We start from the raw sequence: 72,089 nt of genomic DNA on the forward strand, positions 1-72,089 counted from the left end.
TCAGCAATGGCTAACAAGGGGTTTGGTGTAATGTATTTTTGTTAGCTGAGGCTAATTGGAGCCAAATGACTAGGACAGTGCTGTAAGGGCAAGCAGTGAAATCCTGGGTCTTTAGGAACTAAAATAAATGAGAGTAATCAGTGGCGTATGCAGAATGCTGCGTGTTCAATTAATATAAATAGGATAGCAGTCAGCTGCAAAGCTCCACTGAGCACAGATGAGTTCTGGTGAGCAGCAGATGTCTTATTATATTGTAGAAACACAAACAACGTGCCAGATGAAACCAGTTCAGATAGCAGAGAAAAACCAACAGGGCCTGATAACGGAAAAATGCAGTGTCATGAGGGCATCGGTGGATGCAAGTTGAAAACAGTGGTTCTCCTATAGATTTCTGCTGCTTCCCAAGGTACCTCACCTTCTGTGGAAATTGTGCTTCCCACCTGCATGTATTTCACCCACTCTTCTGTATCTATTCCATGTGTGGATTATCTGTGGCAGTTTCAAAAATCCTCCCATCCACTCTACCCATAATACACAGTTCATCCCTTTCCCTCTTCCCACCTTCTTCTTCCTTCCACCTTCCCATCATTTACCTGAATCCTTGGGCTGCTTGCCTCCACTACTTAGGTGGGCTCTGACTGCCTTCCTGACTTTAAATGATAGGAGCCATTTCTCACCTCCGTTAGTGTGTTCGTTCAATGGTATTTATTGAGCGCTTACTGTGCTCAGAGCACTGTACTAAGTGCTTAGTCCTCCGTTAGTGTAAATAATGGAGAGTTGACTGAGCAGGAAGGGTCCTGCATTTTAGGGTCCTAGTTAATTAACTTTAGCCAGAAAAGCATCAGATTTTATTACTTTATTAAAATCCAGTAAAAAAAACTGGTGATAGATATTTCTTGGAAAAATTTAAATTTGTAAGTACGCAAGAACAATAGCTGGCACCCTTCTCAGTCAGACAGCTCCCGAGATGGTCTGAACCGATCCTAGCCAAATACCAAATTTAGGGCTGTTTGGGGGATCATGAGCAGGGAGGTGCTGCTTCTGATCCAGGCTTATATTCAGGAGACTCTTTAAACCACAAAGGGGACCTTGGTATAATCTGTTCCTTACTAATTCAAAATATTCAGGTCTCAAATAGATCTGTGGCTGATCATTTTGGATATCAGAGAGTTTACGTTTGCTCAACCAAAAAACTTCAGTGGACAATCAGAAAAAGAAATACATTAGTAACCACTTGGCTTCTGTAAATCACAGGGATTTACAGTCAAAACTGATTTTAAATTGAACGCAAATGACACTATAGAATTTAGAAAGGAATGGGCGAGCCCAATATTTCACTTCTCAACTTTTAAATGAAGTATTTCAATTGTTCTAGAAAAATCACTCCATAACATGAATGCTTTTAAAATGGTCACGAAGCCTATCTTTTGTACCCATCTTCTCATTAAAGAGAGGTACCCAGCTGTGTGCTGGCCCTTTATAGAAGTTCATTCCCTCTCAAAAAGACACTAGCCGCAGAGTTTCTCTAGCTTAAGTGGCTGCTGACAGAGGGCCAGTAAGTTAAAACTGTGTTTCCTCGGGGTGCAGAATGGTGAAAGTGAAAGTTTTGTGCCTTCCTGTGGTTGGAGTGGTGAGCATGTCCCCTGGGAGGGCTGGTTTTCTTTCCTTTAGGGCCTAGGGTACAGAGAAGGGGGAAATCCACTACAGATTTGACAGAAGACAAGAAGAATGTATAATCATCAGTCATTTTTGAGGGTTTGCTTTTCCCTCCTTTAAATGCTTCGTTCTTGGTTTTAACAAGTGAAAAAAGCCCCAACTTTTAGTACAGCCGAACTGTACTTTCCAAGCGCTTTCCAAGCTCTGCACACAGTAAGAGCTCAATAAATACTATTGAATAAATGAACATCCACAATGAGAAGCTCATGCTTATGAAATAGGTGAGGAAAGAGCAATGTTAACCCCTGATGAGAAGCCCCTCAAAGATATCGTATTTTACAACCAGAGGATGCCCCTTTCAGCCATCCTGTGCTATGTGGGTCACAATGATGATGATGATAAAGGTGTTTGTTAAGCACTTACTATGTGGCAAGCAGTGCTCTAAGTACTGGGGGAGATACAAGGTCATCAGGTTGTCTCACGTGGGGCTCAGTCTTAATCCCCATTTTACAGTTGAGGTAACAGAGCACAGAGAAGTTAAGTGACCTGCCCAAAGTTGCACAGCTGACAAGGGGCAGAGCAGGATTCAAACCCATGACCTCTGACTCCCAAGCCCTTCCTCTTTCCACTAAGCCACACTGCTTCTCATGTGATCAGGTAATAGAATGTGGATGGTTCCATGCAACCCAATCCCCTTCCCACATCAGCAATGCATTTGAATGATCTGCTGGTGGTTGGAAAACTCTTTCCCCTTTCCTCCCTCCACCCAAAAAATGGTATTTGTTGTGGGCTTACTTTGTACAGTGATTGTGCTCTAAGCACTTGGGAGAGTACAATACAATTGGAGAATGTGATCTCTACCCTTAAGGAGCTTACAGTCTTCATGAGTGGACAACTCAAAATCCATGTCTTTGTGGGGGAAAAAAAAAAAGAAAAAAGGCAGCAGTGTCAATTGGCAGCCTCTTGCCTGAGCAATTTCACAGAGATGAACTGTTCACCTGAAAGCCCACTCCAGTGAGTATGGTGGGAACATATTGTCTTTCAGTGACACACAATTATCCTGTCAAACTCAGATTCAAAGGATTTTTACATATGCTAGAGGTATTTTTTTACATACATATAATAATAATGGCATTTATTAAGCACTTACTATGTGCAAAGCACTGTTCTAAGCGCTGGGGAGGTTACAAGGTGATTAGGTTGTTCTACAGGGGGCTCACAGTATTAATCCCCATTTTACAGTTGAGGTAACTGAGGCACAGAGAAGTTAAGTGATTTGCCCAAAGTCACACAGCTGACAGTTGGCAGACCCGAGATTTGAACCCAAGACCTCTGACTCCAAAGCCTGGGCTCTTTCCACTGAGCCACGCTGCTTCTCATACATACATACATACATATACACACACACATATATATTTATATATCTATATATCTATGCTCTCTCTCTCTCTCTCTCTATATATATATATATCCCCTCTCAGGATCACACCTGGAGCATTTCCAGCACTCTACCAGTCTCAGCTACAGGAGGGAAAGTCAAACAGAGGCATATCCATTTCATTCCTAACTTGGGCAGTGGGTAGCGAGTAGAAGACAAAGTGCTTCAAGTCAAAACTCACTGTACTGGGCAACAGCAGCATGGGAGAGAGACGAGGGTGAAGACTAAAGTTCAGTGTCCAGAAGTAGGCAGTGGTAAAACACTTCCATATTTACCGAAAAAACTCTATGGATACACTACCAGAATGATTGCAGATGGAGGCAGGGCATTCTGGGAGAGCTGTGTCTGTGAAGTTGATATGGCTCGGAGACAACTCAACCGTATAAGACAAGACTACACATATGTATTACGTATAATCACATAAAAATTTAAATTTTCTAAGTGCCATCTCAAAGTCAGAAAGATAATATACTTTTCCAAGTGTCTTTACGAAACGTATGTAGCCGTAAGATTTCATGTACAAGTTGTATAGATGTAAACAAAGCTGAGAGTCACATGCTCTGACTAAATCTCATCTAATTAAAGACAAGCAGATAGGGATTATCATTCTCTGGTTAACAGATCCCATTTGTGAATTCTTCTAGTTGTCACCTGAAGCAGGGTAATGATACACCATTGCTATAATATGCGACTGAACAGAGTGTACCTTTGATTCAATGCTTCCATCAGTTGGTGATTGAGACCACAGCTTCAGGAGTCAGCCATGGGGTACAGGCTAAAAATTTGAAAGCACCAAGATTTAATAAGTCAATTGTATTTATTGAGAGCTTACTGTAATAATACTGATTAAGTATGTGCCAAGCACTGTTCTAAGCTCTGGGGTAGATACAGGTTAATCGGGTTGGTCACAGTCCCTCTGTCCCAAATGGGGCTCACATTCTTAATCTCCATTGGGCATATGAGGTAACTGAGGCCCAGAGAAGTGATGTGACTTGCCAAGGTCATTCAGCAGACGTACGGTAGAGCCAGAATTAGAACATATGACCTTCTGATTCCGGGGCCCACGTGGATAGAGGATGCATCTCCACTAAGTTACTGTTCTTCTAAGCCCTTGGAAGAGTACAATATAATAACAGATAGAGACAGTCCCTGCCCACGGCAAGTTTACCGTCTCAGAAGCAGCACCTGCATTGCCAAGGATCTGGGAAGGGACGGCAATGATTGGGGGATCAGGGACTTCCAGGGAGAAACACGTTTATAAGATATATATTTTCTTTGTGCACATTCATTCTAGGCAATGGCATCATTGGGAGGATTGGGTAAGCATGCAGCCTAACATTAAGACATCAGACAAAACAGGAGGGAGAAATGAATTTTTCCCCTGCCTCATGGCTGCCAAGTGTCTGAAGCCATCCCTGCTTGCATTCTTGTTTTCTTCTGCATAAAAAGCCTCAGGGATACACGGCAGTAAAGTTGCAATTAAAAAGTTAGTAAACCTTTCTGCAGCCAGGAATGGTACCTCTGCGGTGATTGTTTATTTTCAGCCTGGCACGCGCCTTGATTTAATCGCAACATAAATTACTTTCTAAGCTAAAGATTTTCTGAAGAAATTGTTATCCTTGAAAAGCATCTTATAGACACATGAGTCTAAGTAATGAAATAACTTTAATTTCCTGGTGGATTCTTTATTTTTAAAAAGAAATTCAAGCAAATCTCGCAGGATGTTTTCTCGCCAAAAGGGCCACAGTTAATTTTAGCGTAAAGTATTGCAAACAAAGGGAAGTGATGACAAACTAGTGTAGCAAGGGAATGTAGTCATCTCTTAAAATCTGCATCCATTATGGTAGCGTTTCTTCATTAAAAGACTTGTAATAGAAAATAAAGGGCCTTATTAAAACTCCCAGGTGAAATTGGAAAGTGGTTTAAGCAAAGCCAGATCTATTATTTTACCCAGGGAATAAGACAAGTTAGATGCAGGAGAAAGAATAAAATGGAATGGAATTCACCTTAGAACAAAGCAACTGAAACTGCTAGGGGAAAAAAAAAGCTGATGGGTTTTAATCGAAGAACAGATATTGGGATAAAATACCCCATTAAGAAAGCACTGAGTGAAGTTCGGACGTTAATGATGGGCTAGAGGATCAATGATATTCCACGTGGTGATATCCTGAGTCAGTTTTGGGGGATCCAACCCCACTTGAGACCACCACACAAGGGAGGCAAAGACAGCAGTGGTGGACATCAAACCCCTGGATGCACGGGACGCCAGGGTCACTGCAAAAGGAACAGTTGTGAGAAAACTATCCAAACTACATTTCTCCAAGGACTCCCTCTCCTCCATCTATCTGCTCCAGGGTCTTTGCACTTCCCTCCCAGCTCCTTCTCATCCCAGCCTCTTCTTCAGAGTTGCAGGATTTGGATTTGAGCCAAAATGGATAGGGAGGCTGGTGGCTTAAAAATAAAAATACCAGACATAAAGATGGCTGGTTCCATAACAGATGAACATAACATTACGGCATAGAGGACAGAGCACGGACCTGGAATCAGAAGGTCATGGGTTCTAATCCCGGTTCTGCCACTTGTCAGCTGTGTGACTCTGGGCAAGTCACTTAACTTCTCTGTGTCTCAGTTTCCTCAACTGTAAAATGGGGATTAAGACTGTGAGCCCCACGTAGTACAACCTGATTTCCTCGTATCCCCCCCAGCGCTTAGAACAGTGCTTAGTAAGTGCTTAGTAAATACAATTGAATGAATGAATGCTTGGCACATAGTAAGTGCTTAACAAATACCATAAATATTTTCTGTGCCTCAGTTACCTCACCTGTAAAATAGGGTGAAGACTGAGCCCTGTGTAGGATAGGAACTTTGTCCAACCCAATTTGCTTGAATCCACCCCAATGCTGGTCACATAGTAAGCACTTAAATACCATTATTATTAGTAGTAACAATACCAAACAGAGGACAGACTGTGGTCATCTAAGCCTTATAAGAAATCAGAGTAAGAAACAAGAATGTCTGTGACAACCAGAAAGCTTGGTCTGATATTTGATATAGGAAAAAGGTGTGGGATTCTCATTAGGAAAGTCAGTTAATAAGACTCCCTTCAAGTGAGGAAGTGATGAACAAGTTCATAACTCGGGACCCTCATCTAAGAATTGTTCTATCTGTGGTTCCTTGAAGTTTATCCTCAAACTAAATAGAATAAATAATAATAATAATAATAATGGCATTTGTTAAGCGCATACTATGTGCCAAGCACTGTTCTAAACTCTGGGGTAGATACGAGGTAATCAGGTTGTCCCAAATGGGGTTCACAGCCTTAATGCCTATTTTACAGATGATGTACCTGAGGCCCAGAGAAGTCAAGTGACTTGCCCAAAGTCACACAGCTGACAAGTGGCAGAGGCAGGATTAGAACTCACGACCTCTGACTCCCAAGCCCATGCTCTTTCCACTAATCCACGCTGCTTCTCTAAAGTGTTGCATGCTTAGAGGGGGCAGAGGGGAATAAATCATGAATTATATAAACATCCTTAAAGAAGTAGTGCTGTTATTCATTTCCTAAATTTAAAATTGAACACTTTCTAGAATGATTTAAAATATTCAATTGAAATATATATATATATATGGATCAGATAATATATTTTGCTCGGTCAATGGAAACCATCACATAACAATAAGTGCAGTATCTGCTAAGTGCTTACAATCTGCCACACACATTACTATACCCTGGGGTGGATACATAATAAATTATTCTTTAGAACACTGTTGAGCAGTTGCTCTTCTAGACACTGAAGAAAATATAATGCCAATTATTAGGTCAGGTTTCGGCTTTCCTGAGCCCACAGTCTAACAAGTGGGTGAGAATACAAAAATTCCAACTCTGATAAAAAAAAAAGACAAACAGCTAGTAAAAAACTTCACAACAGTTCCGCTAATTGCCTAAGACATGCCTTCCCAGGATGTTACAGTATTCAGAAACTGCCTGCTGTGTGACATTGGGCAACTGACAACTTCTCTGTGCATTCTTCCGCAACTGTAAAGTGGGGATTCAATATGTATTCTCCCTCCTAGACTGTGAGCACCACACTGGACAGGGAATATGCCCGATCTGATTATCTTGTCTATACCACCCCCGATTGGCACATAGTAAGCACTTAACTACCATTATAAAAAAGTTCCCACCACTCAAAGTGTATTTAAAAAGGCTGAGAGTATGGACAACAAAAGGAGGGCAACAACGATTTCTTTTCCTAGGGTGCCGCTGGAGGCTTTTGATCCCAGATCTCACCCTCTAACGCTTCAGAGTTTTGAGGGGCTCCCGGGTCTGTATTTTATTACTGCTCCAAAGGGAAATTTGCTCTTAATATTCACAAATGAATTTTTGACCAGGACCTGGGGAAAGCAAAATCTAAATTAAAAATAAAAAAATGAATTAATAAAATGAGAACAGTCTTTAATCATTCAGCATAAAAAATTCAATAGAAAAATGAACTAGCATTTTGCATCATAAAAATGGTTTGGTTCATTGAAACTGGAATTAAAATGCTGTTTTTTCATCAAATGACTTAGCTCATGCATAGTTTGTAATTCTGACAATTAGGAAGAGACAAGTTACAGTCTGAACTTGGGAAGAAGACAGAGCTTTGGAAAATTCCAAGTGGCCTTTTCCGAAGTGCCATCATTTTTTCCATTACCCAGAATCAGTACAAACCAGATTCCGTACAATCATTCTAAGTCCAGTTAATGTTATGAAATCAATAGTGAATTTATGTTTCATGGGGAAAAACAAGGTGATTTCTAATTATGAAATGACTGGGAATCAGAAATAGCATGCTTTCAGCTATTTAGTTTCTTATTTCCCCTTACCAAAAGACACACTTTAGATTCCTGAATGATGCAGAATATTCTGGCAGCTTATGTGCAGCAGCGTGGCCTCATAGATAGAGAATCAGAAGGACCTGGGTTCTACTCCCAGCTCTGCCACTTGTCTTCTGTGACCTTGGACAAATCACTTGACTATTCTGGGCTTCAGTAACCACATTTGTAAAATGGGAAATAAGAATGTGAGCCCCATGTGAGACAGGGACTGTGTCCAACCTGATAAGCTTGTATCTACCCTGTCACTTAGTGCCTGGCACATAGTAAGCACTTAAATACTGTAAAATATCAAAAAGAAAACCTAAAACCACACTCTAAGTCTACTCCAGGCTCAAACAGGTGTCCCTTGCCTTTAAAGTCCAAAATAATCAAGCCGACCAGAAATTTCTGAACTATCGATATAAAGAAGGCCTTTAAGGGCTCCAAAGCTATCTACAAATCAACCAATACCTATAAATAGTTTCATTCTTTTCTTGCCCTAAGCCCTGGACAAAATATACTTCTTTGAGCCTGCACAAGTAAACCCCCAGACCCCTAAAAAGATCTACATTAGGCCAACAAATGGTTTCCAACAAAGATTCTTCTTCAGGATCAACTTTATTATAGCTCTCAACATGCAGTTACACATTGTCCAGTCCCTCTCCGTGAATGCTGAAGCTGTTCAATATTTACAACCTTTTTCAGATGCTCTTCTAATCCCTTTTACTTTTATGGCTTTTGGCAACATTCACTGAACAACAGAAAGTTTATAAGTCTTAGGTTATGACAAACTAACAGAGTTTCTGCATTAGCGCTTATCTCCTAGACTACATCTGCAGGCCAAGATGTTGAATGATTTCGTAGTGATAGAAGGAGAGAGGAGAAAGCAACAATCGCCATCTACCACACTGCTGTCGTCGTTGCTATACAGCTGAGAACGATAGACACCATATCAAACAACTCGATTAGTTCCATCTGTGCTGAGGCGGATATCCAGCAGACACTGGCAACAACCCACGCTGACAGTTCAGCAACAGCGAGGGATCCCGGGGCCCCAAGTGGTGACGATGGGCGGCGATAGCACGGTCACTCGGTAGGACTGAATGATGCTTTGGGGATGAAAGGTGAAATTAGTTCTTACCGCAACTGCCAGGCATTTGAAATCCCTGCCACTGCTATAAGGAGCCAGCAGACATTGCATAGAAGTTGGTCGGGGCGAGAGCTGCTTTGGCTTCCCAGAGGCCTGGTGAGGACAATGAAAATCCCCCACTAGTCTGGGCAATGACAGGGATCCCGCTGGCTGAGAGAGCTGGAGCAGCAGGGTCTCGGGCCAACTTTCTCACCCTCCTCATCTCCCCTCCATCCCCTCCGCCGCCCAGGGCTGTGCAAGATTCCCTGCAGAGCAGGAGACATTACTGGCAGCTGCCTGGCCCTCTCCTCAACTTCAGATGGTGACAGGCACCATCTATCTTCCTTTCTCTCTCATCCGTACCCCCACACACCCAACTCCTCCCCCGCCCTTCCCACCACACTCCCCCAGTGAGAGGTAGCCCAATCCTGGGCCACTGTAGTCAGTCAATTAATCCTACTTATCAATCAATCAATAGTATTTATTGAGTGCTTACTGTGTGCAGAGCACTGTACTAAGTGCTTGGGAAGTACAAGTTGGCAACATATAGAGACAGTCCCTACCCAACAGTGGGCTCACAGTCTAGAATGGGGAGATAGAGAACAAAACCAAACATACTAACAAAATAAAATAAATAGAATAGATATGTACAAGTAAAATAAATAGAGTAATATGTACAAACATATACATATATACAGGTGCTGTGGGGAAGGGAAGGAGGTAATCAATCATATTTATTGAGTGCTTGGGTAGAGCACTGTACTAAGTGCTTGAGAGAGGTACAATATAATAAACAGATTCATTCCCTGCCCACAACAAACTTACAGTCTAGAGGGACGTCTGTAGAGTCTACAGTGAAGCAGCGTGGCTCAGTGGAAAGAGCCCGGGCTTTGGAGTAAGTGGTCATGGGTTCAAATTCCGGCTCCGCCAATTGTCAGCTGTGTGACTTTGGGCAGGTCACAACTTCTCTGTGCCTCAGTTCCCTCATCTGTAAACTGGGGATTGACGGTGAGCCCCCGTGGGACAACCTGACCACCTTGTAACCTCCCCAGTGCTTAGAACAGTGCTTTGCACATAGTAAGCGCTTAATAAATGCCATCATTATTAAAGACTGTGAGCCCACTGTTGGGTAGGGACCATCTCTATATGTTTCCCTCTTTCCCAGTATGCATTTAATAAGTGAAAATAAATTTCTCAGACCATCATTTGAGACTATTGAGGAGCTATGAAAGGAGAAACACCGTGAGAAGCAATATGGCCTTTCGGAAAGACCATGGGCCTGGGAATTGGAAGGACATGAGTTCTAATCCCAACTTTGCCACTTGTCTTCTGTGTGACTTTGGGCAAAACATTTCACTTCTCTGTGCTTTAGTTTCCTCATTTGTAAAATGGGAATTTGGTGAGCCCCATGTGGGACAGGGACTATGCCCAACCTGATTAGCTTGTATCTATCCTAGTGTTTAGTATAGTTCTTGGTGCAGAGTAACCACTTAATAAATACCACAGCTCTTAAGGGCACGAATTGTGTCTAATATCTATTGTACTCTCCCAAGTGCTCAGTACAGTGATCTGCACAGAGTAAGTGCTCAATAAATGCTATTGATTGATATAGGTCTAGAGGAGGTAGCATAGCCTAGTGGAAAGAGCACAAGAATGGGAGTTGGGAGACCCAGGTTTGAGTCCCAGCTTTGCTGCTGGCCTATTTTGTGACCTTGGGCAACACTATGTATCTAGGCCTCAATTTCCTCAGCTGTACAATGGGCATAATATAGATTGTAAACCCCAAGGAAAAGGGACCTTGTCTGATACCATAAACCATACTTAACCCAGTACTAAGCACATAGTAAGCATTGATAAGTGCCTTAAATAGTTTTATTTTAAGTCCAAATAGACACTATTTTTGTTTGCAGAGTTTCGCTCTTTGCTAATCTATACAGCTGTCAAAAGGGTGTGAACTTATCTCAAGTGCATCATTAATCTATTAATCAGTGGTATTTGCTGACCATCTACTGGGTGTGAAGACCCACAGTAGTTGCTTGAAAAAAGTACAACAAAAGCAGGACAAGTTTCCTCTCCTCAAGTAACTTAAAATCTAATTGGGGAGGCAGACAAAAATGACTTATAAATAGTATGAGAAGAAGGATAACAAATAGTTCAACAATATCAGGGTGAAGTAGTGGCTACTTTGCTCTGAAAATGTGGGGGGAAGGCAGCATGCCCTGTTAGAAAGAACATGAGCCTGGGAGCCAGGAGACCCAAGTTCTAGTCCCAGGTTGGCCGTTGGTCTGCTGTGTGACGTTAGGCCCTTCACAACCTCTCTGAGCCTCAGTTTCTTTACATATGAAAAGGTGATACAAAATTTGTTTCACTGCCTTAGATTGTGAGTGACATGGGGACAGGGGCTGGGTATGAACAATCATGAATGGTATTTATTTAGTACTTTGTGCAGAGCACTGTACTAAGCACTTGGGAGAGTACAATACAACAGAATTAGATATGTTCCCTGCCCAAAATGAGCTCTAATCCAGTTCTTAGCAGAGTGATATGGCACACAGTAAGTACGTACCACCATAATTGATAATACATATACAAATAAAACCTCTAATGAAAACAGACATCTCTAAGTGGTCAGGGTAGTAATAAAATATGTGAATCCTAGTTAGGAATGAGTGATGGATCGATTGGGCTGTCGTGAACTAACAAAGACTTCCTGAGAGAGGTGGAATTTTTGGAGGACTCTGAAGACGGGGAGAACTGTGGTCCAGCAGATGTGGGGAGGAAAGAAAGCAAGAGAAATGGCATGAGAAAGGGAATGAAGGTGGAAAAGTTGAAGTGAGGAAGAGTTAGGAGGTGATTCTGGGAGGAAAGAAAAAAAGCAAGCAGGATAACTGCGGGTAAATAGTGAATTTACTAGTGAACTGCAGGTGAATTTATTTTTGCTTGTTGCATAGGGAGGTGGGAAACCAGAGTTTTGAGGAGCAGAAAGAGGTGTGCTGATCGATTCTTTTAAAGGTGATATACGCAGCATCCTGAAGTACACATAGGAGAGAGGAGAAGCTGAAGGCAGACCCTTAATAATATAATATATATATATATTAATAATAATGATAGTATTTGTCAAGCACTGTTCTAAGCACTGGGGTAGATACCAGGTAACCAGTTTGTCCCACAAGGGGCTCACAGTCTTAATCCCAATTTTGCAGATAAGGTAACTGAGGTACAGAGAAGTTAAGTGACTTGCCCAAAGTCACCCAACCTCTGGCTTCCATATATATTGCTTCTATTTTGAAATCAAGATGAATAGTTTTGTTGGACCTGACAACATACTGAGCAAGAATTGAGGAATGTACCCTGGCTCATTTATGTGGTGGCCTCAGATAGTTTCACTAAGTATGAGTCATTAGAATAAAACTGTTCTTGATACTCAGGTTATTTCCCTGCAAATTTAATACATATACAATTTATAAATGTTGTTAAATGTCTTCAGAATTCCTGCCTTTTCATGATACAGATTTACTCAAAACATCCCAACTCTCCTACCACTTCCAGAGATTTAAGCAAAAAATTTAACAATTTATGTGTCAGAAGTATTCTTGCATAACTGTATGCTGAGCACTGCCCCAAGCACTTTGGAGAGTACAATAGAGACAAAAGACAAATAAACTTCAAATGAACATTTTATAGAAATGTGCACAGCATATGGTCTGCATGACAACTACGCCCCAAAAAGCAAATTTTGAAGAATACTCGATATGTCACTCTTCAAAGGAGGATTCTTTTAACTAATACAGGTTTTGAAATATCACATTTCACAACTCCTTTTCAAACACACACCAACGGTTCAGAGGACTTAACGTATTATTCATAACCTCAAGCTGGCTTCCTCCTGTTCTGTAATGAAACTAAAATGATTATTCATGGTTCTTTTCACGTTTGTCTAATTTCCTCCTCAATGTGATGCATACTGATGAGGGTTTCACTACACCAACCCAAAGATCATACTGTAAACTGTGTTTTCATCAGGGTACAAAGAACATTTGAAATAAATATGCCCACTTTGGTAGCTGCTTTGTGATTAGGGGAAGCAAGGAAATTTCACAACCACAAACTCAGCTACTTTCCTCTGTAAACTATTGTTCTAACACACTTTGACTGAAATTTTCCAGCTGTGCTCAAGAGTTCTAAAAACCACATGGAAGCCATTCCTTATGGCTTATTTTTAATGATATCCCTTACTTCCCCAGAGTTCTTTATGCCTTATTGCTCCCAAGGTTACAGGATGCACCACAGACATGTGAGAAAACACCAGTATACAATTACGATGCATCCCACAGTGACAAAGTTGCATCACTGCTTTAGGGGTCATTTTTATGCTCTAATTAGTAGTTGAATTTATTAATCACCTACTCTGGGCAAAACACTATACTCGGGGCTGGGGGAAAATACACGGGTGAGAATTAGACGTGGTCCCAGGCCCATACGGAGCTCAAAATCTAAGAATTAAAAAAGGGGAGAGAAGAAATTGCCAGTAGACACATAATCAGTCATATTTGATCACTTACTGTGTGCAGAACACTGTACTAAGCCCTTGGGAGAGTACAGTATAACACGCTCCCTGCCCACAAGGAGCTTACAGTGTAGGAAAGATGAAATGATTTAAAAAATCCCAAAACAAAGTTAATGACAAGGACAATAGTAAATGTACAAAAGTACTGAGCCTAAAGGAACAAGAATTTAATGTTTGTCTCGGTTCAAATTACAGTAGTTACAAAAATCTTCTAGACTGTGAGCCCACTGTTGGGTAGGGACTGTCTCTATATGTTGACAACTTGTACCTCCCAAGTGCTTAATACAGTGCTCTGCACACAGTAAGCGCTCAATAAATACAATTGATTGATTGATTGAATCACTGCTGCTGCCACCCAACCTCCTAAAGTTGAGAAGCCTTCATGTTGTCAATGATTTCTCCTTCTTTTAGAACCGGAGACGAGGCTGATGGGAAGCCCTAAAGGCACTGGAGGTGGGAGGCTTCTTCTCCCCTTGGCCTTGGTAGAGAAAAAAAAAAGTCAAGTGAAGGGGCAGGAGCCTCATATTGCTGATTCTTATCCCTTCATAGGAAAGGAAAGTCTATGAAAATGTGCTACCTGATTCAGTTTTTTCCTTTGTGCTTTGAACTCAAAACATCTCTCCAGAAACCATGAAAATCCCAGGAGTGGGAGGCGAAAGAGAAGAGAAAGAAGAAGGGAGAAGATTTTACAGGAACAGTTGAGCCAGAGATCAGATCCAAAGAAAGTGAACAGTTGGGATGACTAAGACAGAGATGCTTCTTTAAAAAGAAACAAACAAAAAACCAGAAAACCCAAAACTTATGTTCACTCGCCTTCTATAATGTGGAGTGTTCCTTGTTTTCTTGTTGCTGACCCATGTGAAAGTGTTATATGAAACATAACCAGCAAGGATTGAAAATTCATTCAATCATATTTATTGAGCACTTACTGTGTGCAGAGCACTGTACTAAGTGCTTGGAAAGTACAATTCAGCAACAGATACAGTGAATACACAACAACGGGCTCACAGTCCTTGCTGGTTAAGCTATAATTAAAAGGCAATACTATTTCAAGTGAAACTAGTATTTGCATTCTGGAAAATATTGCCTTCAAACTGAAACTTTCCCTGAAAGTTTGTGGTTAGGAATAAATATACTTTTAGACAACTTGATAAATCACTGATTTTAGAATGCTTATTGTGTGCAAAGCACTGTATTAAACATTTGGGGAAATATGCCCCATCCCTATGCAGCAGAAACCTTGTGACTACATTTTAGACTGTGAGCCCACTGTTGGGTAGGGACTGTCTCTATATGTTGCCAACTTGTACTTCCCAAGTGCTTAGTACAGTGCTCTGCACACAGTAAGCGCTCACTAAATACGATCAATGATGATGACTACCAGGCCTGTGCCCCAAACCTATGCTGCAGACAAATGGCAGCAAACCTTGTGACTCCCAGGCCCATGCCCTGTCCCTATGCAGTAGAAACCTTGTGATTACCTTTTAGACTGTGAGCCCACTGTTGGGTAGGGACTGTCTCTATATGTTGCCAACTTGTACTTCCCAAGCGCTTAGTACAGTGCTCTGTAACATGAAGTGCTCACTAAATACGATTGATGATGATGACTCCAAGGCCCGTGCCCTAATCCCATGCAGTAGACAAATGGCAGCAAACCTTGTGACTACCAGGCCCATGCCCCGTCCCTGTGCAGCAGAAGCCTTGTGACACATTTTAGACTGTGAGCCCACTGTTGGGTAGGGACTGTCTCTATATGTTTCCAACTTGTACTTCCCAAGCGCTTAGTACAGTGCTCTATACACAGTTAGCGCTTAATAAATACGATGGATGATGATGACTACCAGGCCCGTGCCCCAAACCTATGCAGCAGACAAATGGCAGCAAACCTTGTGACTACCAGGCCCATGCCCCATCCCTATGCAGCAGAAAACTGGTGACTACCTTTTAGACTGTGAGCCCACTGTTGGATAGGGACTGTCTCTATATGTTTCCAACTTGTACTTCGCAGGCGCTTAGTACAGTGCTCTGCACACAGTAAGCGCTCAATAAATACAATTGATGATGATGACTACCAGGCCTGTGCCCTAACCCTATGCAGCACACAAGTGGCAGCAAAGCTTGTGACTACCAGGTCCATGCCCCATCCCTATGCAGCAGAAACCTTGTGACTACCTTTTAGACTGTGAGCCCACTGTTGGGTAGGGACTGTCTCTATATGTTGCCAACTTGTACTTCCCAAACGCTTAGTACAGTGCTCTGCACACAGTAAGTGCTTAATAAATACGACTGATGATGATGACTACCAGGTCCGTGCCCTAACCCCATGCAGCAAATGGCAGCAAACCTTGTGACTACCAGGCCCATGCCCCATCCCTATGCAGCAGGAAACTGGTGACTACCTTTTAGACTGTGAGCCCACTGTTGGATAGGGACTGTCTCTATATGTTTCCAACTTGTACTTCCCAAGCGCTTAGTACAGTGCTCTGCACACAGAAAGCGCTCAATAAATACAATTGATGATGATGACTACCAGGCCCGTGCCCTAACCCTATGCAGCAGACAAGTGGCAGCAAAGCTTGTGACTACCAGGTCCATGCCCCATCCCTATGCAGTAGAAACCTTGTGACTACCTTTTAGACTGTGAGCCCACTGTTGGGTAGGGACTGTCTCTATATGTTGCCAACTTGTACTTCCCAAACGCTTAGTAAAGTGCTCTGCACACAGTAAGTGCTCAATAAATATGACTTATGATGATGACTACCAGGTCCGTGCCCTAACCCCATGCAGCAGACAGATGGAAGCAAACCTTGTGACTACCAGGCCCATGCCGCGTCCCCATGCAGCAGAAAACTTGTGACTACCTTTTAGACTGTGAGCCCACTGTTGGATAGGGACTGTCTCTATATGTTTCCAAATTGTACTTCCCAAGCACTTAGTACAGTGCTCTGCACACAGTAAGCGCTCAATAAATACGATTGATGATGATGACTACCAGGCCCGTGCCCTAACCCTATGCAGCAGACAAGTGGCAGCAAAGCTTGTGACTACCAGGTCCATGCCCCATCCCTATGTCCCAGAAACCTTGTGACTGCCTTTTAGACTGTGAGCCCACTGTTGGGTAGGGACGGTCTCTATATGTTGCCAACTTGCACTTCCCAAGCGCTTAGTACAGTGCTCTGCACACAGTAAGCGCTCAATAAATATGATTGATGATAATGACTACCAGGCCCGTGCCCTAACCCTATGCAGCAGACAAGTGGCAGCAAAGCTTGCGACTACCAGGCCAATGCCCCATCCCTATACAGCAGAAACCTTGTGATTGCCTTTTAGACTGTGAGCCTACTGTTGGGTAGGGACTGTCTCTATCTGTTGCCAACTTGTACTTCCCAAGCGCTTAGTACACTGCTCTGCACACAGTAAGCGCTCACTAAATACGATTGATGATGATGACTACCAGGCCTGTGCCCCAAACCTATGCAGCAGACAAATGGCAGCAAACCTTGTGACTACCAGGCCCATGCCCCGTCCCAATGCAGCAGAAAACTGGTGACTACCTTTTAGACTGTGAGCCCACGGTTGGGTAGGGACTGTCTCTATATGTTTCCAACTTGTACTTCCCAAGCACTTAGTACAGTGCTCTGCACACAGTAAGCGCTCAATAAATACGATTGATGATGATGACTACCAGGCCTGTGCCCTAACTCTATGCAGCAGACAAGTGGCAGCAAAGCTTGTGACTACCAGGTCCATGCCCCATCCCTATGCAGCAGAAACCTTTTGACTACCTTTTAGACTGTGAGCCTACTGTTGGGTAGGGACTGTGTCTATATGTTGCCAACTTGTACTTCCCAAGCAGTTAGTACAGTGCTCTGCACACAGTAAGCGCTCAATAAATATGATTGATGATGATGACTACCAGGCCCGTGCAACAAACCTATGCAGCAGACAAATGGCAGCAAAGCTTGTGACTACCAGGCCCATGCCCCGTCCCTATGCAGCAGAAAACTTGTGACTACCTTTTCGACTGTGAGCCCACTGTTGGGTAGGGACTGTCTCTATATGTTGCCAACTTGTACTTCCCAAGCGCTTAGTACAGTGGTCTGCACACAGTAAGCGCTCACTAAATACGATTGATGATGATGACTACCAGGCTTGTGCCCCAAACCTATGCAGCAGACAAATGGCAGCAAACCTTGTGACTACCAGGCCCATGCCCCGTCCCCATGCAGCAGAAAACTTGTGACTACCTTTTAGACTGTGAGCCCACTGTTGGATAGGGACTGTCTCTATATGTTTCCAAATTGTACTTCCCAAGCACTTAGTACAGTGCTCTGCACACAGTAAGCGCTCAATAAATACGATTGATGATGATGACTACGAGGCCCGTGCCCTAACCCTATGCAGCAGACAAGTGGCAGCAAAGCTTGCGACTACCAGGTCCATGCCCCATCCCTATACAGCAGAAACCTTGTGATTGCCTTTTAGACTGTGAGCCTACTGTTGGGTAGGGACTGTCTCTATATGTTGCCAACTTGTACTTCCCAAGCACTTAGTACACTGCTCTGCACACAGTAAGCGCTCACTAAATACGATTGATGATGATGACTACCAGGCCTGTGCCCCAAACCTATGCAGCAGACAAATGGCAGCAAACCTTATGACTACCAGGCCCATGCCTCGTCCCAATGCAGCAGAAAACTGGTGACTATCTTTTAGACTGTGAGCCCACTGTTGGGTAGGGACTGTCTCTATATGTTTCCAACTTGTACTTGCCAAGCACTTAGTACAGTGCTCTGCACACAGTAAGCGCTCAATAAATACAATTGGTGATGATGACTACCAGGCCTGTGCCCTAACTCTATGCAGCAGACAAGTGGCAGCAAAGCTTGTGACTACCAGGTCCATGCCCCGTCCCTATGCAGCAGGAAACTTGTGACTACCTTTTAGACTGTGAGCCCACGGTTGGGTAGGGACTGTCTCTATATGTTGCCAACTTGTACTTGCCAAGCACTTAGTACAGTGCTCTGCACACAGTAAGCTTTCAATAAATACGATTGATGATGATGACTACCAGGCCTGTGCCCTAACTCTATGCAGCAGACAAGTAGCAGCAAAGCTTGTGACTACCAGGTCCATGCCCCATCCCAATGCAGCAGAAACCTTTTGACTACCTTTTAGACTGTGAGCCCACTGTTGGGTAGGGACTGTCTCTATATGTTGCCAACTTGCACTTCCCAAGCAGTTAGTACAGTGCTCTGCACACAGTAAGCGCTCAATAAATATGATTGATGATGATGACTACCGGGCCCGTGCAACAAACCTATGCAGCAGACAAATGGCAGCAAAGCTTGTGACTACCAGGCCCATGCCCCGTCCCTATGCAGCAGAAAACTGGTGACTACCTTTTAGACTGTGAGCCCACTGTTGGGTAGGGACTGTCTCTATATGTTGCCAACTTGTACTTCCCAAGTGCTTAGTACAGTGGTCTGCACACAGTAAGCTCTCACCAAATACAATTGATGATGATGACTACCAGGCTTGTGCCCCAAAAATATGCAGCAGACAAATGGCAGCAAAGCTTGTGACTACCAGGTCCATGCCTCATCAATATGCAGCAGAAACCTTGTGACTACCTTTTAGACTGTGAGCCCACTGTTGGGTAGGGACTGTCTCTATATGTTGCCAACTTGTACTTCCCGAGCGCTTACTACAGTGCTCTGCACACAGTAAGTGCTCTGCACACAGTAAGTGCTCACTAAATACGATTAATGATGATGACTACCAGGCCTGTGCCCCAAACCTATGCAGCAGACAAATGGCAGCAAACCTTGTGACTACCAGGTCCATGCCCCGTTCCAATGCAGCAGAAAACTGGTGACTACCTTTTAAACTGTGAGCCCACTGTTGGGTAGGGACTGTCTCTATATGTTTCCAACTTGTACTTCCCAAGCACTTAGTACAGTGCTCTGCACACAGTAAGCGCTCAATAAATACGATTGATGATGATGACTACCAGGCCTGTGCCCTAACCCTCTGCAGCAGACAAGTGGCAGCAAAGCTTGTGACTACCAGGTCCATGCCCCATCCCTATGCAGCAGAAACCTTTTGACTACCTTTTAGACTGTGAGCCCACTGTTGGGTAGGGACTGTCTCTATATGTTGCCAACTTGTACTTCCCAAGTGCTTAGTACAGTGCTCTGCACATAGTAAGCGCTCACTAAATACGATTGATGATGATGACTACCAGGCCTGTGCCCCAAACCTATGCAGCAGACAAATGGCCGCAAACCTTGTGACTACCACGCCCACGCCCCGTCCCTACGCAGCAGAAGCCTTGTGACTACCTTTTAGACTGTGAGCCTACTGTTGGGTAGGGACTGTCTCTATATGTTGCCAACTTGTCCTTCCCAAGCGCTTAGTACAGTGCTCTGCACACAGTAAGCGCTCAATAAATACGATTGATGATGATGACTACCAGGCCTGTGCCCCAAACCTATGCAGCAGACAAATGGCAGCAAACCTTGTGACTACCAGGCCCATGCCCCGTCCCAATGCAGCAGAAAACTGGTGACTACCTTTTAGACTGTGAGCCCACTGTTGGGTAGGGACTGTCTCTATATGTTTCCAACTTGTACTTCCCAAGCACTTAGTACAGTGCTCTGCACACAGTAAGCACTCAATAAATACGATTGATGATGATGACTACCAGGCCTGTGCCCTAACCCTATGCAGCAGACAAGTGGCAGCAAAGCTTGTGACTACCAGGTCCATGCCCCATCCTTATGCAGCAAAAACCTTTTGACTACCTTTTAGACTGTGAGCCCACTGTTGGGTAGGGACTGTCTCTATATGTTGCCAACTTGTACTTCCCAAGCGCTTAGTACAGTGCTCTGCACACAGTAAGTGCTTAATAAATACGATTGATGATGATGACTACCAGGTCCGTGCCCTAACCCCATGCAGCAAATGGCAGCAAACCTTGTGACTACCAGGCCCATGCCCCATCCCTATGCAGCAGGAAACTGGTGACTACCTTTTAGACTGTGAGCCCACTGTTGGATAGGGACTGTCTCTATATGTTTCCAACTTGTACTTCCAAAGCGCTTAGTACAGTGCTCTGCACACAGAAAGCGCTCAATAAATACAATTGATGATGATGACTACCAGGCCCGTGCCCTAACCCTATGCAGCAGACAAGTGGCAGCAAAGCTTGTGACTACCAGGTCCATGCCCCATCCCTATGCAGTAGAAACCTTGTGACTACCTTTTAGACTGTGAGCCCACTGTTGGGTAGGGACTGTCTCTATATGTTGCCAACTTGTACGTCCCAAACGCTTAGTAAAGTGCTCTGCACACAGTAAGTGCTCAATAAATATGACTGATGATGATGACTACCAGGCCTGTGCCCCAACTCTATGCAGCAGACAAGTGGCAGCAAAGCTTGTGACTACCAGGTCCATGCCCCATCCCAATGCAGCAGAAACCTTTTGACTACCTTTTAGACTGTGAGCCCACTGTTGGGTAGGGACTGTCTCTATATGTTGCCAACTTGCACTTCCCAAGCAGTTAGTACAGTGCTCTGCACACAGTAAGCGCTCAATAAATATGATTGATGATGATGACTACCAGGCCCATGCAACAAACCTATGCAGCAGACAAATGGCAGCAAAGCTTGTGACTACCAGGCCCATGGCCCGTCCCTATGCAGCAGAAAACTTGTGACTAACTTTTAGACTGTGAGCCCACTGTTGGGTAGGGACTGTCTCTATATGTTGCCAACTTGTACTTCCCAAGTGCTTAGTACAGTTGTCTGCACACAGTAAGCGCTCACTAAATACGATTGATGATGATGACTACCAGGCTTGTGCCCCAAACCTATGCAGCAGACAAATGGCAGCAAAGCTTGTGACTACCAGGTCCATGCCTCATCAATATGCAGCAGAAACCTTGTGACTACCTTTTAGACTGTGAGCCCACTGTTGGGCAGGGACTGTCTCTGTATGTTGCCAACTTGTACTTCCCGAGCGCTTACTACAGTGCTCTGCACACAGTAAGCGCTCAATAAATACGATTAATGATGATGACTACCAAGCCTGTGCCCCAAACCTATGCAGCAGACAAATGGCAGCAAACCTTGTGACTACCAGGTCCATGCCCCGTTCCAATGCAGCACAAAACTGGTGACTACCTTTTAGACTGTGAGCCCACTGTTGGGTAGGGACTGTCTCTATATGTTTCCAACTTGTACTTCCCAAGCACTTAGTACAGTGCTCTGCACACAGTAAGCGCTCAATAAATACGATTGATGATGATGACTACCAGGCCTGTGCCCTAACCCTATGCAGCAGACAAGTGGCAGCAAAGCTTGTGACTACCAGGTCCATGCCCCATCCCTATGCAGCAGAAACCTTTTGACTACCTTTTAGACTGTGAGCCCACTGTTGGGTAGGGACTGTCTCTATCTGTTGCCAACTTGTACTTCCCAAGTGCTTAGTACACTGCTCTGCACACAGTAAGCGCTCACTAAATACGATTGATGATGATGACTACCAGGCCAGTGCCCCAAACCTATGCAGCAGACAAATGGCAGCAAACCTTGTGACTACCAGGCCCATGCCCCGTCCCAGTGCAGCAGAAAACTGGTGACTACCTTTTAGACTGTGAGCCCACTGTTGGGTAGGGACTGTCTCTATATGTTGCCAACTTGTACTTGCCAAGCACTTAGTACAGTGCTCTGCACACAGTAAGCGCTCAATAAATACGATTGATGATGATGACTACCAGGCCTGTGCCTTAACTTTATGCAGCAGACAAGTGGCAGCAAAGCTTGTAACTACCAGGTCCATGCCCCATCCCAATGCAGCAGAAACCTTTTTACTACCTTTTAGACTGTGAGCCCACTGTTGGGTAGGGACTGTCTCTATATGTTGCCAACTTGCACTTCCCAAGCAGTTAGTACAGTGCTCTGCACACAGTAAGCGCTCAATAAATATGATTGATGATGATGACTACCAGGCCCGTGCAACAAACCTATGCAGCAGACAAATGGCAGCAAAGCTTGTGACTACCAGGCCCATGCCCCGTCCCTATGCAGCAGAAAACTGGTGACTACCTTTTAGACTGTGAGCCCACTGTTGGGTAGGAACTGTCTCTATATGTTGCCAACTTGTACTTCCCAAGTGCTTAGTACAGTGGTCTGCACACAGTAAGCGCTCACTAAATACGATTGATGATGATGACTACCAGGCTTGTGCCCCAAACCTATGCAGCAGACAAATGGCAGCAACCTTGTGACTACTAGGCCCATGCCCCGTCCCCATGCAGCAGAAAACTTGTGACTACCTTTTAGACTGTGAGCCCACTGTTGGATAGGGACTGTCTCTATATGTTTCCAAATTGTACTTCCCAAGCACTTAGTACAGTGCTCTGCACACAGTAAGCGCTCAATAAATACGATTGATGATGATGACTACCAGGCCCGTGTCCTAACCTTATGCAGCAGACAAGTGGCAGCAAAGCTTGCGACTACCAGGTCCATGCCCCATCCCTATACAGCAGAAACCTTGTGATTGCCTTTTAGACTGTGAGGCTACTGTTGGGTAGGGACTGTCTCTATCTGTTGCCAACTTGTACTTGCCAAGCACTTAGTACACTGCTCTGTACACAGTAAGCGCTCAAAAAATACGATTGATGATGATGACTACCAGGCCTGTGCCCTAACTCTATGCAGCAGACAAGTGGCAGCAAAGCTTGTGACTACCAGGTCCATGCCCCATCCCAATGCAGCAGAAACCTTTTGACTACCTTTTAGACTGTGAGCCCACTGTTGGGTAGGGACTGTCTCTATATGTTGCCAACTTGCACTTCCCAAGCAGTTAGTACAGTGCTCTGCACACAGTAAGCGCTCAATAAATATGATTGATGATGATGACTACCAGGCCCGTGCAACAAACCTATGCAGCAGACAAATGGCAGCAAAGCTTGTGACTACCAGGCCCATGCCCCGTCCCTATGCAGCAGAAAACTTGTGACTACCTTTTAGACTGTGAGCCCACTGTTGGGTAGGGACTGTCTCTATATGTTGCCAACTTGTACTTCCCAAGCGCTTAGTACAGTGCTCTGCACACAGTAAGCACTCAATAAATATGATTGATGATGATGACTACCAGGCCCGTGCCCTAACCCTATGCAGCAGACAAGTGGCAGCAAAGCTTGCGACTACCAGGTCCATGCCCCATCCCTATAAAGCAGAAACCTTGTGATTGCCTTTTAGACTGTGAGCCTACTGTTGGGTAGGGACTGTCTCTATCTGTTGCCAACTTGTACTTCCCAAGCGCTTAGTACACTGCTCTGCACACAGTAAGCGCTCACTAAATACGATTGATGATGATGACTACCAGGCCTGTGCCCCAAACCTATGCAGCAGACAAATGGCAGCAAACCTTGTGACTACCAGGCCCATGCCCCGTCCCAATGCAGCAGAAAACTGGTGACTACCTTTTAGACTGTGAGCCCACTGTTGGGTAGGGACTGTCTCTATACGTTGCCAACTTGTACTTGCCAAGCACTTAGTACAGTGCTCTGCACACAGTAAGCGCTCAATAAATACGATTGATGATGATGACTACCAGGCCTGTGCCCTAACTCTATGCAGCAGACAAGTGGCAGCAAAGCTTGTGACTACCAGGTCCATGCCCCATCCCAATGCAGCAGAAACCTTCTGACTACCTTTTAGACTGTGAGCCCACTGTTGGGTAGGGACTGTCTCTATATGTTGCCAACTTGCACTTCCCAAGCAGTTAGTACAGTGCTCTGCACACAGTAAGCGCTCAATAAATATGATTGATGATGATGACTACCAGGCCCGTGCAACAAACCTATGCAGCAGACAAATGGCAGCAAAGCTTGTGACTACCAGGCCCATGCCCCGTCCCTATGCAGCAGAAAACTTGTGACTACCTTTTAGACTGTGAGCCCACTGTTGGGTAGGGACTGTCTCTATATGTTGCCAACTTGTACTTCCCAAGCGCTTAGTACAGTGCTCTGCACACAGTAAGCGCTCAATAAATATGATTGATGATGATGACTACCAGGCCCGTGCCCTAACCCTATGCAGCAGACAAGTGGCAGCAAAGCTTGCGACTACCAGGTCCATGCCCCATCCCTATAAAGCAGAAACCTTGTGATTGCCTTTTAGACTGTGAGCCTACTGTTGGGTAGGGACTGTCTCTATCTGTTGCCAACTTGTACTTCCCAAGTGCTTAGTACAGTGCTCTGCACACAGTAAGCGCTCACTAAATACGATTGATGATGATGACTACCAGGCCCGTGCCCTAACCCCATGCAGCAGACAAATGGCAGCAAACCTTGTGACTACCAGGCCCAGGCCCCGTCCCAGTGCAGCAGAAAACTGGTGACTGCCTTTTAGACTGTGAGCCCACTGTTGGGTAGGGACTGTCTCTATATGTTTCCAACTTGTACTTCCCAAGCACTTAGTACAGTGCTCTGCACACAGTAAGCGCTCAATAAATACGATTGATGATGATGACTACCAGGCCTGTGCCCTAACCCTATGCAGCAGACAAGTGGCAGCAAAGCTTGTGACTACCAGGCCCATGCCCCATCCCAATACAGCCGAAACCTTGTGACTACATTTTAGACTGTGAGCCCACTGTTGGGTAGGGGCTGTCTCTATATGTTGCCAACTTGTACTTCCCAAGCGCTTAGCAAAGTGCTCTGCACACAGTAAGCGCTCACTAAATACGATCGATGATGATGACTACCAGGTCCGTGCTCTAACCCCAAGCAGCAGACAAATGGCAGCAAACCTTGTGACTCCCAGGCCCATGCCCCGTCCCTATGCAGCAGAAAACTTGTGACTACCTTTTAGACTGTGAGCCCACTGTTGGGTAGGGACTGCCTCTATATGTTGCCAACTTGTACTTCCCAAGCCCTTAGTTAAGTGCTCTGCGCACAGTAAGCGCTCAATAAATACGATTGATGATGATGACTACCAGGCCCGTGCCCCAAACCTATGCAGCAGACAAATGGCAGCAAACCTTGTGACCAAAAGGCAAATGCCCCATCCCTATGCAGCAGAAAACTTGTGACAACCTTTAAGACTGTGAGCCCACTGTTGGGTAGCACTGTCTCTATAGGTTGCCAAATTGTACTTCCCAAGTGCTTAGTACAGTGCTCTGCACACAGTAAGCACTCACTAAATACGATTGATGATGATGACTCCCAGGCCCGTGCCCTACCCCATGCAGCAGACAAATGGCAGCAAACCTTGTGACTACCTGGCCCATGCCCCATCCCTAAGCAGCAGAAAACTGGTGACTACCTTTTAGACTGTGAGCCCAGTGTTGGATAGGGACTGTCTCTACATGTTTCCAACTTGTAATTCCCAAGCGCTTAGTACAGTGCTCTGCACACAGTAAGCGCTCAATAAATACGATTGATGATGATGACTACCAGGCCCGTGCCCTAACCCCATGCAGCAGACAAATGGCAGCAAACCTTGTGACTACCAGGCCCATGCCCCGGCCCTATGCAGCAGAAGCCTTGTGACTACATTTTAGACTGTGAGCCCACTGTTGGGTAGGGACTGTCTCTATATATTGCCAACTTGTACTTCCCAAGCACTTAGTACAGTGCTCTGCACACAGTAAGCGCTCAATAAATACAATTGATGATGATGACGACTAGCAGGCCCGTGCCCCAAACCTATGCAGCAGACAAATGGCAGCAAACCTTGTGACTACCAGGTCCATGCCCCATCCCTATGCCCCAGAAACCTTGTGACTACCTTTTAGACTGTGAGCCCACTGTTGGGTAGGGACTGTCTCTATATGTTGCCAACTTGTACTTCCCAAGTGCTTAGTACAGTGCTCTGCACACAGTAAGCGCTCAATAAATACGATTAATGATGATGACCACCAGGCCCGTGCCCTAACCCTATGCAGCAGACAAGTGGGAGCAAGGCTTGCGACTACCAGGTCCATGCCCCATCCCTATACAGCAGAAACCTTGTGACTGCCTTTTAGACTGTGAGCACACCGTTGGGTAGGGACTGTCTCTATATGTTGCCAACTTGTACTTCCCAAGCGCTTAGTACAGTGCTCTGCACACAGTAAGCGCTCACTAAATACGATTGATGATGATGACTACCAGGCCTGTGCCCCAAACCTATGCAGCAGACAAATGGCCGCAAACCTTGTGACTACCAGGCCCATGCCCCGTCCCTACGCAGCAGAAGCCTTGTGACTACATTTTAGACTGTGAGCCTACTGTTGGGTAGGGACTGTCTCTATATGTTTCCAACTTGTACTTCCCAAGCACTTAGTACAGTGCTCTGCACACAGTAAGCGCTCAATAAATACGATTGATGATGATGACTACCAGGCCTGTGCCCTAACCCTATGCAGCAGACAAGTGGCAGGAAAGCTTGTGACTACCAGGTCCATGCCCCATCCCTATGCAGCAGAAACCTTTTGACTACCTTTTAGACTGTGAGCCCACTGTTGGGTAGGGACTGTCTCTATATGTTGCCAACTTGTACTTCCCAAGCGCTTAGTACAGTGCTCTGCACACAGTAAGCGCTCAATAAATACGATTGATGATGATGACTACCAGGTCCGTGCCCTAACCCCATGCAGCAAATGGCAGCAAGCCTTGTGACTACCAGGCCCATGCCCCATCCCTATGCAGCAGAAAACTGGTGACTACCTTTTAGACTGTGAGCCCACTGTTGGATAGGGACTGTCTCTATATGTTTCCAACTTGTACTTCCCAAGCACTTAGTACAGTGCTCTGCACACAGTAAGCGCTCAATAAATACGATTGATGATGATGATGACTACCAGGCCCGTGCCCTAACCCTATGCAGCAGACAAGTGGCAGCAAAGCTTGTGACTACCAGGTCCATTCCCCATCCCTATGCAGAAGAAACTTTGTGACTACCTTTTAGACTGTGAGCCCACTGTTGCGTGGGACTGTCTCTATATGTTGCCAACTTGTACTTCCCAAGCGCTTAGTACAGTGCTCTGCACACTGTAACCACTCACTAAATACAATTGATGATGATGACTCCCAGGCCCGTGCCCTAACCCCATGAAGCAGACAAATGGCAGCAAACCTTGTGACTACCTGGCCCATGCCCCGTCCCTATGCAGCAGAAAACTGGTGACTACCTTTTAGACTGTGAGCCCACTGTTGGGTAGGGACTGTCTCTATATGTCGCCAACTTGTACTTCCCAAGCGCTTAGTACAGTGCTCTGCACACAGTAAGCGCTCAATAAATACGATTGATGATGATGACTACCAGGCCCGTACAACAAACCTATGCAGCAGACAAATGGCAGCAAAGCTTGTGACTACCAGGCCCATGCCCCGTCCCTATGCAGCAGAAAACTTGTGACTACCTTTTAGACTGTGAGCCCACTGTTGGGTAGGGACTGTCTCTATATGTTGCCAACTTGTACTTCCCAAGCGCTTAGCACAGTGCTCTGCACACAGTAAGCGCTCAATAAATACAATTGATGATGATGATGACTAGCAGGCCTGTGCCCCAATCCTATGCAGCAGACAAATGGCAGCAAACCTTGTGACTACCAGGTCCATGCCCCGGCCCTATGCAGCAGAAAGCTTGTGACTACCTTTTAGACTGTGAGCCCACTGTTGGATAGGGACTGTCTCTATATGTTTCCGACTTGTACTTCCCAAGCGCTTAGTACAGTGCTCTGCACACAGTAAGCGCTCAATAAATACAATTGATGATGATGACTGCCAGGCCCATGCCCTAACCCTATGCAGCAGACAAGTGGCAGCAAAGCTTGTGACTACCAGGTCCATGCCCCATCCCTATGGCCCAGAAACCTTGTGACTACCTTTTAGACTGTGAGCCCACTGTTGGGTAGGGACTGTCTCTATATGTTGCCAACTTGTACTTCCCAAGCGCTTAGTACGGTGCTCTGCACACAGTAAGCGCTCAATAAATACGATTGATGATGATGACTACCAGGCCTGTGCCCCAAACCTATGCAGCAGACAAATGGCAGCAAACCTTGTGACTACCAGGCCCATGCCCCGTCCCTACGCAGCAGAAGCCTTGTGACTACATTTTAGACTGTGAGCCCACTGTTGGGTAGGGACTGTCTCTGTATGTTGCCAACTTGTACTTCCCAAGCGCTTAGTACAGTGCTCTGCACATAGTAAGCGCTCACTAAATACGACTGATGATGATGACTACCCGGCCTGTGCCCCAAACCTATGCAGCAGACAAATGGCAGCAAACCTTGTGACTACCAGGCCCATGCCCCATTCCTATGCAGCAGAAAACTGGTGACTACCTTTTAGACTGTAAGCCCACTGTTGGATAGGGACTGTCTCTTTATGTTTCCAACTTGTACTTCCCAAGCACTTAGTACAGTGCTCTGCACACAGTAAGCGCTCAATAAATACGATTGATGATGATGATGACTATCAGGCCCGTGCCCTAACCCTATGCAGCAGACAAGTGGCAGCGAAGCTTGTGACTACCAGGTCCATGCCCCATCCCTATGCAGCAGAAACTTTGTGACTACCTATTAGACCATGAGCCCACTGTTGGGTAGGACTGTCTCTATAGGTTGCCAACTTGTACTTCCCAAGCGCTTAGTACGGTGCTCTGCACACAGTAAGCGCTCAATAAATACAATTGATGATGATGACTACCAGGCCCGTGCCCTAACCCTATGCAGCAGACATGTGGCAGCAAACCTTGTGACTACCTGGCCCATGCCCCGTCCCTAAGCAGCAGAAAACTGGTGACTACCTTTTAGACTGTGAGCCCAGTGTTGGATAGGGACTGTCTCTATATGTTTCCAACTTGTAATTCCCAAGCGCTTAGTACACTGCTCTGCACACAGTAAGCGCTCACTAAATACGATTGATGATGATGACTACCAGGCCCGTGCCCTAACCCCATGCAGCAGACAAATGGCAGCAAACCTTGTTACTACCAGGCCCATGCCCCGTCTCTATGCAGCAGAACCCTTGTGACTACCTTTTAGACTGTGAGCCCACTGTTGGGTAGGGACTGTCTCTATATGTTGCCAACTTGTACTTCCCAAGCGCTTAGTACAGTGGTCTGCACACAGTAAGCGCTCACTAAATATGATTGATGATGATGACTCCCAGGCCCGTGCCCTAACCCCATGCAGCAGACAAATGGCAGCAAACCTTGTTACTACCAGGCCCATGCCCTGTCCCTATGCAGCAGATGCCTTGTGACTACATTTTAGACTGTGAGTCCACTGTTGGGTAGGGACTGTCTCTATATGTTGCCAACTTGTACTTCCCAAGCGCTTAGTACAGTGCTCTGCACACAGTAAGCGCTCAATAAATACAATTGGTGATGATGACTACCAGGCCCGTGCCCCAAACCTATGCAGCAGACAAATGGCAGCAAACCTTGTGACTACCAGGCCCATGCCCCGTCCCTATGCAGCAAAAAACTTGTGACTACCTTTTAGACTGTGAGCCCACTGTTGGATAGGGACTGTCTCTATATGTTCCCAACTTGTACTTCCCAAGCGCTTAGTACAGTGCTCTGCACACAGTAAGCGCTCAGTAAATACGATTGATGATGATGACTACCAGGCCCGTGCCCTAACCCTATGCAGCAGACAAGTGGCAGCAAAGCTTGTGACTACCAGGTCCATGCCCCATCCCTATACAGCAGAAACCTTGTGACTGCCTTTTAGACTGTGAGCCCACTGTTGGGTAGGGACTGTCTCTATATGTTGCCAACTTGTACTTCCCAAGGGCTTAGTACAGTGCTCTGCACACAGTAAGCACTCAATAAATATGATTGATGATGATGACTCCCAGGCCCGTGCCCTAACCCCATGCAGCAGACAAATCGCAGCAAACTTTGTGACTACCAGGCCCATGCCCCGTCCCTATGCAGCAGAAACCTTGTGACTACCTTTTAGACTGTGAGCCCACTGTTGGGTAGGGACTGTCTCTATATGTTGCTAACTTGTACTTCCCAAGTGCTTAGTACAGTGCTCTGCACACAGTAAGCGCTCAATAAATACGATTGATGATGATGATGATATAATACCATAGAGTTGGTGGACATGATCACTGCCCCAAAGAAGCTTACAATCTTGAGGGAGAGACAGACACTTGCGTTGTTGCTGAAATGCATAGGGCACATTTTGCCTTTAAGAGATTTTTAATTTTTTTTTCAGATTATAAAACTCAAATGGGTAATAATAATAATAATAGCATATATTAAGTGCTTATTATATGCAAAGCACTGTTCTAAGCACTGGGGATTGTTACAAGGTGATCAGGTTGTCCCAAAGGGGGCTCACAGTCTTAACCCTCATTTTACAGATGAAGTAACTGAAGCACAGAGAAGTTAAGTGGCTTGCCCAAAGTCACACAGCTGACAATTGGCAGAGCCGGGGTTTGAACCCATGACCTCTGACTCCAAAGCCCATGCTCTTTCCACTGAACCACACTGCTTCTTTGAATGATGATTTATTCATTATTGTTTGGATGATTTATTTTTGTTTAAAAGCCTACCTCTTTAGAGTCTCACAGATCAATGCTTCTCACTAAAGATTAGACTATGAATTTTAAAACTCACAAGTCTCTGAAGCGATGTAAATGGATTTAAACAGTTACAAGTCACTGATTCATAAGGGGCATTTTTCCATTATTAAAAAGTGAGATAGACTTCTCCCCTGTTATAAGAATATTTGAATTCCCTCAACAGAATAGGATTTTATTTTCCAGAACTTTTTTTTCCCCACTTTTAGGCAGGGTGGTCTAGTGGAAAGAACATAGGCCTGTGAGTCAGAAAACCAGTGTTTGAATCCCAGCTCCACCATCTGGGTGCTGTGTGACCTTGGACAAGTCATTTCACTTCTCTGGGCCTCAGTTACCTCATCTGCAAAAATTGATGTTCCATGCCTGTTCTCACTCCTACTTTGACTGTGAGCTCCATGTGGATCTGATTATCTTGTATCTGTTCCAGCACTTAGTACAGTACTTGACACACGTTAATCTTTTAAATACCAGAATTATTATTATTATTAATGATAACCAGCACCAAAAAGCATTCTCCCTAAAATGTGTTTCGTTATTTTCAAAAGCAAAGTTTCTCTTACTGTACTATCTATAAAGTGGGGGTGAATTTAAAGTGGAACCAATTGGAAGACCTCCAAATCAGAGTTTCATTCCTTCCCTTTTGCCTTCATTCTCCATGTTTTTGCTTCCTCTACTGACAGTGTTATTGCTTAAAAACATTGGGGATCTTCATTTCATCCTGCAAATACAGGGGGTTCTCCCATAACTGGGGGCGGTTTTCTTATTTTCTTATAGAGAAATTGCATTTGACTTATTGGACAGGCCAGGGCGGGGTAGCTAATTCCGAGATATCACCGTAACTGACATTTTTTGTGATGTCAATTTTTGTATTGTTACGCCCGTCACTAGCAGAATGGTTTACACCCTTTTCACGCATCATTATTTTATATTATATACTGCCATAATTTAATAATTCAAAGAAGCACAAAGTTCTGGGTAGCTCTACAAGAAAGCTGAAGTTAGAGCCTGGCAGTGCCTTAACCAATACCACGTGCATATGCACAACCATTTCTTCTCAATCTAATTCCACCAATAAGCTTGTTTTGCTTTTTTATGGTATTTAAGCACTTACTATCTGCCAGGCTTTGTACTAAGTGCTAGAATAGATGCAGAGTAATCAGGTTGGATACAGTCCCTGTTCACAGTCCTCACAGTCTTAATCCCCAGTTTACAGATAAGCTAAAGTTCAGAGAGTTTAGTGACTTGCCCAAGGTTACACAAGAGATAATCAGCAGAGCCAGAATTAGAACCCAGGTCCTCCAACTCCCAGGCCTGTGCTCTTTCCACTAGGCAACATTGATTCTTTTCCTGCTCACTGTGGACAGGGAACATGCCTACCCATTCCGTTTTACTGTACTCTCCCGAGCACTTAGTACAGTGTTTTTCAAACAAGAAGTACTCAATCAACCGATTGATTGGTTGTGCTTTCTGGAATTCCCAAACAGATAAGTGTTGCGGGAAGAATGAACCCTACTGTTTTCCATTGTACTATTAATATAAATCATATTAAAACATTATACACTTTTCCTTTTTTATGGCAGTTGTTAAGTGCTATGTGTGAGGAACTGTACTAAACATTGGTGTAGATACCAGCTAATCAGTTTGGGCTTTGGACACAGTCCAGGTCCCACATGACGCTCAGTCTTAATCCCCATATTACAGATGAGGTAACTGAGGCACTGAAGTGACTTGCCTAAGGTCACTCAGCAGGCAAGTAGTGGACTAGGAGGCCTTCCCAGACTCAGCCCCTTCCTTCCTCTCCCCCTCGTCCCCCTCATCTTACTTCCTTCCCTTCCCCACAGCACCTGTATATATGTATTCATTTTTATACATATTTATTACTCTATGTATTTATTTATTTTACTTGAACATATCTATTCTATTTATTTTATTTTGTTAGTATGTTTGGTTTTGTTCTCTGTCTCCCCCTTTTAGACTGTGAGCCCACTGTTGGGAAGGGACTGTCTCTATATGTTGCCACCTTGTACTTCCTTAGTACAGTGCTGTGCACACAGTAAGCGCTCAGTAAATACGATTGATTGATTGATTGACTTGGGATTCAAATCCAGGTCCCCTACTCCCAGGCCCATCTTGAAATATATTTCGGTATCTAGTTCAGAATAGTTCACAGATCGTATCTAATTATGCCTCACAACACCTTTGAGAGTTAAGTTTTGGATCAAGAGCTACTATCCCTAGCAGGGACAAGACCACGACAAAATGTCGGTGCAGTTCTCCTGAAAGAAGTACAATTTTGTCACTGAAAATGTCACCACCAATGGAGGGCGAAGAGGCCATCTTCAATGTCACATCAGCTTATCTCTGCTTTAGTCTTCAGAGGGATCACATAGCACTTACAGTAAAAGATTCCTAAGTATTAGGTCAATAACCTTAACTTTCTCTCAAAATTTAAAACATAGCATTAGTTTAACCAGATATTGAAAATATTAAAGTATATTTTTTCAGTCATAATCAGGGAAAAAGAATCTATTGTAGAAGCAGTGGTATCTACTACATATCTGTAACAGCTTACTGATGGTTAACTAAAATAAATGAAAAGTTAGCTGTAAATCAGTGAGTTCAATATAAGACAATGTGGTTTATGGGAAGAGCAAGGATCTGGGTGTCAGAGAACCTGGATTTTAATCCTGACTCAGCCACTTGCCTGAAGGGCCTTGGGCAAGTCATTTTATCAATCAATAATGTTTAACTTCTCAGTGCCTCATTTTGTTCATCTGTAAAATGGAGATTCAATATCTATTACCCCTCCTACTTAGATTGGGAGCCCCATGTCGAACAGGGACTTTATCTGACCTGATTATCTTATCACTAGCCCACCTCTTGGATCGTTGCTAAGGTCATGGGTTCTAATCCTTACTCCACCACTTTTCTTCTGAGACACCTTGGACAAGTCACTTTACTTCTCTGTGCCTCATCTGTAAAATGGGGATTGAGACTGTGAGCCCCACTTGGGACATGGATTGTGTCCAACCCTATTTGCCTTTATCTACCTCAGTGCTTAGTACAGTGCCCGACACATAGTAAATACTTAAATACCATTATTATTACTATCACTATAATTGCTTGTCACATTGAATGGCTTAACCACAACTATAAAATACATGCAACTTGAAAATGAATTGGATTCTCCAAACCATTCCATCTGCATTGTTATCTCTAAACTGGAATTATTATTTATACTTCAAGACCAAGGACCTATGCACTCAGTTTATGGGGAATTATCAGATTAAAATCATTCTATTGGAACTAGGTGTACGTAAGGGTCCCCAATTTCATCCATCATCATCAATCGTATTTATTGAGCGCTTACTATGTGCAGAGCACTGTACTAAGCGCTTGGGAAGTACAAATTGGCAACATATAGAGACAGTCCCTACCCAACAGTGGGCTCACAGTCTAAAAGGGGGAGACAGAGATCAAAACCAAACATACTAACAAAATAAAATGAATAGAATAGATATGTACAAATAGTCAATTCTACAAACATCATTGGAAAACAAATAGTTAAATATATTACTTGACTGTGAGATGATAGTCCCCATTACTAAGGTGAGAGGATGTGAAGGAACTCAGGAAAACTAGGCTATCCAGAGGAAAACTAATGTGTGCACTGAACACCTTTATTAGCTAATACAAGGAAATAAAAGCATTTCTTTATGATAGGAAATGATAAAACGGAAAGAAAAATTAGGGTGAACTGTGGAAATCACAGGGCCAATTTGGGAGGAAAGCATGACCAAAGCAGTTCTCAGATGAGACAGTGTTGCAATATCTCCACACTGTGGCTCAATCAGAAATGACTTGCAGTGTTAACCGCCCTGACAAAATGTTCCAAGCCTAGAGAATTCTAGCAGAACCATGTTTAGCGCTCAAGGGCAGCCGGTTATTACTCTATTTTATTTGTACATGCTTATTCTATTGATTTTATTTTGTTAATATGTTTTGTTTTGTTCTCTGTCTCCCCCTTCTAGACTGTGAGCCCACTGGTGGGTAGGGACCGTCTCTATATGTTGCCAACTTGGACTTCCCAAGCGCTTAGTGCTCTGCACACAGTAAGCGCTCAATAAATACGATTGAATGAATGAAAAAGTCCTTTTTGAACAGATTTCATCCTAGTTCAAAACTCTGCTTTTTTTTTTTGCATCTTGAAATGCTGAAAAAAAACTCGGCCAAAAGATGGTTTCTCTTACTGTCCTCTACCATTCACATACCATTTATGTTGCCAACTTGTACTTCCCAAGTGCTTAGTACAGTGCTCTGCACACAGTAAGCGCTCAATAAATACGATTGATTGATTGATTCACCAGTTCCTTCAATAGTCAACGTCATCTTTTGCTTAATACTCATATTTGTTCACTGCTCTTTCTTCAATGTTTTAGTGATAGATATAGGAGATTACAACAATCTTTGGGATCCTAAAGCCCTTCCTTGCCATGTCTACCAAAAAGGTATACTTTAATTTTAAAAAAAGACCTGTTTTCCCCTCGAGATTCCCTGTATTCCCTGACTCAAGGACTACTTACTTGCCCTTGGTGCAAACCTGCCTAGGTATATGAGGTTTTGCCCTAGGTTTTCCGAATGTCCCTGGATCTAGCATTCACCATGTATTTTCAGATATTGGATCATTGGTCTGACCTAGTAATGACATTGTTTATGTAACCTCTATGTCTCAGCTTCATCACGTGCAAAATGTGGATAACACCACCTGTGCCTTTCTTCACCTTTGAGATCTTGTAAAGATCAATGGAAAAACATCTGAAAAAGCACTTTGAGTTCTTAAAACTTGCAATAACTCCAAAGATGTATTGCTTTTTGTGACATCCCAAAGAACTTTCACAAAATACAACTAAATATAGGAGCCATTGAAATATACATATCAGTTGGCAACTGTTTAATCATCTGTTGCAATATTACCCCATGAATTGCAGAACTGGATTAAGCAAACTTCTAAGAGAAACCAAGGACCTTAGAAATTTAATGCAAAATGGTTTAGACTGTACAGCATAACTATGTGATTTATTAAAAGGCTTTGTTGGGGGAAACATTTCTGAGGTCTTCAAAGGAATTAACTGGGCCAATTCTAAGATCCAGCTGAAAATTCAGAACCTGAAATAATGTAAGCATGAGGTAAATATCTCCATGAGACTGGTTGACTAAAGTGCTTGACAGATTAATTGTTCTTGCAATGGTAATAAAAGAAGATGATTCAACTGACCTCAAAGGAAAAGAAAAATAGCAACAAATTAGAATAAGTTTAAAACTATTGGTATGGATGAATGAGCAGAAATAACACACTTAAGCTACACAAATAAGGTAGGCATAACTGCAAGCACTACAGCATAGTTAAAGTCCTTAAGGGTTTTAGAAAGTTGCCCCTGGCTTGAAAAAGAACAAACCTGGTGTATTTTCAATATACCATTTGGCAATCCCAGTTTCTGGAAGCCATTATTTGATAAGTGCCCCACAGTTGAGATAATACCCAGAACAGATGAATAAGAAATAAGGATAGGTAGAGACGGTAAATCAACGAAAGAATCGAAGCCAAACATGATATCAGACAATAAAATGACAGCAAGAAACCAAGCAAACATTTTAAATGCAAGCCATAGGGATTTACCATTATGGGATTTAGAGCATGACCCTGGGAGTCAGAAGGACCTGAGTTCTCATGCCAGCTCCGCCACATGTCTGCTGTGTGACTTTGGGCAAGTCACCTAACTTCTCCATGCCTCAAAATTACCTCAACTCTAATGTGGGGTTTAAGGCTGTTAGCTTCATATGGGACATGGACGAATGTGTCCAACCAGATTTGCTTGTACCCACCCCAGTGCTTAGTGGTGTCTGGCACACAGTAAGCACTTAAATACCATTATCATTAAGAAAATTCTCACTCAGGCTGATTACGTCCTGGAAACTATATATTGAAATTGAAGAGATAAGTGTCCCCCACATCCTCAATACTATGAAATGACTTAGCTTGAATTTAAGATGAAAAAATAAGAACAAAAGACCTTTCCATATCTTATGCAGTGACAATAGTATTTATTAAGCACTTAATTAAGAGGCCTTCCCAGACTGATCCCCCTTTTTTCTCTCCTCCTCCCCATCCCCCCGCCCTACCTCCTTCCCCTCCCCACAGCACCTGTATATATGTTTGTACAGATCTATTACTCTATTTTACTTGTACATATTTACTATTCTATTTCCTTTGTTAATGATGTGCATTGAGCTTTAATTCTATTTGTTCTGATGACTTGACACCTGTCCACATGTTTTGTGGTCTGTCTCCCCCCTTCTAGACTGTGAGCTCACTGTTGGGTAGGGACCCTCTCTATATGTTGCCAATATATATATCCCAAGCGCTTAGTACAGTGCTCTGCACAAAGTGCTCAATAAATATGATTGAATGAATGAATGCAAAGCATTGTACACTAAGGACTGGGAATGAAGAACGTGGGTGATGTATAAACACATTCCCTGATACCCTAAGGGACTCTCGATCTAAATCGGCCCTTTTCTTTGTCATTACATTGGAAGATAAAGAACTGTATCTTTGAATCATCTCCTCTGACAAGTAAAGGCATTTCCCAGGAGGAGGAGAGGCAGGTAGTTTGAGATGATGGGAAACCCTGTATCAAAAGGCAGATAACTCCAGGTTCGCTCAGCCTGGACTGATGATCGAGAGCTATGGGCCAACCATTTGGCTCTTACTGGAGAAGCCCTGGTGGAATGTACTGGGCTGCTTGGCATATCATGCAGCCTGGCAGTAATTCAAGCTTGGCACTTCTTTGGCGTGGCTGCCAAATCCTTTCAGAGAACACCTGGCCCACCAGCTCCTGGCCATCACCAAAGGACTGTTGGCAAAATATCTTCTGGCTGTGGTTTTAGAAGATGTGTAGTATATGCCCTCTGAATATGTGACTGTTTCAGAAGAGAGGACTCCTCAAATAGCTCGTGAAACATTTCAAAAGCTTTCTTGGGGATGATGACATTTATACTACGCTTTGGCAAAGAGTCTCAGCACCCACTGGAGAACACTGTACATGCCGCCATAATTTTTGTGCAAGATGCTGCATTAGGTCCTGATAAGTGCACACCAAATATGACCAAACCCCAGTAATGAAGAAATTTGAAATCTGAGTTAATTTTCTTTGCTCTCAAACTGCAAACTAGAAGCTAAGTGGCACTATGATTGTTAACTCCATGTGTGCCCAGTAGAAGGTGAAAATAAAACAGCCTCAGCAATCAGCCTAAACTATTTGTGAAGTTCTGCTACCCAAACAACCTTAACCAACTAGGAAATATTCAGGTTTACAATTGTAAATTCCATCTATATCCAGTTAGCAATCAGAAAATGTTGAGTAGAATACAATTTTGTTACCTTAGGAGACTGCTAAATAGGCAAAGGTCTTTCACTCCATAGCCCTTCAGTTCAAACAGCTGTTCAGCCAGTGGTGTTTGTCAGTGGAACATTTTGTGTGGGTCACACCTAGAAAATAGACATCACAAGGAAGATTAGAGTATTCAATTTGTTTCTACTTGTATTTAGTTTGCATAGTATTTTACTTTTTTTTTTGAAATTATCCTTGATTTTACTTTAAAAAACCAGTGTAAACTTTCAACAGAATAGCAATTATTCATACAGGAGTCCTTTATGCTAGATTGCATATTTTTTATGGCCTAAGGCAAAATGCTCCAAAAGTCAGAAACAGTAAGAAGGTCTCCATCCCTTATGGCTCGGTTGCATCATCTAGTAAAGCAAATCCAGAAAATGAACTGTAGACATTTCTAATTTTACTTGAGTCACATGAGCTTCAGCACAGTCAACCCAAAATCTCATTAATAACAGGATGGAACTATCACTGCGGCTGCCCATTTTCAAAGCAAGAGGCCCACTTACAAACCAAAAGGAGATTCATAATTCAGGACTATGACCAAGGCCCCTACTATGTAGAATCTTGTTGGTATGACTGAATAGCAACTGTGGTACCTGTTACCTTACAAATCAGGTTAACTTGTTACCTTACAAATCTTACAACAAGCCAAGCACTGTACTAAGATAATACAAGACAATCATATCAATGAATGAATATCAGAGTATCTGCGTCACGAGGCTCATATAGCTAAGGAGGGAGACAGATGAGGTAATTCAATCCCCATTTTACAGATGAGGAAACTAAGGCACAGAGGAGTCAAGTGACTTGCCCCAGGTCACACAGCAGACAAGTCTCAGAACCAAGATGAGAATCCAGGTCCCTTGACTCCTAGGCACACACTCTTTCCACATGGCCATGTTCCATGCCACGCACCGAACTTCTATAGGCTCTATCCCTGGGGCAATGTCAGTGGGCAGAAACAGTATTTTAGAAAGTCACCCAGATTTTGAGATTAATTCCTTTGCTGCTAAATATATTATCTGATTCTGATTTCATAACATGAGCACTCAGTAGAATTTTCCCTCTTTCAAAGCAAGATCTAGAGGGCTCTTTCTCATTTACTGAAGGGATCCATTATCCTTTCAAACCCAATCTCCTCACATAGACTATTTCAAGGAAGGCCTTGCTGACTCGAAAGTATACTCACAACACCATAACCTGTAATTAGCCATTTGAACAGTGGTGAAATACCGGCATTTTGCTGTGCCCAGGTTGAAAAAGGTTTCCTTATCCTGCTTTAACTAATTTTAATAGAATTCTAGCACCATCAGCTAGTTTCAATGAAATTTCAACACAACTGCCCAGCTGCATAAGTGAATGGTTACTTGTTTGCCAGTTACAAATTAATGGTTCACTGGCCTCAAATAGTTGTGTCATCTTGTTCTCTTTTTTCCACCCACCAACAGGTTGGGAGATGAGAAACAGTCTTCTTACTAACTGAACCAGTGAATTAAGATTATGTATTTGAATCATAAGGAATGATAGCTGTGGGGACCATTTACCTTAATGGATGCTCTCAAAGGTGTCATTTTGGTCCAGTTACAGCACCATAGACTCATAACATCACCGTAAGCTACGCATGATCTAAGCAGAATAGAGTTTCAAAGTGTAAGGACTAGACAATGCCTCACTAAAACTCTTCAATATCTATTATACAAATTGCTTCTCTAAATGTATTAGTAGCCAGTTGAGACTATCTCTTTCAGGATTTTGGTGCTAGGCTAAGTGGAAATAAAAATTGGTTCATTTGAATGGACAATTTCTTTTGCAAGATACATGAAACTACTGTTTTTATCAATGGTAGTCCAGCTACCCCAAGTCATTAAATTACTCGGCCATAATAATAAAGCACTGCTTGCCCTGAAAATCTTGACTTATGTCTGAAAATATCCAATTTACACCCAGGGTCTGACATTCACACAGAACAGTCTGGAAACTTTTTACTCTTTTTCTCAGGAGCAACAACAACAGAAGATGGGTTTTCCAAGCCCTTGATCCCCATGTTTCTGCAGAACCCGAGTCCTGCAGAAACTTTGGTGATCAAGAATTGGTTCCCCCCCCCCCCCCCACGCCCTTTTGCATTAAATGCCAGTTCCAATTTTAAAACGCATCTTTCAGAAATTGGCCTCATTTCAGGTGATTCCGAACATTTCTGGAAACTGGTTGGAATATAGTTGAACATTAAATGATACGGCATTTCTTCTATTTGCCATCCCTCCTGCATTGTCCAATTCACCCCCAACTCCATCACCACAGACTGAATTGTAGAGCTGACCAAAGCGTGGTGCTTTTTCAGCTACTTCTACTGGGGAGTGATGGCATAGTCTAGCTGGAGAAAGGTCTGCTAAGTAATGCTCAATGGCCTGGGCTAATGATGCGTTGGAGATGACCTCAACATTTTTTTATGGGGAACAATGACCTTTGTTCTGGAGAAAGCCACAGTAAAATGCAGCGGGTAACTGGCACTCCTCTTGGCCGGCCACAAAACTCAGTGACATTCGGGGTACCCTTAAGACAGTTGTTAAATAATTGCATGCATCCCACCAATGAATCAAAATCCTCAAATCACCCATGTTACTATAATACATAATTTAAGATTGTTTAGCTAAAATTAAAAACAATTTCCCTGTGAAATTGCAATCCTTATGATTTAGATGAATAGCTCGTCACATTAAACAGATGTTTAACAATTTGCATTGAGAACATTTCTATATCAGAATCAAAATGAAAGTTTCTGAATTCTAATATATTAATCTTATGTTTAGGCCAACACTTCCCTTCAATGGGATTTTGTCGATTTTAATGTTTCCCAGTAACATTAGACATAGGATAGGCATATCTTAATCCACAGTTACTGAAAGGAGCTATTGAAATACTAAAAGGTGTGTAATAAAAGATGAATCCCATAGTGAGATTTCATTAATATTTTAGTCAGGGTGGACAATGAATGATAAAGTAATTTACTAAATTAACAAGTTGACTTATAATGCAGAAACAAACTCCCTACTGGATACAAGGCATGATTGCTTTATGGAATTTTGTTATCTAGTGTTTTCTTATTAAGATGCTGAGGAGTTTTTTTTTCCCAAAATACCAACATAGTTTGTAATCTTAAAGGAATTCATTCATTCAATCGTATTTATTGAGTGCTTACTGTGTGCAGAGCACTGTACTGAGAGCTTGGGAAGTACAAGTCGGCAACATATAGAGACAGTCCCTACCCAACAATGGGCCAAGTCTAGAAGGGGGAGACAGACAACAAAACAAAGCATGTAGACAGGTGATTCACCATTCCAATTCTGAGATTTTCATTTATTTCTGTTGACTAGTCTTTTCATTTCGATTTTAAATTTTTAACTGGTATTGTTGCTAGAAAACATGAATATCATGGAGTCATAGGGTCGGGGGGTATCAACAGTTCAACTAGTAAGTGAATGAAGTTGAAGGTAGAACAGATGGGAAGAGATGAACAAATGACCTGTTTTACAGGGATATTTGTTTTTTCTTGAGACTGTTTTTAAAGCTACTAAAAAGAGTCCTATAGAATTGTAAAGGTACCTCCACATCTTGCCACACTGAGAGACGGTATCAACAGTTCAACTAGTAAGTGAATGAAGTTGAAGGTAGAACAGATGGGAAGAGATGAACAAATGACCTGTTTTACAGGGATAATTGTTTTTTCTTGAGACTGTTTTTAAAGCTACTAAAAAAAGTCCTATAGAATTGTAAAGGTACCTCCACATCTTGCCACACAGAGACGGTTTGATCACTTTCCAAGTGCTTCTTACCAGAACTTTTAAAATAAAAAGGGATAGGTTCATTCAATCGTATTTATTGAGCGCTTACTGTGTGCAGAGCACTGTACTATGCGCTTGGGAAGTACAAGTTGGTTGTTTGCCTTGTGACTTTGGCCTAACACCCCAATGTGCCTGTTTGATGTGTCATGTTTTATTTGGCCAGTGTATTAATGCGCTAACATTTTCCAAACCCATTAAGTCCAGAACTTAAAAATGAGCTTAGTTTCTTCATTCCCACAACTACGAAGCCTTTCTCGTTCAAGTAAGCACCAGGGGTTTTGCCACCAGATGTCACTCCAATCCCACACTGCACACACAGTTTGTGCCAATGTCGCTTTTCAAGAACACTGGCCATCCAAAGATTGTGGGAGGGGATGGCAAAACTCTGCATTGATGCCCTAATTAATAAATGGAAGTTAATAGAGGATGTTTCGCAATGTTACCTTATGCTACTCATATCTAAGCAAGCTCTGTCAAGTTTAGGGCAGTTGCTTTTTAGTAGTTTAGGGTAAGCCTGCTCTCAAAATGAGCAAGTTTAGCACAAATTAATACCTTGTAGAAACCTCGGAAATTATATTTAACACACCTTTTGATCTCTGTAGATAAGAAAGTTTCTACTGTATGTCTCATATAGGAAGTGAAAAATTAGGGAAATAGCATGGTCCAGTGGAAAGAACGTTGGCCTGGGAGACAGAGGCCCTGGGTTCTAATCACTCGCCACTTGTCTGCTTGAAGAAGTTGATCACATCGCTTAACAACTCTATACCTCAGCTATCTCACTGTAAAATGGGTATTAAGTCCTCCTTCCTCTGACTTAGCCTGTGAGCCCCAATTGGGACTAGAACCATGTTCAACTGGATTAGGCAGAACTTCTAGACTGTGAGCCCACTGTTGGGTAGGGACCATCTTTATATGTTGCCAACTTGTACTTCCCAAGCGCTTAGTACAGTGCTCTGCACACAGTAAGCACTCAATAAATACGATTGATTCTATGGAAAACAATTTCCTGGTGGGATGGGAAATGATGCAAAATTATGATATGCTCCCATTTATGCTGGCCTGATTTTAATAATTCTTTTTAAAGGTTAACATTGGGTTCTGGGTTGAAGGTGGAAGTGCCAAACTGCGTGTGCTCTGAATAAGTTTTGTCAAGATAATGAGAGTTAAAAAGTGGATTCTCCTCCAGGAATCCACCTTGTGACTCACAGTTTGATTGTGTCTTCTGCGGGCTGCTTTTTCAGCCATCTGAATTCTTGTCAGCTCATTGTCAGCTCATTTTAGACTGTGAGCCCACTGTACTTTTAGACTGTGAGCCCACTGTTGGGTAGGGACTGTCTCTATATGTTGCCAACTTGTACTTCCCAAGCGCTTAGTACAGTGATCTGCACACAGTAAGCGCTCAATAAATACGATTGATGATGACTGTGGGCAGGGACTGTGTCTGTTAGTTCTGTTGTACTCTCCCACGTGCTTAGCACAGTGAACTACACATAGTAAGCTCTCAATAAATGCCACTGATTATCTCTTATCTACCCCAGCACTAAGTGCTTTAGAAGTACCATTAAAAAAAGGTTTGCCCCTTTACAGTGTAGTCTAGTGGAAAGGGCAATGGTCTGACAGATGGAGGACTTGAGTTCTAGTATTAGCTCTGCTACTGCCCAACCATGTGGCAATCAGGAGAAAAGTCACTCATCTTGAGCAGAGACTTAGTAGGGATCAGGATACCAAGAGAGAGCTGCCAGTAGCAAATGCATCAACCCTAAAGCCATCATCATATGCTCACAATAGAGAATGGATGGCCAGTCACAGATACAGTTTTTCAGTCACACCCACATGTACAGATAGAATCTCAGTGATGTCATAAGAGCTTGATTACAAAATGAGGCCCAGATGGGGAAAAAGTTGAACAGATTTTTAGAATTGAGATACTGATGTGCAATTAGTTAGAACCTGATTAGCCTGGAACATGTTGGTACATGACCTCAATTATTCTTGAGCATATTTTCAGCCTGAACTACTGTGCCAGATTTTCTAAACTGTCAAAATGACCTGCGGCACTGCCAGTTGCTGTCAGGAGAAACAGTTTCAGCTATTCTCCTTTGCAGTTTCAAAGATTCTTCTGGGCCAGGAAATCCGTTCAGGCTGGCAAACTTTCCGGAAGAAGCAAATCCTTTCACAGCTCCAAATCATGATGGTACTGAAAAACCTAAACAACCCAATCCTCAGACTAGGGATGCAAGTCAACCAGTTTTAATACCATCAACCTTGTTTACAGCCAGTCTGTTCTCTCTCTGGTACTGATGTGGAAGGCGAAATATTCTTTTATATCCAATATTCATATTTTAAAACACCCAGCCTCTCTCCTCCATGATCCCTATCACTAAGTTCCATAGCTTAGAAAAGGACCCCGTATTTATGAGGATATCAGAGGGGTCCCCTGGAAACATGCTCTACCTTCTCTCCAGTACAGTGCCTTGCACATGGTAAGCACTTAAATACCGCAATTATTATAAAAGGTCCTATACATTGTTACAGACTGCATGTCTCAAATTGTTACTGGGTGTGCCTGGTACTTCTAAGCCAGCAAAGGTGAGTCTAGTATTCACATGTGCCATAAGTAATGCTTAACACCAGGTATGGCAGGAAATAGAGATGATAAAATTCCACCCACAGAGAGGTTGCTTTGCTGAGATTACATATTAGAAAGAAAGCATACTTCTGAAACTATAGCAATTCTCAAAAATGGGACCGGACTGTATCTGGAAGCCTAGGTGTGTTCTTTAAAACAAAATGAAATGACAATTGGTCTTTCAACCTGCTCTGGGTAAAGAGTTGCTGAAAAAGCGCATTTATGCTTAAATAAAAATTGAGTAACTGATTTTAAAAATCAACAGCTTTGAATGAAAATCCATCACTGCTGTTTGTATGCTGGAAGCAATGCCACTACATATCCCTATTCAATTCAATCATATTTACTGAGCGCTTACTGTGTGCAGAGCACTGTACTAAGCGCTTGGGAAGTACAAATCGGCAACATATTGAGACAATCCCTACCCAACAACAGGATCACAGAAGAACACAAGACTGAAAGTGAGGGAACCTGGGTTCTAATCCCAGCTCCATTACTTGTCTGCTTTGTTAATATGTTTTGTTGTCTGTCTCCCCATTCTAGACTGTGAGCCCACTGTTGGGTAGGGACCGTCTCTATATGTTGCCAACTTGTACTTACCAAGTGCTTAGTACAGTGCTCTGCACATAGTAAGTGCTCAATAAATATGATTGAATGAATGAATGTGACCTTGGCAGGTAACTTAAAGTTCTCTGTTCCCAAATCCCTCATGTGTAAAATGGTGATAAAATACCCAATCTCCCTCTACCTATCATTGTAAAGGCCTGGGTGTCTGAGGACCTAGAGTCTAATTCCAGTTTCCCCACTTGCCTACTGTGTGACCTCAGAAAAGTCACTTAACCTCTCTGGGTCTGTTAGGTCATGTGTGCTCCCTCCTATTTATAATGCAAGTCCCATGTGTGACCTGATTATGCTGTATCTACCCCAGTGCTTAGTATAGTGCTTGGCACATAGCACTTAAATATTATTCTAATAATCATCTTAATAATATCAGAAATCCTTGTTTCTCCCTCAAACATATGAGACAGGAATAGTTCAGGCAGGGCAGTTTTGTGGAAAATGTGAGTTATCATACATTTCCTAGTTTAAAGACTTCTGACAATGTGATGAGGCAACCGATAAACAAACTATTTCAAAAGGGCCCTGCTGGAAATTGCAGAATCAATGGGACACCGACGCCCGGCAGATGTCCAACGGATTGGGCAGAACCATGCGAAAATCCAAGTAGTGACCCGCCTACCAGATTCAACAAACCAGGTGAAGAACTAGGAGTAGGTAATGTGGAGCGCATGTTGTGACAGGCCTTGGGAGGCAGAACATCCATCTCACTTATTCCTTCCCCTCCCAGACCTGTCTAGATTCTGGCCTTACCACAGTGGGCAGGAGGAAAGATGTCATTATGAGGCCTTCCCACGGAAAAACAGGTGTCAGCTTACTGCTGCCTCTGTATGTTTTAAATGGGCCTTCAATTGGGTGTGTTCCACTGGCTCAGCCTTAGACATGACTCTTCTGTCTCTGCAGCAAGGAGAGAGAAAGCAGGGAGTAGGCAAGGAGAAACGGGGCTCTGAAATAGAACAGTGATGTAGTGGTACTGTTTTTCTCCCAGATGAATGCAAGACTTTTCTTTCTGTGGTTCAGGTGTCATCCTTGACTCCGCTCTCTCGTTCACCCCTCACATCCAAGCCGTCACCAAAACCTGCCTGTCTCAGCTCCGCAACATTGCCAAGATCCGCCCTTTCCGCTCCATCCAAACCGCTACCCTGCTCGTTCAAGCTCTCATCCTATCCCGTCTGGACTACTGTATCAGCCTCCTCTCCGATCTCCCAACCTCGTCTCTCCCCGCTTCAATCCATACTTCATGCCGCTGCCCGGATTGTCTTTGTCCAGAAACACTCTGGACATGTTACTCCCCTCCTCAAAAATCTCCAGTGGCTACCAATCAACCTACGCATCAGGCAGAAACTCCTCACCCTGGGCTTCAAGGCTGTCCATCACCTCGCCCCCTCCTACCTCACCTCCCTTCTCTCCTTCTCCAGCCCAGCCTGCACCCTCCGCTCCTCTGCCGCTAATCTCCTCACCGTGCCTCGTTCTCGCCTGTCCCGCCGTCGACCCCCAGCCCACGTCATCCCCCTGGCCTGGAATGCCCTCCCTCCCCACATCTGCCAAGCTAGCTCTCTTCCTCCCTTCAAGGCCCTACTGAGAGCTCACCTCCTCCAGGAGGCCTTCCCAGACTGAGCCCCCTCCTTCCTCCTCTCCATCCCCCCGCCTTACCTCCTTCCCTTCCCCACAGCACCTGTATATATTTGTATGTATTTAATACTCTATTTTACTTGCACATATCCTATTTATTTTATTTTGTTAATATGTTTTGTTCTGTCTCCCCCTTCTAGACTGTGAGCCCACTGTTGGGTAGGGACTGCCTCTATATGTTGCCAACTTGTACTTCCCAAGCGCTTAGTACAGTGCTCTGCACACAGTAAGCGCTCAATATGATTGATTGATTCAGGTGGTGGAGGGGAAGAGAAGAAAGAAAATACAGTATCCCTGCATTCCTTGAATAAACTGCTGTCATGGCCCGCTGGGTCCTCCTGCCCAGGAATGGGTGGCAGGAAGAGAAGGTAAAGCATAGGCCTTTCGCCCTGCACCTGTGCCCAGCCAAGTCAAGGTAAAAGCTCATCCTTCTCTCCGAGGGGTGACTAGTCTTAGAATGTGGTGTCACGGGAGCCTGACACCAATTGCTTCCCTCAACTCCTAAAACCATGGAGCTTTTGGGTAACCTCTTTCCTAATCTCCTCTGAATTGGCAGAAGCACATAGAGACTGGGAGAGAAACATGTTTCCGTTCCCCAGAGTCTCCTCCAGGCCCGAATTCTGTTTGCTTCCCGGTTAAAGTATACACAGGGCCCCAGAGCCTCTTCTCTTCAGAAAGCTAGGATCCCCAAGCTTTTTAGCAAGTGAAGGAAGAAGGGATATAAAACATCTTGACAGGAAAGAGAAAAGGGGTATAAAAGATATACCTGAGAGAGAAATTTAAAGAGAAACGCAACAGGGAAAAATGGGAACTGACCAGTAGGACAAAGGGAGGGAAAACAGACAAAAAAGGGAAAGTTAACTGCACGGTGGGAATTACAAAGACTAGGACCTGAGAAACAGATGAGAAGTCAAGAGTAAATATGAGCTAGCAGAGAGGGGAAGTTGCGAGAGGAGCGAGAAATATTTGGTGAGTGAATGAAGTGGGGTCAGAGTGAAGAGGGTGGAATGTGTTTTTGGGAGAGTGAGGGCCGGGTGTGTAGGTGGCATTGGGAGGGATTCACTGGGCACAGCTAGGAGGTGGAAGAATTGACAGCTGAGGCATTTTTGAACTTCTATTGATTAATCCTAAACATATGCATATTTTATATAACTGTGTTTTTAGGTCCTACCTTATAGTTTGGCTTTTTGCAAGTTTCTGGAGGACAGAAGCTTAAAACCTCAAAACAACAGTATATATTAAACATTTACTGCACACCAAGCATAGTACTATTCACTTGGGAGAGTAATACAGAGTTCCCTGCCCACAGTAGGTTTACAGTCTAGAGGGAGAAACAGACAATATAAATATTTTTCAGATCTCCAACCACGGCATCATTCGCATGAATTAGAGGGAGAAGAGAAGCTATGTTCTTCAGAGATTTATTCCTAGTCATCTTTTTAGTCATGCTGAGCTCCACTTGATCCCTGAAGTAGAGACCTTCCACTTGTCTTTTCCTAGCTTAGGTGTTTGCTCTTCTTTGCTCTGTTTACACACTGAATCTCCATCTGCACTAGTATCAGTGCAGAAGCAGCTGTGGCTTAGTGGAAAGATCATGGGCTTTGGAGTCAGAGGTCATGGGTTCGTATCCCAGCTCTGCCACTTGTCAGCTGTGTGACTTTGGGCAAGTCACTTAACATCTCTGGGCCTCAGTTCCCTCATCTGTAAAATGGGGACTAAGACTGTGAGCCCCATGTGGGACAACCTTATAACCTTGTATCTTCCCCAGCGCTTAGCACAGTGCTTTGCACATAGTAAGCGCTTAACAAATACCATTATTATTATTATTATTATCAGAGATTTTAAAGCTTGACCCGATGAATTCCAAAAGGAGAGCCCTGGTGAAGAGGGAAGCACCAGCCCACCCAGCTCTCCCACAGTCCCCAGGTTTCTAGCTGTAGAATCAAAGTCTCTGCTTTCACATCCCCTCCTCCCCCCCACTTTCTGTGCTGGCTTTCCAACTTCTCTCATCCCAAAACCCCAATAAGGCCTAAGAGGGGCTGAAAAGAGAATAATAAAATGGGGCTCCAAAGAACAAAAGCCATTCTTTCTAATCTATTATACCATCACAGTCTGCTTCCCATTTTCCAGACCCATTGTGACTGTTCCTCCCCATTCACACCAATCCCGATGCCAAACACCCCAGCTCCTTATAGTCACTTCAAGTGAAAACCTGGCACATACACTCTGCAGTCTGCAGTTCTTAACTTGCTTTTGAAGCCAAACGTTTGCCTGTGGCTCACTGCTAAAGCTCTGAATAGATTCACATGCCATTTTGAGTCAACTGGAGAGATTTAGACATTTTAATGAAAATCGCAATTCCGATTTAAATTCTGGGAGGAGGTTTGTGCAGCTTTCCTGCCACAATCTTTACCTACTGCAAGGATGTGTGCATACCTGGGCTATACCTCCAAGGTTGCCAAATACAAAAAGCATCACTTGATTTTCTTGTTTCCCCATATCTGAAAACTGTGTTCACCAATCATGAGCTTCCCCCTCCACAAACCCCTTCTATAAAGGGAGAATTATTATTGCTATTTTTATTGCAAGGTGGACAAGGTTTCTTCAGTATCATACTATGAAAAAAAATTCCATCTTGTCTCTGGCAGAACTGAATCAGAGACTAAGGTAAATTTATTCTTGGGTGGGGTGGTGGGAGGAGCAGAATGACCCTACAGAGTTGTTAAAGACACAGCATGAATGTTTCAAGTCCCGTTAAAACTGTCTACAGTTCAATACACTGTATAGCAGAAAATTCTCTACTCCAAAAGGCTTGACATCTCCAAGATGCTTGTATTTGACCATCAGATAAAAATGTGAAAGAAACACTACAATTTCACAGAAAAGTGGCACTACAGATTCAGCGAAGCAGCGTGGAAAGAGCCACTGAGCTTTGGAGCCAGAGGTCATGGGTTCAAATCCTGGCTCTGCCAATTGTCAGCTGTGTGACTTTGGGAAAGTTACTTAACTTCTCTGGGCCTCAGTTACCTCACCTGTAAAATGGGTATTAAGACTGTGAGCCCCCCGCGGGACAACCTGATCACTCTGTACCCTCCCCTGCGCTTAGAACAGTGCTTTGCACATAGTAAGTGCTTAATAAATGTTGAGAAGCAGTGTGGCTCAGTGGAAAGAGCACGGGCTTTGGAGTCAGAGATCATGGGTTCGAATCCCGGCTCTGCCATGTATCTGCTGTGTGACCTTGGGCAAGTCACTTCACTGAGCCTCAGTTACCTCATCTGTAAAATGGGGATTAAGACTGTGAGCCCCACATGGGACAACCTGATCACTTTGCATCCTTCCCAGCGCTTAGAACAGTGCTTTGCACATAGTAAGCGCTTAACAAATGCCAACATTGTTATTATTATCAACAAGCACATGTAGTAGAGTGAGTGAGCGAGCAACGGTTCTCTACTTCAGAGCTCAATTAACACAAAATGGATGCTACAGTCCACAAAGCTCTTCCTCTCCAAATATAATGGACAGCTAAATACTGTCCGTTTTTGTACAACTTGATATTTTCAGAAGATCCAACAAATGTAAATAGAAAAGGTCATTTTTATCTAGCAAATCTATGAACCTAGACTGGTCTTGGGTAATTATTTTCCTATACCTAACACATTTGCCTGAATCATCCTGCTTATGGCAGCCTGGCCTAGTGGCAAGAGAAGGGACCCGGGAGTCAGAGTTCATGGGTTCTAATCCCAGATCCACCACACATCTGCTGTGTAACCTTGGGCAAGTCACTTCATTTCTCTGTGCCTCAATCAGCACTTAGAACAGTGCTTTAGTGCTTAGAACAGTGCTTTGTACATAGTAAGCGCTTAATAAATGCCATTATTATTATTACTTCATCTGTAAAATAGGGATTAAGAGTGTGAGCCCCATGTGGGACAGGGACTGATTACCTTGTATCTACCCCAGTGCTTGACACATAAACGCTTAAATACCATAATTATTAAAATACTTACGATTATGATGTGAAAATGATATCAGAAGCTTTCACTGCAACTTCAAATAATTCCACCAGGAATCCAGATCGTCCCCTTACAGAGACTTCACTTAGCTTTCTATTGGAACTGCTTTTTGAGTTTTAGTGCTCTTTCTTTGCCAACCCCTCTAAGTGAGAAAAGACTGTAAAGGACATTTGCATTCTTCATTTCTTCCCTCTCTGCTCCTATAGCTCCAGGTGGTATATTTTAGTTATTCACTCTCACGTTTCCCAAGCTAAGCATACATGTATCCAAGAACATTCACTTAGTCTCTCTGCCGACCACAGATTGTCTACCCCAAAATTATAGGAATAAGCATTCCTTTCACATCAGGTACAAGCTCTTTCTGAAAATTTAGAATGTAAACCAGTTCAATGAGGTTGCTTTCAGTCTTAGTTCAAAGATAAAACTCAAAGGAATTACTACAATACTTTTCTACTCCCTATTCCTTTAATTGGTTACAGTTCTTCCCTTATGGATTTCAATGTTCATTCAAGGAAACAGACCTTCATAGAAGTGAGTCATTTTTTCCCCGTTGTTGGGTAGGGACCATCCCTATGTTGCCAACTTGTACTTTCCAAGCACTTAGTACAGTGCTCTGCACACAGTAAGCACTCAATAAATACGATTGAATGAATGAATTTGAGCACTTTGTGCAGAGCACTATCCTAAGCACTTGGGAGAGTACAAAACAACAACAGATAGACATGTTCTCTGGCCACAGCGAGCTTACAATCTACAGGGGGAGACAGACATTAATATAAATAAGTTAGGGCTCTGTACATAAGTGCTATGGGGCTGAGAGAGGGGAGAATAAAGGGAGCAAATCACGGCAACTTAGAATAAAGTGGGAGAAGAGGAAAATAAGGACTTTGTCAGGGAGGAGATGTACCTTCAATAAGGCTTTGAAGGTGGGGAGAGTAATTGTCCATCAGATAGCCCTCCCAGGTCGGACAGGATGTGGGCGAGGGGTCTGTAGTGAAATAGATGAGATAGAAGTACATCGAATAGATTAGTATTAGAGAAAGAAAGTGTGTGGGCTGGGTTGTAGTAGGAGAGCAGCGAGGTGAGGCAAGAAGGGGCAAGGTGATTGAATGCTTTAAAGCTGAAGGTAAGGAGATTTTCCTTGATGTGGAGGTGGATGGGTAGCCATTGGAGGTTCTTAAGGAGTTGGGGAACATGGACTGAAAATTTAACTGCTTTTCTATTCATTATATGACTAACAGACACACTAATCCCTAAGGTGCATGTAAAAATGTGCTAATATTTTACGGTTGGGATTAGTTTAAACATACTCTGGAAGAGCTAGAACTAGAACACAAGATTCCTGCAAACCAATTAAAGTACTGGTAATAATAATAACAACAACAGTGGTATTTGTTAAGCACTTACAATGCGCCAGGCACGGTATTAAGTGCTGGGGAGGACAAAGACCCTGGCCCACATGGAGCTCAGTCTCTGCAAGAGTTTTCCCTTTCTATCCCCTTAACAAAAAGAAAAATTATATTTAGACTAACACATCCCACAATGCCCACAGCATTTTAACTTTATATTACAGAACTTAAAGCATTCCTGGTACACAGTCTTTAGTATTACCTTGTTAATATTTTTTAAACTTACCTTTGGTGGAAGCCTTCCAAGAATGCCACAGAATTCATGAACATGACATTTCTTCTCTTCTAGGCTCACGTTATCCAAGTTCACTCTCATCCAAGATAGTCTTGTCTACATAAGGTATTTCAAGCATACACTTTTGCCCCCTACATTAAATTCTTACCTCCTCAAGGCCCTCTCAATAACTGGTAACTGGTCTTACAGAGCACAGGGAAGTTAAGCTTGTACCTCACTAAACTCCTAGAGCCTCTACTGTGAACTTCTTCTGGTCTACAAGTGAAGGGGGCGGGGGCAGGTTAAGAGGATCAGGTGATGAGCCTCAGGTGTGCAAATTGTCACAGGTGAATGCAATCAGACTCCTGCCCGGGAGTTGCCCCAAAGTACCAAACTCTGTTCCTTCTTAGTGTATTCAAATCACCCCCCTCCCCCCCCCCCCCGTTTTTTTTAAAGCACTGAATATTGAGGTTGTTTATCTGACAGCCAGCTTTATAAGTAATGATCTGGATTCAACTCCCTTTACCTTCAAGTGAGGGCTGACTGATCAGTTAAGCAGAAGGGCCAACCATCACAGATTGTGCAAAGTGTCTCAGGTTCACACAATCAGTGCCAAACTCTGTTCATTCTTGGCCTATTAAAAAACAACTTTTTTTTCCACTGACAAATGATGTTGTTCACTTGACGGTTTCATAAATAAAGATCTGGGAAGCAGCGTGGCTCACTGGAAAGAGCCTGGGCTTTGGAGTCAGAGGTCATGGGTTCAAATCCCGGCTCTGCCAACTGTCAGCTGTGTGACTTTGGGCAAGTCACTTAACTTCTCTGGGCCTCAGTTACCTCATCTGTAAAATGGGGATTAAGACTGTGAGCCCTCCGTGGGACACCCTGATCACCTTGTAACCTCCCCAGTGCTTAGAACAGTGCTTTGCACATAGTACGCACTTAATAAATGCCATTATTATTATCTGGATTCTCTCTAGAATTTACTATCTACCATAAAGAATGCTCAAGTACCTCTGGCCTGGAACACCCTCCATCCTCAAATCCACCTGACAATTAATCTCCTCCCATCCAAAGCCTTACTGAAGCCCCATCTCCTACAACAGACCTTCCCAGACTAAGCCCAACCTTTCCCCATCTCCCACTCTCTTCTGCATCACCCCAACTTGCTCCCTATCCTCTTCCCCTCAGCACTTATGTATCTATCTGTAATTTTATTTAGATTCATGTCTGTTTATTAATATCGATGTGTCTCCCCCAACACTAGCCGTCCAGACCTTGAGCTCCTTGTGGGCAGGGATTATCACTCTTTATTGCTGTATTGTGCTTTCCCAAGTGCTTAGTACAGTGCTCAGCCTTTTGAATGACTGACTATACTCTAAAATCATTGTCGTCATGGAATGTGTCAATTTATTGTATTGTACTCTCCCAAGCACTTACTACAGTGCTCTGCACACAGTAAGTGCTAAATAAATACAACTGAATGAATGAATGAAGTTGCAAAATTGGGATTAAAATCCAAATCTTCCGACTCCCATGTCCATACTTTTTCCAACTGGCCACAGTGCTTCCCTTAACATAATAGGACCCAAAGGGAACATGGTTACCTGAGTGGGGAATGCCCTTTCATACATCTTCCACCTTTGCTCATTTTATCACGACTGCTATTAATATCCACCTCTATGAGATGCCTGCTCTATTTCTCAATTTGTTAGCTGTGCAGGACTGTCTGATTTGATACTCGGATCCTCCCTCCCTCTGCCCTACCCCCTTGCTCTCTCCACAGCACTTGTGTATATTTGTACATATTTATTACTCTATTTTATTAATGATGTGTATAGATCTAGAAGCAGCGTTGCTCAGTGGAAAGAGCCCGGGCTTTGGAGTCAGAGGTCATGGGTTCAAATCCCAGCTCCACTAGTCAGCTGTATGACTTTTGGCAAGTCACTTCACTTCTTTGGGCCTCAGTTCCCTCATCCGGAAAATGGAGATTAAGACTGTGAGCCCCCTGTGGGACAACCTGATCACCTTGTACCCTCCCCAGTGCTTGGAACAGTGCTTTGCACATAGTAAGCGCTTAATAAATGTCATCATTATTATCTATTTTGATGCTATTGATGTCTGTCTACTTGTTTTGTCGTCTGTCTCCTCCTTCTAGACTGTAAGCCCATTGTTGGGTAGGGATTGTCTCTATCTGTTGCCGAACTGTACTTTCCAAGCGCTTAGTATAGTGCTCTGCCCATAGAAGGTGCTCAATAAATACAATTGAATGAATGCTCATCTACCCAAGTGCTCAGGACACTGCCTGGCCCAGAATAAGTGCTCATGCATGTGTCTACCGACTTTAAGCGCTTAGTACAGTGCTGTGCACACAGTAAGCACTCAATAAATACGATTGATTGATTTAAGGGCAATGTTGTATTCTCCCAAGTGCTCAGCATAGTGCTCTGCACACAGTAAGTACTCAAATACAACTGATGAATACTAAAATATTAATCTCTGTATGTACCTACCTCAAGGGCTAGCTGTACCAGTCATGATTCTAGACCATATTTGATGACCACAGTTCATTATGGCTACATTTATTGTATAGGTGATCACAAGGCTGGAATGTGAACACGGGGAGAAGTCATGTTTCTGGCTGTAAATTACGACTACAAACAAGGACACAGCCCAGTTCCTGTCTAGGAGCCTGCACCTGTTTTACCGTGTATTGTGCTTAAAGGGGACTAGGAAGGACTCAATCAAGACCAACACCTGATAGGAAAAGACCAGAAAGTTGGGGTCCTGCCTTCCCTTGGGGTTTCATAACCATGCATTGTTTGACAACTTTAGATACAGAATCACCTATTACCTGAATTTCAGACCACCTAAGTATCTGCAGAGGTCAAAATACATGGATTATCTCCTCTAGTAGCCCATCCGATGCTTCTCACATCAGTAACGATCATTTTTCTAACAAAATGTACAACTCAACTAAAGTATGTTATTTATTCACAGTGATATTTTTTCCCAGTTTCAGCGATTAAGAAAACCAAAGTTCATACTATATTTAGGACTTTTAAAGAAGGGTCAGTTTCAGGGGCTCTGTCTTAGTTATTCGTTTTTCCCTTTCTGAACTTTTTTCATTGAAGGCAAATATCTTTCTTTCCTGGCTCCAGTCATTAGGTCATTTCCCTCCAGCATTTAAAAGCAAGCTCTAAATGGAAAAAGCTTCTTAATCACCTAATTAAGCTAATAGAAAGGTAGACAGGGGAAGTGGGAGGTGATAATCTATTTTGAGGTTTTTCTGGGTGAAAACTCCATTTGAATTTCCTTCTGCATTCCTTTTAATTATATCTCCCACTAAAATATTTTTAGCAGATGTGTAATCAGAATTTCACAACTCTTCAAAGGATTGCGGAAAAGCTCCCTTTCCAGATACTGGACGAATTTTATTGGCTTGGTGAAGGGCTCCTTTTGCTTCTCTTTCTAGATATTTTAGCAAGGTAAGACCCTGTCTCACACAACGAGTGAGTCTGATGTTCCCTCTCCCTCTGGTAACATTTAAACCTCAGTTCAGTATCCTGGGCCTAGTACCGGAAACTATGCTGGACAATTGCTTAAAGTATCTTCCATACTAACTACATGAACTTTAAATGCCAAGTGCCCATTTATTAAGGTTTTAACTTCTAATTTTCAGTCATCAACAAAACGGTTAAATTTATTTGGGGCCTAGTTTGCATGAGTATGGAATACACTTTGGAGAAAATACTATTGTGTTCATTTAAAAAAAAAAATCAACTTGATCTGAGGGGGAAGAAATAGGAATTAAAAAAACCTGTGAATTATGAACAAAAAGGAAAATCCCCTCTCAGAGATGAATTACCATCATAAACTGCTACAGTGAAAGGCTAAGGTCCGTAACACAGTCATATTCTTTGAACAGGCCTATAAAACTTCTTCGAGAACCACCGTAATATGGTCCATTTTGAGACCGGCACTTGCAACAGCAGCAAACGGATGGATCCTGACAATGATACTCAGGGAGAAGAGTGGATGGCTTGCCACAGAGAGAGTTAACGCTGAAATTTAAATCCCAATTTCAGAATTTTGAATCCCAAATTCCCCCAGGTCTTAGATTTTTGTTTAAAGACCGCAATCTAAATTCATAAGATGAAAACGGAGGTGAGAATTCATTTTAAGAAGCCCTCAACTGTACCAAATCCCTTTAAAACAGCCACCCCACTGGCATGAACTTGTAAAATTCCCAATGAGCCGAGCCTGGACACAAACTGAGCTGCAATTTACCGGAGAAGTTCACCACTACAAATTATTCCACATATATAGGGTACAGGCGGGCTTAAATAACTCAGAAATTTATTAAACACCTTGGCCTCTGCTTAGAAATTGGATGCACATTTAAAGTGGAAGTTAGATGACATCCAGTGTAGTTACCTGCAAAAGATTCGGCTAAATGGATGGAAAACGGTGAATATTTAGATTTACCTCACAGTCGACCTAACAGTAACTCACAGAAAAAGTGAGGCAAGTTCCAACTTGGAAATCTTTTCAGGGTGTACAGCATAGAACGAGTTCTCTTTATTTCAACACACACGCGGTGTTTAGGGTTTTGGAAGAAGAGCTGCAGCGTTTTCGCTACACAGCGTCTCATTTTCGTCATTCGGGGGTCCGCTGCTGCTCCAGCGCAGTTCATTTCTATTACACATTGCTTCCAATTCGAGGGACTCACACCGGATCGAAGGTTTTTGTAGTACCGTTCCAGGCTCGAGAGCGCTCTGCCCAACAATCCGCAGGTTCACAAACTTGATCTTCCAAGTATTTTCTACGTAACCGGAACGGATGAGTCCGAAAACCTGCTCAAAGATCCCCAAACAATTATCGCCTCGGTGGACGGTACCAGCAACCGCCACAACAACCAACCCGTGCGGAGACGACGCACACTTCAGTCCGTCGAAATCCAGATTGGGGTTCAGGAAGAGAAACTCTTCTTTGACTAGCGATAATAACCGGAGGCTCACCATCTCCGCACCGTAATATTCTAGTACGTTATGTTCTGACGTGTTGTAACAGAACTGAAGCTTGACGTCATCCCAGAAGTGCTGGGGTCCCCACGCTTCTCGGGGGGATCCCAGAAATGGATTCTGAGAATTAAGCAGTTCAAAAAACCACCGGCAGAATTCTTCTCCCAACTTGCGGCACTCATCAAACTTTTTATCAGCTTTCTGATCATCTTTGTTCTGCAATTCAAGAAAAGTCTTAGATGAGCATCCCTAAAATTGTTTTCATGAAATGGATTCAGGAGGGTGACTCTTCAGCAGTTCTGGAGTCTCAAGACTATCAAGAACTCATTAAAACATCCTTTATACAAAACACTGAACAAATATGCTCTACGGTAGTCTTGTCACAGTACGAGAACCGTAAAACCTCAATACATTTGGACCTTGATGCAGAATTCACGGTAATTCAGATATGGGATTTACCTCCTTTCTTCCCTTAACCCTCTTCTTCTGCTGTCAAAAGCAGGCAGGTGGGAAGCCTTCGATCTACACTGAGGTTAAATCCTCAGTTAAATCTGTCTTTTGCTGTCGAGTCGTCTCCGACCCATAGCGACGCCATGGATACATCTCTCCCAGAACGCCCCACCTTCATCTGCGATCGTTCTGGTAGTGTATCCAGAGTTTTCTTGGTAAAAAATACGGACGTGGTTTATCACTGCCTCCTTCCATGAAGTAAAATGAGTCTCTGCCCATGACTGTACCCATACTGCTGCTGCCCGGCACACGTGAATTTTGCCTTGTAGCAGATTGCTTTCCATTCGCTAGCCACTACCCAAGGTAGGAACTGAATGGGTAGGCCCCTGCTTGACTGTCCCTCCCAAAGTCGAGACTGCTGGAATACTGGAAACTCTCCGTGAGCGACCCAGAGAGGGGTCAGTTAAATTATAACAACCATGGCATTTATTAAGCTCTTACCATGTGCAAAGCACTGTTCTAAGCACTGGGGAGGTTACAGGGTGACCAGGTTGTCCCCCGGGGGGCTCACAGTCTTAATCCCCATTTTACAGATGAGGGAACTGAGGCATAGAGAAGTGAAGTGACTTGCCCAAAGTCACACAGCTGACAATTGGCAGAGCCGGGATTTGAACCCTTGACCTCTGAGTCCAAAGTCTGTGTTCATTTCCACTGAGCCATTACAAGGCAACAAAAACATTCTGCTGTCAGGGAGTCACAGAGCAGTCTATCTAGCTGCCCCACAAAATGATTACAGAAATAATCAAAGAATGAGACAGACCAGTTGAGGTACCTAAAAAATCTCCCACACACCCCCTACCCCAACAACATTACTAAAATCCGCCCTTACCTCTCCGAACTGCTACCACATTCATCCAAGCACTTATTCTATCCTGCCTTACCGGGTCAGCCTTTTGCTGACCTCCCTGCCTCCTGTCTCTCCCCACTCCAGTCCGGACTATGCTCTGCTGCCTGGATCATTTTTCCACAAAAAACCTTCAGTCCAGGTTTTCCCACTCCTCAAGAATCTCCAGCGGTTGCCCATCCACTTCTGCATCAAACAGAAACTCCTTACCGTCGGCTTTAAAGCAACCACCTCGCCCTCTCCTACTACAACCCAGCCCGCAGACTTCGGTCCCCTAACGCCAACCTGTATCTCCGTCTTGTCTATCTCGCCTCCGATCTCCGTCAACATCCTGCCTCTGCCCTGGAAGGCCTTTTCCTATCCGACGGGCAATTTCTCTCCCCGCCTTTAAAGCCTAACTGAAGGCATATCGCCGCCGACAGGACCTCCCCGACTAAGCCCTCATCTCCTCTTTTCCCAATCCCTTTTGCGTCGCTCTGACTTGCCCCCTTCACTACTGGGGGGCTGGGGTTGGTGGCGGTGAGTAATGAATGCATCCGTGATTTATTTATCTTAATGTCTGTGTCACCGTCTAGACTCTAAGCTCAATCCGGGAAGGAACGTTTCTGTTATACTGTTGTGTTGTACTCTCACACAATGCTTAGCACAGTGCTCTGCACATAGTAAGTACTCAATAAATACCGATTGATTTATAGAACTACATATATGTGTGTGTACGGATACAGCTCTATCCCTTGAGTCCGGATTATTTCAGCTTATTGTAAATGCAAAAAGTAATAGTTACAAGCCTGGTTTGGAACTCAGTTTTAAAGGGGTAAAAGTTTTAACACTGCTGCAAAAAAAGTACTAGTAGCAATTAATTCAATCGTATTTACTGAGCACTTACTGTGTGCAGAGCGCTTGGGAAGTACAAATCGGCAACATATAGAGACGGTCCCTACCCAACAATGGGCTCACAGCCTAGAAGGGGGAATAGTACAAAACACTGCAAAGGTGACTTTCTAAACACCAGATTATCCTTTCGTGATGCATTTACTTCCATTTTCCTTATGGGCAACTTAAAAAAAAAAAAGCGAGAGAGAACTTAAGTACTTTTTTCCAGAACATACGAAGAGTAAGTCGGCTGGTATTTCTCTCTTCCAGTTTTATACCAAAAACTGCACATAAAAGCTGCACATTTCAGAAAATGTGAACTATGACTGCATCTCCTTTGGAGGTGAAGAGACACTTTGAAAATCCAACGCGTCTGTAAAGACTTCTATGCCTACTAGCTTTGTTGCATCCTCTGTCCCAGCCAGAACATAAGTGGCTGGGATGACAGACTGTGTATGAAAGGTGCTTTGCAAATTCTCTGCTTGAAGATAAATTTGTTTGGGAAAGCTCTTTGTTCTGAAGACTTCATGTCTGCTAATTCTGCTGTATTGTTCTCTGCCAAATGCTTAGCACAGTGCTCTACACATAGTAAGCACACGAAAAGCAGCGTGACATAATAGAGCATGGGCCTGGGAATCAGAAGGTCATGGGTTCTAATCCCCGCTCCATCACTTGTCTGCTGCGTGACCCTGAGCAAGTCATTTCACTTCTCTGTGCCTCAGTTCCCTCATCTGTAAAATGGGGATTGAGAATGGGACAGGGACTGTGCCCAGATTTGCTCTGTACCCACCCCAGCGCTTAGAACAATGCCTGACACATAGTAAGCACTTAGCCAAAACCATAATTATTATTTCTTGAAATCCTGCATATGATATTCCAATACATTTCCCGCAGGTGATTTTTTTAAAAATACCTGTTCCTATAACTGTACGCGGAGCTAACCAATTCTCCCAATCCATTCCATTTCTTCAAGATTATTTAAGGCAATACAGAAGGTCACGCTTACTATAAATCAATAATTGGCCGAGGCCTCTCTATCAACAGGGGAACTGAAATACAGGAGTTGTAATTTTCTCCCCCAAATGGAGATCTCCAAGCTTGTAAAAGTAAAAAAAAAAAATAAATCACTCTGAGAAGTTACTTGGTTAGGTGGACTGGTGTTTTCAGGCTTAGAGGCATCCTCTGGTTCCGATTTCAACTCCAGCCTCTTGTTCCAGTGATTTTTTGCTCGTTGAATAAGATGATGCTTTTCAGAAGATGGAGGCACAATGATTCCTTCCATCGCCAAGTACTTAAATATTATTTCTCGATACACTTTCTTTCGTTTCAGAAGTTCTTCTACATTTTGACTGTAACTTAATATGGCATGAATTGCATCTGGAAAGAAATCCACCCAAAGTTAATAAAAATAAGCTACTACACAGCAATTGAAGCAATGTTACCAAACAATGATAGGCAAGATTCAAAAGCTCTTCAAAACAAACACAAACCACTTATGAACACTTCCCTGCACACAAACTTTTCAATGAATTATTTTAGCCGAAGTGTCTCTTGCTGTACAACCTTGGGCAAGTCACTGCACTTCTCTATGCCTCAGTTTCCTCATCTATAAAATGGGGATTAAGACTGTGAGCCCTATTGGCATGAAGTAGGCACTAAACATATACCATTAAAACGCAAAATTAACAGAAACTAGCTGCAGTTAAGAGTCCATTTAAGATCCATTCCTAACAACAATTTTCAACAAATTCCCCTTTCCTAGAAACTGTTTGGTCCGAACACACCTTCATAATAAGACCAAATAATAATAATAATAATAATAATAATGATAGCATTTATTAAGTGCTTACTATGTGCAAAGCACTGTTCTAAGTGCTGGGGAGGTCACAAGGTGATCAGGTTGTCCCACGGAGGGCTCACAGTCAATCCCCATTTTACAGATGAGGTAACTGAGGCCCAGAGAAGTTAAGTGACTTGCCCAAAGTCCCACAGCTGACAAGTGGCGGAGTCGGGATCTGAACCCATTAACTCTCTCTTTCCACTGCGCCATGCTGCTTCTCAATCCATTTAATACAAAATACGACAGCATAACATGAAAGGATCACCTCCCGAATAGAATCATACAAGATTAGATTTTATACACCACTACAAGACTAGACCATCTTTTTGACTTCTACTGTGCCCTCCCAAATGCTCTGCCCAAAGTCTGTGCTCAATAATTAACTGACTGAACCCAACCATCTTTTAAATTTCTTCTGTCTTGGAGAGAAGGAGGGAGGGAGGAAAGGGCACATCATTAAAAAAACAAACCAAATGCAAAACTACAGCTCTGTAACACTATCAATCAATGGTATTTATTGAGCTCTTACTGAGTGCAGAACACTCTACTAAGCACTTGGGAGAGCACATTACAACAGATTTGGTAGACATGTCCCCTGCCCACAGGCGCTTACAGTCTAGAGGAGGGGACAGACATGACTGGATATATACATAAGTGCTGTGGGCAAATACGCAGAAGGTACAAATCCAAGTGCAGGGGCAACACAGATGAGAGAGGGAGTTGGGGAAGGCATCATGGAGGAGATGTGATTTTAATAAGACTTTAAAGATGGGGAGAGTGATTGTATGAGACGAGGGAGGGGGTACCAGGCAGCGTGGTCTAATGGCAAGAGCCTGGGCTTCAGAGGTCATGGGTTCTAATCCTGCTCCGCCACTCGTCTGCTGTGTGATCCTGAGCAAGTGACTTAACTGTGCCTCGGTTACCTCTTCTGAAAAACGAAGATTGAGACCGCGAGCCCCATGTGGGACAGGGATTTGTCCAAACCTGATTACGCAGTATCTACCCCCGGGTTTAGAGCAATGCTCGGCACAAAGTAAGTGCTTAAAAGACACCATTATTACTATCATCACTGTTATTAAGGGGCAAGGACGTGGGGGAAGGGGTGGCGGCAAGAGAGAGGAGATCGAGGAAGATAAAATAAATAGAATAGGTACAAGTAAAATAGAGTAATAATAACAGTACACAGTAAGCACTCAATAAATATGAATCAATCAATAGTATTTATTGAGTGCTTACAGTGTGCAGAGCACTGTACTAAGCGCTTGGAAAGTCCAAGTTGGCAACATATAGAGACAGTCCCTACCCAACAGCGGGCTCACAGTCTACAAGGGGGAGACAGACAACAAAACCAAACATATTAACAAAATAAAATAAATAGACATGTACAAGTAAAATAGAGTAATAAATATGCACAAGCAAAATAGAGTAATAATAATAGTACACAGTAAGCGCTCAATAAATATGAATCAATAGTATTTATTGAGTGCTTACGGTGTGCAGAGCACTGTACTAAGCGCTTGGGAAGTCCAAGTTGGCAACATATAGAGACGGTCCCTACCCAACAGTGGGCTCACAGTCTACAAGGGGGAGACAGACAACAAAACCAAACATATTAACAAAATAAAATAAATAGAATAGATATGTACAAGTAAAATAGAGTAATAAATATGTACAAGCATATATACATAAGAATGGCTTAGAACAGTGCTTGGCTCATAGAAGCGCTTACCAAAGGCCATCATTATTATTATTATTCTAAACTACGAGCCCGTTGTGGGGTCGGGACCGTCTCTGATGCTGAGCTGTCCGTCCCAAGCGCTTAGTCGGGTGCTCCGCACACATAGTGAGTGCTCAATTCATTCATTCAATCGTATTTATTGAGTGCTTACTGTGTGCAGAGCACTGTACTAGGCGCTTGGGAAGTCCAAGTTGGCAACATATAGAGATGGTCCCTACCCAACAGCGGGCTCGCAGTCTAGAAGGGGGAGACAGACAACAAAACCAAACATATTAACAAAATGAAATAAATAGAATAGATATGTACAAGTAAAATAGAGTAAAAAATATGTACAAACATATATACATATATACAGGTGCTGTGGGGAAGGGAAGGAGGTAAGACAAGTAAAATAAATAAATGTAGTAATAATAATAGTACACAGTAAGCGCTCAATAAATATGAATGAATGGCTTAGAACAGTGCTTGTCACATAGTAAGTGCTTACCAAAGGCCATCATTATCATTATTATTATTCTAGGCTATGAGCCCGTTTTGGGGTCTGGACCGTCTCTGTTGCTGAGCTGTCAATCAATCAATCGTATTTATTGAGCGCTTACTGTGTGCAGAGCACTGTACTAGAAGCGCTTGGGAAGTCCAAGTTGGCAACATCTAGAGACGGTCCCTACCCAACAGCGGGCTCGCAGTCTAGAAGGGGGAGACAGAGAACAAAACCAAACATATTAACAAAATGAAATAGAATAGATATTTACAAGTAAAATAGAGTAATAAATATGTACAAACATATATACATATATACAGGTGCTGCGGGGAAGGGAAGGAGGCAAGACAAGTAAAATAAATAAACGGAGTAATAACAATAGTACACAGTACGCACTTAATAAATATGAATTTACCCCTCGTCCACCTCTCCATCCCCCCCATCTTACCTCCTTCCCTTCCCCACAGCACCTGTATATATGTTTGTACATATTTATTACTCTATTTATTTATTTTATTTGTACATATCTATTCTATTTATTTTATTTTGTTAGTATGTTTGGTTTTGTTCCCTGTCTCCCCCTTTTAGACTGTGAGCCCACTGTTGGGTAGGGACCGTCTCTCTATGTTGCCAATTTGTACTTCCCAAGCGCTTAGTCCAGTGCTCTGCACACAGTAAAGCGCTCAATAAATACGATTGATGATGACGATGACGCCAAGCACTGTTCTAAGCCATTCAATCATATTTATCGAGCGCTTACTGTGTACTGTTATTACTCCATTTATTTCTTTATTTTACTTGTACACATTCTAGTTATTTCATTTTGTTGATACGTTTTGTTGTCCGTCTCCCCCTTCTAGACTGCGAGCCCGCCGTTGGGTAGGGACCGTCTCTCTAGGTTGCCAACTTGGACTGTCCCAAGCGCTTAGTCCAGCGCTCTGCACACAGTAAAGCACTCAATAAATACGACTGATGATGACGATGATGCCAAGCACTGTTCTAAGCCATTCATTCATATTTATTGAGCGCTTACTGTGTACTGTTATTATTACTCCATTTACTTCTTTATTTTACTTGTACATATTCTAGTTATTTCATTTTGTTGTTATGTTTTGTTGTCTGTCTCCCCCTTCTAGACTGCGAGCCCGCTGTTGGGTAGGGACTGTCTCTCCAGGTTGCCAACTTGTACTGTCCCAAGCGCTTAGTCCAGCGCTCTGCACACAGTAAAGCGCTCAATAAATACGATTGATGATGATGATGACGCCAAGCACTGTTCTAAGCCATTCATTCGTATTTATCAAGCGCTTACTGTGTACTATTATTACTCCATTTATTTCTTTATTTTACTTGTACACATTCTAGTTATTTCATTTTGTTGATACGTTTTGTTGTCCGTCTCCCCCTTCTAGACTGCGAGCCCGCCGTTGGGTAGGGACCGTCTCTCTAGGTTGCCAACTTGGACTGTCCCAAGCGCTTAGTCCAGCGCTCTGCACACAGTAAAGCGCTCAATAAATACGATTGATGATGACGATGATGCCAAGCACTGTTCTAAGCCATTCATTCATATTTATTGAGCGCTTACTGTGTACTGTTATTATTACTCCATTTACTTCTTTATTTTACTTGTACATATTCTAGTTATTTCATTTTGTTGTTATGTTTTGTTGTCTGTCTCCCCCTTCTAGACTGCGAGCCCGCTGTTGGGTAGGGACTGTCTCTCTAGGTTGCCAACTTGTACTGTCCCAAGCGCTTAGTCCAGTGCTCTGCACACAGTAAAGCGCTCAATAAATACAATTGATGATGATGATGACGCCAAGCACTGTTCTAAGCCATTCATTCATATTTATTGAGCGCTTACTGTGTACTGTTATTATTACTCCATTTACTTCTTTATTTTACTTGTACATATTCTAGTTATTTCATTTTGTTGTTATGTTTTGTTGTCTGTCTCCCCCTTCTAGACTGCGAGCCCGCTGTTGGGTAGGGACTGTCTCTCTAGGTTGCCAACTTGTACTGTCCCAAGCGCTTAGTCCAGCGCTCTGCACACAGTAAAGCGCTCAATAAATACGATTGATGATGACGATGATGCCAAGCACTGTTCTAAGCCATTCATTCATATTTATCGAGCGCTTACTGTGTACTGTTATTACTCCATTTATTTCTTTATTTTACTTGTACACATTCTAGTTATTTCATTTTGTTGATACGTTTTGTTGTCCGTCTCCCCCTTCTAGACTGCGAGCCCGCCGCTGGGTAGGGACCGTCTCTCTAGGTTGCCAACTTGGACTGTCCCAAGCGCTTAGTCCAGCGCTCTGCACACAGTAAAGCGCTCAATAAATACGATTGATGATGACGATGATGCCAAGCACTTTTCTAAGCCATTCATTCATATTTATTGAGCGCTTACTGTGTACTGTTATTACTCCATTTATTTCTTTATTTTACTTGTACATATTCTAGTTATTTCATTTTGTTATGTTTTGTTGTCTGTCTCTCCCTTCTAGACTGCGAGCCCACTGTTGGGTAGGGACTATCTCTCTAGGTTGCCAACTTGGACTGTCCCAAGCGCTTAGTCTAGCGCTCTGCACACAGTAAAGCGCTCAATCAATACGATTGATGACGACGATTCATTCAATCGTATTGATTGAGCGCTTACTATGGGCAGAGCACTGGACTAAGCGCTTGGGACAGTCCACGGCGTCAACATGTAAATAGGATGGAATGAAGGACTGTAAGGAAGAGGTCCAAGGGCCCTGTCCAGGTTGGGGGAGGGGGAGGCGTGACGTCAGCGGCCCCGGCGTGACGTCACGACGGCGCCAGCGGCTCCCTCACCTTGGCGGCTCTCGGGCTGCACCAGGCGGCCGGTTATGGTGTCGCACAGGGACAAGATCTCCTCGGTGTCCAGAAGCGCCAGCAGGCTCCGGCAGCCGGCCACCTCCTGCTCGTTGAGGCCGGACATGACACCGGCCCTGCCGGGGGTGGGTCGGTCGGTCGGTCGGTCGGCCGGGCGGACGGAGCGATGGACGGGCCGCCTCCCTCCACGGCCGCCGCCGCCGCCCTCGCAACCGGCGCCGGAAATGCTCCCCGCCCTCTGGGCCTGAGTGCGTGCTTACGTACGGGTGTGCGTGCTTGCGTCATGCGCGTGCCGCCCCCCCCCCTCACGCGGCCCGCCCCAGCTCGCCACAAACACCGGTTTCCTGAAGGCGCTCGCTCGCTCTCTCATTCATTCATTCAGTCGGTCATTCAGTCAGGCATTCATTCATTCATTCGGTCATTAAGTCAGGCAGTCAGGCATTCATTCAGTCAAGCAGTCAGTCAGTCATTCAGTCAGTAAGGGATTCATTCATTCAGTCAGGCATTCAGTCAGTCAGGCATTCATTCATTCATTCGTTCATTGTCAGGCAGTCAGTCAGTCATTCATTCAGTCATTCATTCAGTCAGGCAGTCAGTCAGGCATTCAGTCAGGCAGGAGGCAGGCATTCAGTCAGTCAGTCAGTCAGTCTGTCAGGCATTCATTGTCAGGCAGTCAGGCAGTCAGTCGGTCAGGCATTCAGTCAGGCATTCATTCATTCAGTCGGTCATTCAGTCAGGCAGTCAGTCATTCATTCAGTCATTCAGTCAAGCAGTCAGTCAGTCATTCAGTCAGTCATTCAGTCAGTAAGGAATTCATTCATTCAGTCAGCCATTCAGTCAGTCAGCCATTCAGTCAGTCAGGCATTCATTCATTCATTCATTCATTCATTGTCAGGCAGTCAGTCAGTCAGTCGGTCAGGCATTCAGTCAGACATTCATTCATTCAGTCAGTCAGTCAGTCAGTGTCAGGCATTCATTCATTCATTCAGTCGGTCATTCATTCAGTCAGGCAGTCATTCTGTCAGTCAGGCATTCATTCAGTCAGTTAGGCATTCATTCATTCATTCATTCATTCATTCATTGTCAGGCAGTCAGTCAGTCATTCATTTAGTCAGGCAGTCAGTCATTCAGTCAGGCAGTCAGTCAGTCAGTCAGTCAGGCATTCAGTCAGTCAGGCAGGCAGGCAGGCATTCATTCATTCATTCAGTCAGTCAGTCAGCCATTCAGTCAGTCAGTCAGTCATTCAGTCCGTCAGGCATTCAGTCAGTCAGTCTGGCAGGCATTCAGTCAGTCAGTCAGTCATTCAGTCAGTCAGACATTCATTCATTCAGTCAGTCAGACATTCAGTCAGTCAGTCATTCAGTCAGTCAGGCAGGCAGGCATTCAGTCAGTCAGTCAGGCAGGCAGGCATTCATTCATTCATTCAGTCAGTCAGCCATTCAGTCAGTCAGTCAGTCATTCAGTCCGTCAGGCATTCAGTCAGTCAGTCAGTCAGGCAGGCAGGCATTCATTCATTCATTCAGTCAGTCGTCTGGCAGGCATTCAGTCAGTCAGTCAGTCATTCAGTCAGTCAGGCATTCATTCATTCAGTCAGTCGTCTGGCAGGCATTCAGTCAGTCATTCGTTACTTTATTTTATTTGTACATATTTATTCTATTTTATTTTGTTAATATGTCTTGTTTCGTTGTCCCCCTTGTAGACTGTGAGCCCGCTGTGGGGTAGGGACCGTCTCTAGATGTTGCCGACTTGGACTTCACAAGCGCCTAGTACAGTGCTCTGCACACAGTAAGCGCTCAATAAGTGCGATTGAATGAATGAATGAATGAATTTAGTCAGTCATGCAGGCATTCGGTCAATCACTCATTCATCAGTCATTCATTTAATCGTATTTATTGAGCGCTTACTGTGTGCGGAGCACTGGACTAAGCACTTGGGAAGGACAAGTTGGCAACATTTATTGAGCGCTTACTGTGTGCAGAGCACTGTACTAAGCGCTTGGGAACTCCAAGTCGGCAATGTGTAGAGACCGTCCCTACCCAACAGCGGGCTTACAGTCTAGAAGGGGGAGAAAGACAACAAAACAAAACACATATTCATTCATTCATTCAATCGTATTTATTCATTCATTCATTCAATCGTATTTATTGAGCGCCTACTGTGTGCGGAACACTGTACTAAGCGCTTGGGAAGTACAACTTGGCAACATCTTGAGACGGTCCCTACCCAACAACGGGCTCACAGTCTAGAAGGGGGAGACAACAAAACAAAACATGTGGACAGATGTCAAGTCGTCAGAACAACAAGAATTAAAGCTAAATGCACATCATTAACTCAGGCCCACAGGCCCTCAGGCCCACATCGGGTGCTCTGAGAAACCGCCAACTTCATGAAAAACAACTTCCTTCTTGCCCATAATAATAATAATAATAATAATAATGGCATTTATTAATAATAATGATAATAATGATGGTATTTGTTAAAAGCATACTATGTGCAAAGCACTGTTCTAAGCACTGGGGGGATACAAGGTGATCAGGTTGTCCCACATGGGGCTTACAATCTTCATCCCCATTTTACAGGTGAGGTAACTGAGGCCCAGAGAAGTGAAGTGACTGGCCCAAAGTCACACAGCTGACATTTGGCGGAGCAGGGATTTGAACCCACGACCTCTGACTCCAAAGCCTGTGCTCTTGTCGCTGAGCCACGCTGCTTCTCTAAGCGCTTACCATGTACAAAGCACTGTTCTAAGTGCTGGGGAGGTTACAAGGTGATCAGGTTGTTCCTCAGGGGGCTCACAGTCTTCATCCCCATTATACAGATGAGGGAACTGAGGCCCAGAGAAGTGAAGTGACTTGCTCAAAGTCCCACAGCTGACAATTGGCAGAGCGGGGATTTGAACCCATCCAATTTTAATGGAAAAGAATAGTATTATCATCTAGTTAACAGTCATCATGTAATCAAGTAATAATTACGATGGCATTTGTGAAGCACTTACTAGGTGCCAAGCACTGTTCTAAGCGCTGGGGAGGATACAAGGTCATCAGGTTGTCCCACAGTCTTCATCCCCGTTTTACAGATGAGGGAACTGAAGCACAGAGAATAATAATAATAATAATAATAACAATAATAACAATGGCATTTATTAAGCGCTTACTATGTGCCAAGCACTGTTCTAAGCACTGGGGAGGTTACAAGGTGATCATCAGGTTGTCTCACAGTCTTAATCCCCATTTTACAGATGAGGGGACTGAGGCACAGAGAAGTTAGGTGACTTGCCCAAGTTCACACAGCTGACAATTAGCAGAGCCGGGATTTGAACACATGACCTCTGACTCTTTCCACTGAGGCACCAGAACCAATAAAATAAGACACTATCTCTGTCCCACATGAGGATCAGGGGCTACAGGGATAGAGAAACAGGCATTTTTTTACTTTTTCAAATCCCCATTTTTTACAGATCTCCAGCCCTCCTCACATGGCTCAGTGGAAAGAGCACAGGCTTGGGAAGCAGAGGTCATGGGTTCTAATCCCGGCTCTGCCACTTGACAGCTGTGTGACTTTGGGCAAGTCACTTCTCTGGGCCTCAGTTCCCTCGTCTGTATAATGGGGATGAAGACTGTGAGCCCCACGTGGGACACTCCGATTAGCTTGTAACTACCCCGGCGCTTAGAACAGTGCTCAGCACAGAGTAAGTGTTTTGTTAAGACAAAACACCATCATCATTTTACCATCACCTGACGGGCCGAAAGAAGGCTCCAGCCCCTTGTTTTACTTCTCCCCATTCAGGTCCTTCTGAGTCCTAAGACTGAAGGTTGTTCATCACCCTCTGCTATGAGAGAGGGTTGATTTGGGATGCCAACGCACCAGGTCATTCATTGCAGTCATCCTAGTTTTCTGGGAAGATGACCTTTCCTTTTCATACCTTGCAGTCATCTTCCCAGAAAACTAGGATGACCTTTCCTTTTCATATCACACAGTCCCGTTACAAATACAGCTCTGGATGCACTTACGGCTAGCACTTTTATTTTAACCATCAATGCCTCCCTCTGCTTCAACGTCTGCTCCCAAATTCTGCGACTGGAGCAGGCACCCGTCGCGCTCACTGAAGCCCGGAAGAGAAGGTTACGGAGCTTCGTAGCAAAAGGAATCAGAGCCTTCCCTGGTTTGGATGGCCTCAGATCAATTTCGGCAAAACACTAAGAATATCATCACACCTCACCGCATCGGCTGTGTGATTCGCGCGACAGATGCATCGGTGGATCCGGTATCCACGAGGGTCGTAAGTGGACCGTAAATGCTACCCAGTATCAAAGACCGTGCTCCTCGGCTGCTTCTAGTTTCCGTGGTAGCAAATTCTACAGGCTTGTCAGGTGTCTTCTTTGGTTGTCCACAAACTTCAAGCTTCGATCAGTGTTTCCCTGATGGGGATTTGGTGAAACCGCTCTAAATTGGCAGAAAGGTTCGGCAAAAAAAAAAAAGACAGTGGATGATAGGCATGGAGTAGCTGCTTTTCTCTCTCCCAGTTCCAAATTTCACAGTCCAACAACACTTGTTACCTTACCTTTCCACCTTCAAAGCCACTCTTTGCACCCTCCAGGCCCTTCTGCACTGTGGGTTTTTGCTGATAGAAATCTAACTTCAATCAATCGTATTTACTGAGCACTTACTGTATGCAGGGCACTGTACTAAGCACATGGGACAGTACAATATAACAGAATTGGGAGGCACAATCCTTGCCTACAAGGAGAGAAGCAGCGTGGCTTCTAGACCGTGAGCCCGTTGTTGGGTAGGGACCAGCTCTAAATGTTGCCACCTTGTACTTCCCAAGCACTTAGTACAGTGCTCTGCACACAGTATGCACTCA

General features: G+C 43.6%; 1 protein-coding gene and 1 long non-coding RNA gene across 2 annotated transcripts; both read right to left on the reverse strand.

Annotated features, from left to right (window-relative positions):
- Positions 1–8,619: 8,619 nt before the first annotated feature.
- LOC119945290 lies at positions 8,620–53,153 on the reverse strand. Its single transcript, XR_005456165.1, has 3 exons — positions 53,075–53,153; positions 38,696–38,803; positions 8,620–9,063 (listed from the first exon to the last, which is right to left on the reverse strand). It is a non-coding gene; the product is annotated as an uncharacterized LOC119945290 (long non-coding RNA).
- A 4,251-nt stretch (positions 53,154–57,404) lies between these two features.
- On the reverse strand, positions 57,405–67,410 carry C24H3orf38 (chromosome 24 C3orf38 homolog). The gene is made up of 3 exons (XM_038766392.1): positions 67,205–67,410; positions 61,455–61,690; positions 57,405–58,302 (listed from the first exon to the last, which is right to left on the reverse strand). The coding sequence occupies exons 1-3, from the start codon at positions 67,329–67,331 to the stop codon at positions 57,667–57,669; spliced, it is 999 nt and encodes a 332-aa protein (XP_038622320.1). The 5' UTR covers positions 67,332–67,410; the 3' UTR covers positions 57,405–57,666.
- Positions 67,411–72,089: the final 4,679 nt, after the last annotated feature.

Source organism: Tachyglossus aculeatus, chromosome 24 (genome assembly GCF_015852505.1).
Source record: "Tachyglossus aculeatus isolate mTacAcu1 chromosome 24, mTacAcu1.pri, whole genome shotgun sequence".
Classification (NCBI taxonomy): Eukaryota; Metazoa; Chordata; class Mammalia; order Monotremata; family Tachyglossidae; genus Tachyglossus; species Tachyglossus aculeatus.

Excerpts from the sequence above, each read along its gene's own strand:
- C24H3orf38 (XM_038766392.1), bottom strand. The coding sequence starts at position 67,331 with ATGTCCGGCCTCAACGAGCAGGAGGTGGCCGGCTGCCGGAGCCTGCTG. Across the intron at positions 61,691-67,204 it reads GCAGCCCGAGAGCCGCCAAG|ATGCAATTCATGCCATATTA; the intron begins GTGAGGGAGCCG and ends ATTTCTTTCCAG. Across the intron at positions 58,303-61,454 it reads ACACCAGTCCACCTAACCAA|AACAAAGATGATCAGAAAGC; the intron begins GTAACTTCTCAG and ends CTTGAATTGCAG.